Genomic DNA, 71,909 nt, shown 5'->3' on the forward strand with positions numbered 1-71,909 from the left:
AAAGTCCCCTCCAACTTGGTCCATCCATCCTCTTGTAAATACTAAATAGTAAGATTTCATCAAACCTATACGATTAGAGTAAGATGAAAGAGAAGTACTTAGTAAAGTTGATTACCCTCCTATATACCCTCTTCACATTAGAAAGTCGCTTCCTACTTGGTCCCTTCATCCTCTCACTGTATCCTTTTTCCTCCTCTTCTAACTCATTCCTCCTCTGTCCTTTATTTTCACTCATAAGCTAAGTAAATGGTAAGATTTCAACCTCCTCTGTCCTTTATTTTCACTCATAAGCTAAGTAAATGGAAAGATTTCAACAACACCATAATTAGACTAAGATGAGAGAGAAAATATTTAATAAGACTAACTCTCCTCCTATATCCGCTTTTCACCTCAAAAAGTATCTTCTTACGAGGTCAACATCCTCTCGATCCCTCCTCCCCTTTGTCCTTTATTCACTCGTAATCAAAAGTATATAGTAAGATTTTAGCCAACCTATATAATTAGATTATAATGACATAGAGTATCTATATAGTAAGATTTCAACACATCTAGGATTCAGCATGTCCCTTAAGACTCGTATCATATATCCTTCATGTCGTCGAGGGGGGAAAAACAAAAGTATCACTCCAATCACAAGTCATTCACGTGTAGCAAGAATTTAGATAAGTGAAAAATAGATTAGTAACATTCAATATGTAATTTGAAAATGACTACCTTTCAGATTTTGTTATAATAAGTTTTATAAACAGAGGGTTAGATCTTCTATTTAACAACGTATCATTTGAATTTGAATTTTTAAGTGCAAATTATATGGACTTGCCATACAAGTGCAAGTAACAAAAGACCAAATGAATTGTGTATTCACCCAAACTAATAGCAAGGTCAAGAACAGTGTTGTACCACTACAAAACACATAATTTCTATCATAGCTCTACCTAACAAATGATTTACAAAGAAAAGCAACTAAATTTTATGAACCATGATGATAGGTGCTTGACCTGCTTCTGCTTTGTTCTGCTGCCATCTTCTTCAAATGCGTTCAATTTGTTCTTTATAGCGGAATGCAACCAATCTAAAAAAGTTCTTTGTCCATCCTTTTTATAAGTAGCTCCAGAGACAATAAACCATTATTTCTAACACCAAGCAAAATCTCTTTGCATACATTATATTTAACAATAAACCTATATAGATTTATACTCAAACGAAAGACTTATCTCCTAATAGTCAAGGACCACAAGCAATACAACATATCCACTGCATTTTCCAAACACATAGAAGGCACGATATTTTTATTTCGTAAAAAGCTAGAACATGTGATTCTAAGAGAGCACAATCATGCATACTGGAACAGAGCAAAAATAAGCAGTAAGAAAAAGTCAAAACAGGTGACTCTAAGAGAGCACCGGAACAGAACAAAAATAAGCAGTAAAAAAACTAGAATCTAAGAGAGCACAATCATGCATACTGGAACACAACTAAAATAAGCAGTAAAAAAGGAGCATATAAACCACAAGAACAACAACAAAGAGCAAACACATTTCCAAACAAAACATGATTGAGCAAGCATGGCTTAAACAAACATCTAAGTAAGCTACACAAGGAGAGCCAAGGAAAAGCTTACCAGGTGTTGCCTTGTAGCCTTGTAAACTAATGAAATCTGATTGATGAGAGTCAAGGAAATTCCTAAAGGAAAGCCAAGAGATAGTTAGTTTTGCAAAGCCATAGAATTTACAACTATGTAATAGATGTACATAGTTAACAACCAAGGGGGCAAAAGTGCAACCAAATATTCCATTCAATTCAGCAAAAAAGCGAACAAACAAAATTATCGAGGCTCCTAAGCATGAATTACAATAGTCACAAGGCATGCCAAAAAAAATTAAGTTATGTTTAGATCTAGCACAACATAAATAACATGTTGTTAGAGAATGTCATTTTCATTTAGACTTTAATCCATCATTAGTATTAGCCTCCTTAAACAAAGTCTCACAGGCTTTAAGAATCGATTTACAGGTCCGAAGGCTTGTTTTTAAGAACCAGGTTTCAAACCACACTGTGCGCACCATAACCACCATAACCAAAGGTACTGTTAGTAAATGCTACTCTGCATGGAATTACTAATCAGTAATTGATAGGTGTGCCAGGAAACCACCACTGAACTGGAAGCTCCAAAACGCAGGATTTAGTGTGACAGGAAACCACCACTGAACTGAAAACTCCTACACGCTGGATTTAGTGTCGCACGAAACTACCAATGAACTGAAATCAATCATGTAGAGTACCAAGTATGTCATCTTCCCTGTAGATATGAAACCTGCAAGAAAGTGAATGTAACAAAGTCACAAACACGAAATTAGAATAATTCATCTCTATATGTAAAAGCAGACGCATGCTTTATAGCAATTGGATCAGGAGTATGTATTTTAGTTATTAAAGCAACCAAGATCATGCAGTGCAGAGCCTGAACTTTAGACCAATGCATCTATTATACTCTCTATGTTCACGAAAAAGGTCTTGTATACTGTTTTGGTCATCCACATACACTCTATGTTTACTGCACATATGGAAAAATTACATAAAGAAATGTACACAAATATAATTTTTTGAGGATCGGCATCTTTGTCTAAAACTTCTTACATGACTTTTGGAGTTTCTAGAAATAGTACTCCTGGGAGTACCAAAATGGACCATACACCATCAATCTATCATGTATAGTCAACACGCTTCTTTCTTTATGTTAAAAAAAGTAAGAATGTTCAGATCTTTTTCAAGACTTAGACTTGAATCATAACACAAATATCTATTAGCGGGATGGTATGCCACAGATAGCTGACTTGTTTCATAGCTTTCAGCTGAGCGGCAGACCTGACGCGACTAACAAATAAGCCAATGTTAATAGCATATTCTATTCTGAAAGTGTTACATCTTATTTTTGAGGAAGGCTTTTTTTATTATGTCAGTTCCTTATTTCTTGGCCTCTTGGTAGACAGGATAGGCCCAAGCAAAGAGCTGGTTCACGAATTAATTTTTTTTTTTGAGGGGGAGGAGCAAAGGCTAAGAGCGAGGCCCATCATACTTTGAAATAAGTGAACCTTCACTCATCCCAGGCTTGGAAAGAAGGATTACAAGGTTTCTTCAGCTCGTTAAGTGGATTAACCTGACACGATCTTTTTATTGGATGGGCCTGGTTGGGACGGATAGAGTTAAGTTTTTAAAAACGAACCCAACATGATCGCCTGTTTACTTGCTATATTATTGTCTTACTTTTATCTATTAGTGAGGTTTGCTTAAGTGAAAATGACATGAATATGCATGCAGATGCCATAATGAAGTAAAAAATGAAAAGAGCATATGCAACAAAGTTAAGAGAGATTCACACATAAGAACCTTCTGCCTTCTATAATAAGCAATGATGTTAACACAATTAAAAAGCCAGGACTCTTACACTACTGCAAAAGCAGAAGAGATTGATCATATTAGATGCAAGATGTCCCATGCTTAAGTGGCTGAATGCACAAGTTAGCATCGTGTGTATACGTCCACACTAAAGGTTGTCCATTGAAATCTGCATGCACGTAAACCAGGAAGTAGATGAGCAGGTAGGAAAATACCAACATAAATATGTGCAAAAATGTCTAGATATATAGAATTGTAACTACAAGCAGATATAGGAAATTGCTAATTATGGTAATAGCATGGAAATTCAATGTAGTATACAAAACATTTATTAAAGACTCACCGTAAAGTTTTTAAGCATAAAGTCTTGAGGTAGACTTGCCACATTGTAAAAACAGCCGCATTTGCAAATAATAAACCAAATAAAGACTACATTATCAGCTGAAAAAAATGCTCCAAACCTCGAGCTCCTGCACACAAATAAAGGCGAGAGAAGCAAGGAAGAGCCAAGCTCGATCAGGATCCATGCACGAAAGAAATATCCACTTCCGATTCGTATTTTTCATAGAGAACTTGTTAGGGAATTAAGGTAGTCTATATACTGGTAATGAAAAAGAAGAAAGCAGGTTGAAAATTGTGGTGAAAGATTAGTAGTGTTAGCTTGGGGAGTGTCATTTCTCTCGAAGGAGTGGCTAGGTTGTAATCGGTGATATGATCATCAATTTGTTGGAATATATAGATGGTTACAAAGTTTGTTACTTGGTTTCCTTAATACAAGGAAAATTAGTTTTAGTTGATGAAATTAGTTTAAGTATAAATAGTTTCTTGTATTTCATTATTATAAAACAACATAATAATACAATGTAGTCTCTTTACTAAACCATAACAAAAGAAAATCAAGTTCCAGTGATAGATAGGTTGTAGAATCCGTAAAAACAAATGAATTTGATGTCGAATTGAGCATTAAAAAGGTAAAATGAGACTAAATTCGGCGACCTAGATCTAAACACAAACGATAAAGTAAAATAAGAAAAGAGGAAGAGAGAGAAGAAGAAGAATTACCTTAACAGGAGAGAGAAAAGAGGGAAAGAGTATTTCTACGCTAGCCATATTGATCCTAGTACACAGATCCATAGCATTTACACGATATTGCACTTTGAGTATAAAGTATAACTCCCTATATTTGATAAATCTACATCGACCAGCTCTGATTCATCTCAATGCACTGAAATAGGATCTGCCCAAGGTAGGATCAAAAGAGGAAAAGCCTCAAGTGTGTACAACAAACTTTAGACTATCATAATACGATTATCATTCCTAACATCAGATATATAATATATTACTCTCCATAAACAGCCGAAATATAAACAAATATACCGATTAAATCTGTAGTAAGCAATCAGGTCTCAAAATCGACACAAACATCAACTTTCATTTCAACATCACGAAAAGTGCAAAAAGTAAAACTTGTAGCAAAAATCAGGTCAATCTAATCCAAAGCAACCATATCTACTAACTCTAGAATTTATTTTGTAGTTATCCATTTAGAAAGAACACCCTGAATTCAATTTTTGACTTAGTTGATTGTACAGTTAGATTTCTTTATTGATGTCCGTATCTAGGTTCACAAAGCAATAGTGACAATAGAAATTGAAGTGAAAATTTGGGAGGAGACATGAATTGGTGAGAGGATGTTAAGCATGCTCACTCTCCTATTAGGCTGCTTATACAATCAGATGATGACAGCAACACTGGTGCCACATCAGCATAACAAACTCTAACAATCATAACAAACTCTAACAGACACTCTCAGTTTCTGTTATTCAGTTAGAGTTTTCTTTCTCTCTGTGTATATATAAAGGGATGATTAGTCTGTAATAATTTAATTCATTCAATAATATTTTCTCTGAATCTCTCAATTCTCTCTCTCTTCTTTCTTACAATCAGTTCTAATTCATTACAGAACTAACTGAGTTCTATAGCTGAGATGTGTTAGTTTTATGAAAACTTTCATGGTATCAGAGCAGGCTTTGCTCAATTGATTCTGCAATTCATTTGATCGTGAAGTAATTCTGGTTTGTTGCTGAAATTTCTCTGAAATCGTTCTGAATTTTTCATTCTGAAATCTGATCATCTTTCTTTTCTCTGAAATATCTGTTGTTCTGAGGTTAGATCTTCTATACAATTCTCTGAATTCTACAATTCTGATATGCGAATTCTTGTCTGAATCTTTCTGAATTTGATCTTTCATATACTTGATGAAATTCTTCTAAATTTGATTCTATTAATTGTAATCATTTGTTCTTGATTACTTACATCTGAAAATCTCTCAAATCTGCATAAAATTCATCTCAAAATGTCATCATCTACTGAAAATTCATCACCTACTCTTGAACTCACTCAAAATCCATGTTCTGTTTATTTTCTTCATCCTGCCGATAACACTTCTCAACATTTAGTTACTGCATCTTTTGATGGAGAAGGATACACGGATTGGAAAAGAATGATGATCATTGGATTATCTTCTAAAAATAAAATGAGTTTTGTTGATGGAACTCTACCTAAGCCTAGTGATGAAAAAGAAGCTAAGGCTTGGGATCGTGCAAACAATATGGTTTGTGGCTGGATCTTGAGGTCTTTAGGACCTAATATGGTGAGAAGTGCTTTACACCTACCTACAGCAAGAGCCATATGGCAAGACATTGAAGAGAGGTTTGGTCATTCTTCTGTGGCTCAATTATACTCTCTTCAACAAGAACTTTCTAATCTGAACCAAGAAAATGATGATGTTTCATCATTTTTTACTAAAATGAAAGTCCTCTGAGATCAGCTTGATGAAGCTGTACCTATTCCTTACTGTGAGTGTGGAAAATGCACCTGCAATCTTGCTAAACAATTTCTGAAAATACAACAAGATCAAAGGCTGGTTCATTTTCTTATGAAGTTAAAAGATGCATTTCAGCAAGTTAGAACCAACATATTGATGATGGATAATCTGCCACCTATCACACAAGCTTACAGATTGCTCTTGCAAGAGCAGAAACACAAAGATTTGACTATTCTGAACAATCAAAACAACACTTAACTTATGGCTCTAGCTGCAAACAAGAGGTTTCATAATTCTCATAAGTTTCAGCCTGGAGGTTCTGGAAATGGCTCAGGGACTAAAAGAGGTTCTCACTACTATTGCACACATTGCAAAGTACCAGGCCATAGTCTTGAAAGATGCTTCAAGATTCATGGTTATCCTGCTCATTGGAAGCCTCACAAGAAGTTTGCAGCTGCTGAACAAACTGATTCAGTTCCTGCTACTGAAGAAATTCCTTCTACTGTTCCAATGGCACAGTATCAACACCTGTTGAGTCTTCTTGGTGATCATAAAGCCACTGATACACCTACTCCTACAGCTCCTACAGCCTTATTTGCTGGTAAGCTTTGCTTACTTTCTTCAATGAATTCTGGTTGGATTGTTGACAGTGGAGCTTCGGATCATATATGTTATGATCTTTCCTTATTTTCTGAGTACAAGATGGTGACTGGCTCTCCTAATACACACATTACAATCCCTGATGGTAGCAAGGTTCTTATTACTCACATTGGAACAGTAAAGCTGAATGAACATATTACACTGAAGCATGTCTTATATGTTCCTGGATTCCACTTTAATTTAATCTCTAGGCCCAAGATTTGTGCTGACATGTCTTGTGAAATGAAGTTTACTTATGATTTTTGTCTCCTACAGGGCCCTTCCCTAACAGCACCGATTCTTCTTGGTAAACTTCATAATGGCCTCTACTATGCTGGTGTGAAGTCATCTGTTTGACACTCTTCTTCCTCTAAAGATACTGCTGCTGTGCATATAAATAATGTCTCTGTTAATGCTGTTGTTGACAATAATGCCAAATTGTGGCACTTGAGAATGGGATACCTCCCTTTTAGTCAGCTTAAACATGTTTTTTCTGATATGAACATTAAGCATGACATGGATTGTATCTGTCAAATTTGTCCTAAAGCCAAGCAATGCAGGCCCAGTTTTCCTCTTAGTACTTCCAAAAGTGACAAACCATTTCAATTGTTACATATTGATATTTGGGGTGCATATAAACATGCTACTATTACTGGATGCAAATTCTTTCTCACAATAGTAGATGACTTCACCAGGTTCACCTGGGTTCATTTCATCAAATATAAATCTGATGTTATTCCAATTCTGACTCATTTTGTGGCTTATGTAGAAAACCAATTTTCATGCATTGTTAATACTATTCGAAGTGACAATGCTAAGGAATTATGTGAAGGAGATCTTATGGCATTCTATAAGTCTAAAGGCATCCTACATCAGAAGAATTGTCCACACACACCTCAGCAGAATGGCCTAGTTGAGAGAAAACATAGACATCTTCTGGAATGTGCAAGGGCTCTTTATTTTCAGTCTCAATTGCCAGTTTCCCTATGGGGAGAATGTGTCCTTACAGCTACTCATATCATCAACAGGATGCCACTGTCAGTTCTAAATCATGTTTCACCTTACCAGAAGTTATATCATGTTGCTCCTGATGTTTCTCATTTTAGGGTATTTGGCAGCTTATGCTTTGTGTCTACTTATAAAGCTGGGAGATCAAAGTTGGATTCAAGGGTAGATTCATGTGTGTTCATAGGTTATCCATCAAATCAAAAAGCCTATAAGGTGTATAACCCTTCTACTCACAAAATATATGTTTCTAGGGATGTTGTTTTTCATGAACAACATTTTCCATACCATATGAAGTCATCTTCTTCCAATACATCTCCATTTCAATTCTTTCTTCCCTCAAATAATAGTGATCATATTTTTTATGATCCTTTTGAACTTGATGCACTACCTCCTCCCACTTCTTCTCCTCCTCCTTCTCCACCTTCTTCTCCTCTTTCTTCTTTACCATCATCTCCTGCTCTTTCTTCTTCTCCCGCTACTCAAGATCCTACTTCTTTGCTTCCTAATACACCACCTCCACCCAGGCACACTTCCAGATCCATTAAACCACCTCACTGGCTGCAAGATTATGGCTGCAAGATTATGTCTGCAATTCTGCAAATTCTCACTGGTGCAATATTGTCTCATTCTCTTCTTTTTCTTCCACTTCTCAAGCTCTCATTGCACACTCTACTGATCTGGTTTAACCTACTTCCTATACTGAGGCAGCCTCTGATCCACTATGGGTGGAAGCCATGAACAAGGAACTTACAGCCTTGGATGCCAATCATACATGGGATATTGTTGACCTACCACATGGCAAGAAACCTATTGGTAATAAATGGGTTTTTAAGATCAAATTAAAAGCTAATGGCCAGGCAGAAAGATACAAAGCTAGGTTGGTAGCCAAGGGCTACAACCAAAAGTATGGAGTTGATTACATGGAAACTTTTTCTCCTGTCATCAAGATGCCCACAGAAAGGTGCATTCTAGCCTTAACAGCTTATAAAAGTTGGAAAATCTTCCAACTTGATGTCAATAATGCGTTTCTTCATGGAGACCTCCATGAAGAAGTGTACATGAAGTTACCAGAAGGATCTCCTAATCCTAAGAATCAAGTTTGCAAGCTTAAAAAGTCCCTCTATGGACTAAAGCAGGCATCCAGACAATGGTTTGCAAAGTTGGTTGAAGCTTTGTTAGTTGATGGTTTTACTCAATCCAAGAATGATTATAGTCTCTTTATCAAACATAGAGACTCTCTAATCACTATTGCTGCTGTGTATGTTGATGATATGATCATCACAGGCAATGATCTCTCTAGTATTCATGCTCTTAAACAACATCTTGATGAAGCTTTCAGCATCAAAACCTTGGAGAGCTTAGTTTCTTTCTTGGATTGGAGGTTAGTTATCTTCCTGAAGGGATAACTATGACCCAAAAGAAGTTCACCAAAGAACTTCTTTCTTCATCTGGTATTACAAAGTTCAAATCTGCAGTTACACCTCTTCCTTTGAATCATAAACTCTCTGCCTCATCAGGAGATCTTCTCCAAGATCCTAGCTTCTACAGATGTCTAGTGGGGAAACTGAACTTTCTTACTCACACTCGTCCTGATCTCTCTTATTTAGTTCAGGTTTTGAGTCAGTTTATGCAAAGTCCTCGACAACCTCACATGGAAGCTCTTCATCATGTTCTCTCTTATGTTTCTCATACTCTTGGACAAGGCATTTTATTAAAGGGTTCTCCTACACTCAAGCTTCAGGCTTTTTCAGATTCTGATTGGGCTTCATGCCCTGATTCAAGAAGGTCTTTATCAGGCTATCTTTTGATGTTAGGGGATTCTCCTATTAGTTGGAAGAGTAAAAAGCAAGCCACTATATCAAGGTCTTCTTCTGAAGCAGAGTATAGGGCCATGGCCAGTGCTGCTGCAGAAATAACCTGGATGGTCAGATTGCTCACTGAGTTACAAGTGCATGATCTCACTCCTGTCACCCTTCATTGTGACAACCAATCAGCACTGCACATAGCTAGGAATCTAGTATTCCATGAACGCACAAAACATATTGACATTGATTGTCATTTTACCAGAGAAAAAGTCATGGAGGGGTTTACTTGAGCTCACATACTTACCTACTGGCAAGCAGTTAGCTGATGTTTTTACAAAAGTTCTCCCTTCTGCTCAGTTTCAGCTTCTCTTATCCAAACTTGGCATGTTTCCAACCTTGCCAAGTTTGAGGGGGGATGTTAAGCATGCTCACTCTCCTATTAGGATGCTTATACAATCAGATGATGACAGCAACACTGGTGCCACATCAGCATAACAAACTCTAACAATCATAACAAACTCTAACAGACACTCTCAGTTTCTGTTATTCAGTTAGAGTTTTCTTTCTCTCTGTGTATATATAAAGAGATGATTAGTCTGTAATAATTTAATTCATTCAATAATATTTTCTCTGAATCTCTCAATTCTCTCTCTCTTCTTTCTTACAATCAGTTCTAATTCATTACAGAACTGAGTTCTATAGCTGAAATGTGTTAGTTTTATGAAAACTTTCAGAGGAATATGTTATTAGCCAAAAAAATGCTTCACCATCAACCTTCCCTGGCTACTATTACTATACACTTTGGCAGGAAGAATAAGAGGTCCAAACAATATTAACAATATTTTCTTACGTCTTTTTACCTTTTTACTTTGCAATGAAAAGCTTACAAGTGTCATCCATGTCTGAGAGTGTATGTAGGCCAACATTGCCCAACTCACTAAGCCTTCCACTAACTAAGATTTAAAAAAGGTGGATTGGCACATGAAAGTGGTGTACTTGTTGACTATTCGACAAGATCATGTAGCAATTACATTCTCATATCCATTCTAATACCACAACTTATATAACACCGATCCACGCCTTCAACTACCCATTTAATGCTAACAGAAGATATAGTTGTATTTGATTAAGCAATTATGCTAGGAAGCAGATAAACGTAAACAGAAAAGATAGACTGATTAGATTATTGATCTTATTATTGTCTAGGGTCCAATTTATATCTAATACAAGTATAACAAAATTCCAACATAATGTATCCCTAAACGTCGCTCTACTTACTTGCGGACACCAAAGTATGCCATTTTAAACACTAAAGGCTATTGTTAGCTCAATCTCAATTGTAGATAGATTTCCACTTCTTTCCTGATCCCCAACTTACCGTGTTGTAAATAAGTAATCAAGAGAATTCACAGAAGCATCAAGCATGCTATGGACTGAAAAAGAAAAATTGCACTCATTAGAAATCTAACATTAAACCTACCTCCAAAAGCTAGAGAACTTTGTAGTTTGTACACCCACCCAAAAATGATCCAGCACCTCTTTAAGCAAAGAAGAAGGCAGCTTTTAAGTGTTCAAGTGCCTTTTTTAATCCACCTATTCAGAGAGTAAATTAGCTAATAGGACAAATAGACCAACTATGATTTGCAAACTAAATGAAAAGTAACAACGAAATAATAGAAGTTAAAAAATTAAGATAAAAAAGAAAAGAACATTATCCCATATAAAAAGGGGAGATTGAAAAAAAAAGAGAAAGAGGAAAGAGAAATTGTTGTTGTGTGGAGGGAAATCAGATACAAAATCAGTTTAACTAATACAAGTCACTCATGATTGATGATACCACTAGTAGAATAAATGCTACTTGCTGCGGTTAAAAAGTGCCCTATTGCTGCGGTTTTGGGCGGGCAGCAATTAAGGGCGCAGCAATAGGTAATTAATATATTGCTGCGGTTTTTAACCGCAGCAATATGTATTTTTTAATATTAAAAAGAAACACCTAATGCTGCGGTTTTGCACAAAACCCGCAGCAATATGTGCATTTTTTCAAAAAAAAAAATTTTTTTTTGAAATTAAAATCATCAATTTTAAGAATACTTATAATGCAATAAAAACTAAAGTAACTAAAACATCATATCAAGTTATCAACCAGCGAAAATACAACAGAAGCATAACAACAATATTCAAATTCATAAAATATTAATGGAAGACAATCCTAAACATCATATCTAAATCAAAAATAAAAACAATAAAGAAAATAAAAATTACAGAAATTTACATCTAAATCCAAAATTAGAATAAAAAATAATGACAACAAAAATAAATACAGAAGTTTCGATCTTAATTAAAATAAAAATAAAGAAAAAAAATACATAAGTTTAGATATAAAGGAAGAAAACAGAAAAAAAACTAAACACCAAGGAACCGCCGACGGAGGCCGATGATACTAACGGCCGACGAGGCGACGAAGGCAGATGAAGGAGTTCGGTGTTGATGAAACTCGACCGAAGGCAGATTCGACTGTGTTCACGGATGTGGCAGCAGGCGGTCTGATGAGAATCGCCGGAAATCAAAGAAAAAACAGTGAAGGCTCGCCGGAAAATCGTAGCAAGAACAAAAAATGAAAAATAAATGTGACGAACTTACCGGAATGTCAAAAGCTTCACCGACAAACGCACCAAGAAAGCCCCAAAAGTCCAAAAACTTCTAGCCCTAAACGGTATAAAAAATGAACAAAACCCTCAATGAAAATCTCGAACTCCTCTCTCTCTCTCCTTCGATGCGGCGAATTGAATGGTCGGATTCTTCACTGAATGGCCGACGAAGAATAGAAAGGCCGACGGGCTGAGAAGGGTGAAGGCAAGAAGGACGAGATGAAGAAGAACGACGGCTGAAATTTCGAGGAGAGAGAACGAGATGAAGAAGAACGACGGCTGAGAAGGAAGGAGATTTCAAGGAGGAGAGAGAAATGAGGAAAAGACTGAAATGCGAGTGTCCCCAAACCCTAGCGCCTATTATATGAAATAAATGGGATATTGCTGCGGTTTTTTATTATAAACCGCAGCAATATATTAAAATGTTATTTTCTTAAAATTATTTTTTAATATATTGCTGCGGTTTCCACGTGGAAACCGCAGCAATATTTGCTGCTATGGGCCCACATGTTTTTCAAAATTTGTCCGTTGAATAATATTGCTGCGGTTTTTGGCGGGAAACAGCAGCAATATTGTCATTTTCAATTTTTTTTTTCTTTTTGCGTGTTATATTGCTGCGTATAGGTAAAACCGCAGCAATATCAGCGCAGCAAATAGCATTTATTCTACTAGTGTACTCATTTAGCTAACCATCTTTTAGGGTTTAAAAATAAGAACATAAAGACCAGAAGGGCCAGAATCATCCTCAACAACAATTACTAAACATACCATGCGCTCAAAGACAAGCCCTGGAGCAAACCAAAACTTGCAAAATATGTCAATATGAATACTGCCTTCTCTATTCATCAAATCATTGCTATACAAGAAATTTTGCAATGAGCAAAGAGCTCTACACATAGAATAAAAATTATTCAACAGCTCTCTTTTATGTCAAACTAAAAAAGAGAATATCTATGAACTCACAGGTACTACCTACAAACTTGAAGGAGCAAATCTTTATCTTCTGACTAAAAACCCTAAAACAAAATCACCACATTAAAGTCACCTAAACTATCCATTCCAAATCAGCACCAAATCACTACAAACCATTTCACTAATAAACAACCAAGAAATTTGATAAATGAGCCAGAAAATATCCAAAAATAAGCAAAAGTTCTCAAAACAAAGACTAAGAAAGCATTTACTCAATTAACAAATTGTAACCCAAAAACACTAATTAAACAAGGCATTCATAATATAAATACATAAAATTTTAAAAATACCTGAATGTAGCATCCTTGGAACAGAAGAATTGGAGTTGCTACAAATCTGCAAAATCCTTAAAAATTAAACTGAAAGTAAGCATTAAAACAGTAAAAAAATCATTCAATAAAACAAATTAGGTTAGTTTCACAGGAGATAAAATTTGATGATCAAGTTAGAGGTGAAGAGAAGGAGAGAGTTCATCATCTATAATGGAATTTTCTTTGAGTTCGTCATCTATAATATCTGTCTCTAATGTTCTCATGTCTCTATAAGACCTTCACCACCCTCCAATTAACACCCGTCAGAAAACGGAAAAAAGAAGGCCAAGTAAGAGGGAAAAATAATTAAACCCTTGACAGACATCTAGCAAGCCAAAAGGCTGTTGGCACTGTTCAAACAAAACAATCTGCACTTCACTATTCATGGTTGAGATGGAAGGTAATGTTCTTCACTTGATAGCTGCCAATTTTAGTACTTGATGTACACTTATCGAGTATTTTATATTGAGAAGGAAAAAGAATTTATTCAGCTTCTTTCCCATGTATTTGAGTTGTTGATTTTCTAAAAGTGAGATTCTACCTGAACATTTTACGCAAACCATGTAATAAATAACTGGCTAGTTAGACATGTCTGCTCTCATGCAAACTACTGCGAACAAAAAAAAACTCAAAATTTACATGTTACACAAGAAACCTGCCCGTTAGATAAGGATATTACCTTTGTTAGTTTGATCAGACATTTGACAACAAGATCAGAGAAATTCTGATTTCTGACAGCAAAGGCTTCATTTGATGCTGGCGCTGGCCATTTGATCGGCATTATCCTGCATACAATGTCATTACTTCAGATAGAATAGAACAACGGTGATGAAACAGAGCAGCCACAGGCCAGTGCAGATGGACCAAGATCTTGAGCATCAAAACATTCAAAGCTTTCAGAAGTTGGTAACCATCATCCATGCGGGGAACCCGTTCATCCAAAAGTCAAAGCAGAAGTTCAGTAATTAGATTGTCAAGAGGGCTCTCCTTGACAATGAGCTAGAGTCTTATTTTGAAACGTCTGTAGTACACTAAACATCATCAAAAGAGCAACAAAGGAATATCATAAATTCTAGCAAAAGATGCTGCAAGAAGAATATCTACAGGTAGAGTACCACCTGCATCAGCGTGTTTAAGACATATTTACAAGATCTCGAAGAAGCGCCAGTTAGACTGAAGTCAAATGTCTTTGCAACCTGTTTTATGTTGCTCTGAGAATTATGTTGCACGATAAAGATGGACTCAAAATAGTGAGCAATGCAAGCAAGATATATACCTTATTGTCTAAGATTGAGACAAGCCGGTCTGCGTCCCTTACAATATCATCCATTGCACTTCCATCAGGTTCATTCGTGGCCTGTGCCATCTCGTGGCAAACAACCTTCATTCCTTCTACAGACTGCAAAGAAAGATACAGTTAACAGATGAAGTGTTGGATGCACAATCAAGCAAATATCAATTTTCCAAAAAAAAAACACTCAAAATATGGCATACATCAGTAGGAAAGAATTATCAGACAAACAGAAGACCTCCCTGCTCCATTGCACTGTATGCAATAAAGCGTCGTGTATTGTGCATAATGCAAAATAAACCCGGGGGAGAAATCTGAACTTTTTTGATAAAAGATAATAAATACCTGCTCCGGTGCACCATATGCAATGATATCAAGTCCGTTGGACTAGTAACACCAGCATGTACACGAGGCAATGGGTTTCTCTCCACGTGCAGTTCAGGATGAGCATAGTGTTCCCTGAAAAAGCAATTCAAACAGATGAGTAGATGAGTAGATGAGCAACTTAAAACTGGACTAATGCAAGAAAGACATCAGAAGATACGAAGGAGCCAACAGAGCAAAAGAATACATTGAAACAATAAGCAGGCGACAAAACCTGGGCCAGCAATTGATCTTGAAACTTCTCCACTCTGTTCAGCTATATCAGACCTATAGACATATCCAAATAAATAATGTGACAATTACTTTAGGAGAAATTAGAATATTATATAAACAATAATTCAGTGGATAAATAGTTAAGAGCAGTGCCATGAAGAAAATTAATAGAACTAAGACATAGTAGAATAAAGAGACCATGTAAGCTATGTTATACTTGTGCATGAAAGCTGAAGACATGCCAGTACAAAGACAGAAAAGGGAAGCAAAGGTAAAAAGAAGCAAGAAATAGAACCACAGAAGCACATCAAAAGATAAATCACAATAAATACGAAGCTCCCGTCTAATGCTGCTCATTATGATAAAGGTGGCACACAAAAGATAGGTTGGAAAGGCCAAAAAGATATAAAATTTTATGAAGTAAAAAATGATATCATTAGTCCCTACAGTAGCTGGATTGCTTTACAAGGTCCCAACTTTTGATTATCTCATAACCGTCCAAACTTTCAGTCCCTCCATAAAGGGATCCATAACTCAATTTTATTTTTGTTAAATCGGTTAACCATGACACATGATACTCTTCTGTAAGACCTTAATTTCATTTTACTTAAACCAATGAAAGAGTGTCATGTATCATAAGAACCGATGATAGCAATTTTGAACAAGCTTTAAAACCCTATTCTTGCAAGTGTACAAGATCTAGTAGATAGTGATAAATAATAGGGTATCGTACCCACAGGGAACGTGGGTTAATGTTTAATTCAACGTCTACTAATTTAATCCTAAGAAAATAAAATGATTGATGTGGTTATGACAATTAAACTAATTCGACTTAAATTGTAATACTAAAATAATAAATTACTAAAATTCACGGACAACAAATAGTACGGAGGAACTTCTAGGACATTCGAATCCACCACTATCAATATGATTAACAACTTAGTTTGAGTGAGATTTAATTGGTTTATCAAGCTACCTAAACTACAAGTTGGGATTACTTCCAACCAGATAGTGTTGTGATTAATTAGGTGACATAACTTATCTAACTAAAGCATAAATTATTCAACTTTTCAACAACAATTCATGAAATACCATTGCATAACATCACTCTTTGAACTACAAGAACAAAGTGTGTGAATTTGATAACAATATAAACTAATAAATCATTCTACAAGAATAATAATCAATCTATATTGCAAACAATAAATAAACTTAACAATAATCTCTATAGTTATGCAATCATAAACCATAATCAATTCCCAAACAAAACTAAATTATCAAATCATACTAATATGGGTTTCATCTAGGCCCTAGAATAGAAAAAATAGCTACTCATAGTTGAAGAGAATATCACCCAATTATAAGAAACCATGGCTGAAAAATCTGACGGAAGGCTCGAATTGACGTTGTTGTACTGCTGCCTTCGTCTTCCTTCGTCGAACTCTGCCGCCTTCCGCTTCCCTCCTTCTCTTCTGGTTGTCTTCTCCGTCCCCCCTAGAGTTCCCCTCCTGCCAAACCCTTTCTTTCCTTGTGATGCGTCCCTTTCGGCCCACCAAAACCAAAATCCATCCAGCTCCCTTTTCTTCTTTTGTTGTATTGTGGATTAAATGAAAGCCCAAATTCTTATTCGATCTTCTCCTTGATGCTGCGTGGGATTTTGGTCGAAAAAAAGAGTAGGTTTTTTTTGTCTCTTTCTTCTTTTTGCTTATTTACATTAATGGGTTTAGTCCATTGATTCATCAAAGGCCACTTTCCTTTTATTTGACTCCCGATACGATTATGTACCTGCCAACATTCAATAACTTATTACCAGTATAGAAATATAATATAGGTAAAAGTAAAATATAATTATATAAGCACAATTACTATATAATTTATAAAAACAACTAAAACCCACAACTTATTGTTTATAATACTAATAAAGAGCTAGTAAAAGTAAATAAGAAGGTTATAATATATAATAATTCACCCTTATCAACCGACATGTCCCTAATGTTGCTGTTGTTGAAATGTTGTTGTTGTTGATGCTGTTGCGAAGCTGTAGCGGAGGATGACGACAACGCCGGCGGTGCAGCAGCAGACTCCAGATTCCGGCCATTCCGACCGGCATCAGTGTGCTTTAATGAAGTGAAAATCAAACAAGCAAAACAAAGAATTAATTCAGACTACTTAAAAAGAAGAACCTGAAGTAATTTGCACTTCAATCAATTTCATTAATATGAGGAACCCAAAATCAAATCAAATCAAGAAGTAAACACAAATTAATTACAAAACCCACATCAAACTGTGACCCAAACAAATTAAAGGTGTAAAAAAAGAAACTTTAAAGAGAGAAAAATAGGCAAACCTAAAACAAACCGAAACATGAAGAAGGTAGATAAGAGACCCATCCTTTGCTCCGTTAAGAACGAAAATCCGAAAGAAAAAAAAATCAAGAACTCATACCTCCCAACCGTGATTTGAAGCTTGGTAACGTAGATGATGTTTGATTGTGAAATTGGGTTCATATGGGGAAGAAGATTTGATCGCAATCGCAAAAGAGGAGAGAGAAAATATGAAAGAGACGTGAAGAACAGGGGAGAAAATATGAGAACTTGTGGCTACAGCTGGTAAGGCCCCTGGTAGCACGTGAAGGGTGCGTGGAGGATTGAGTTAGGCAGATCACGCGAGGAGCACGTGAAGTTGAAATGAATAGTGAATTACGTCCTTTTGTGACTCAGAACACTATTGAAATAAAAGCTAATAAAGCTTTACCTTAAGCAACAAAGTCGTTAAACTAATAAAATTGATATTTAATCATTTCAAGATTCAAGAAGGATATAAAATAACATACTTTACACAATTAAAATAACAAAATGATAATCTCATCATATACAGATTCATAGTATCAAAAACTATACATACCCACGCCGAAAAGCATGAGTCAGTAATTCATTCATAGATGATCAATCTCCAGCTTAGAATCAATACTTCGTTAATCAAATGGATTGTTAACGAAATGTCCAAATAAATCCTTAAGTGTGCATCCTCTCATAGTGAAATCAACCAACAATATCTATCATTGCAGAATAAGCAGACCTATACTACACATATTAAATGCTAATTCAACCATAAGCAATGCAAGTAACTTCAAAACAGTATCAACCATAAAAAGAAGCAAAATTCGATTCCAAACTCGCCAATTTCACAGCGAAAAAAAATTGAACAGTAATTATTCGATCAATGATATTCATAATCTTGTAATTATTCAGAGATCACGAAGAAGAATTAGAACAGCATAACAAAAACAACAACAAAATTCGAAAAAAAGAAAAACCCTAACCGAAAGAATCGACGACTCCGACGATGGAAAGAGGATGACGACAATTTTGACAAAAAGAAAAACCCTAAAATTTGAGATTTTCTCTCTCTAATCAAGAGAATTAACTCTTGAAAGCCTTCGCCTACTTCGCTTCTTTCTCTATGTAAAAACCTTCTTTTCTGAAAGAGAATCGTATGGCTTAGGAGGGAGAAGAAAAGAATTGAGAGATAGAGAGACACAAAGAGAGGAGAGAGAAGCAGTGAAGACTGAAGAGGAGGGAGAAGAAAATTGTGCGGTTGTGATGAAGTTAGAAATGGAGGGCTGAGATTGTCCAAGTGAAATGAATAGTGAATTTCATGCTTTTACCACTCATATCACTATTTAATTCAATAGTGTTTTGTTAGAAACTTTTAAAAGCTCTAAGATTGTAAAAAGGAAAAGAATTATTTACGGGTGCATCTATGTATTAACTCGTCTATATAGTGTAGTTTAGTATTAAGGAATTTATAGATAGCAGTGTGTCGAGTTATGCAGTATGTTAGAGTATAATTGTCCAACAAATTTCATAAATCGTAAGTGGTATGTTTTCTAAGCACTTGTGTATGTATGTGAAACAAACTTTTAAATATAATATAGCCTTTGAATAGATCATTTTGAAATCGCAAGATAATGCTTAGTGCAATATATTTCACATCAAATAGATTTTGCGACGCTTAAGAATGTTAGTAATTTGAGTTTAACTGAATTTGAACTCAAATAATGATCTGTCAATTTTTCTTTGCTATTTGCTTAAAAATGAGTATAATGATTTCATTGAAGTTGTGTTGGGTTGTGAATCTGAATGTATAGTTACCTATAGTTTAGAAAGTTATGGTATTCTAAATAGGAGTTTACAAATAATAGCATATATAGTAAATTAAGGAGATGTTCAAGTATTTAAATGTGTATATAAAATACTTAATTTTTAACTAAATGCAATACATATTTGTTTTCATAGGGTTTTGTAGGAGCACAATAATTAGTCGTTGTCACTTTATCTAACAGCGTCTATTTAGAGGAAGAATTAATTGATACATGGTAGTGCCAAAAAGTAGAATATTTGGAAGCGAGCTATCAAGCGTAGTAACAATGAGAGTGAGTTTAGTGTTGAATGAAACAAAGCCATTGCTTCTTCTACAAACTTTAAAGTTTATGCATGAAAATATTAGATTAAGTTTTTTAAAACAAATTTTAGTTTATATTTGTACCTAAACACATTTGCTCTAAAATAGTTATTGAGTATAGACGGTTTACACAAGCTATTATCTTTGCTTTTTTCAAAATTTGTTTTGAATATGCATTCTATCTCATATAGTTTCTAAATATAATGATTGGAGAAAGGGAGAAGTTAGTTAAATTTAACAAATTTGACTACATATTCTAGTGCATTTCTAACTCATGTGGGAATTATGTTGACACCTTGTTTTTGTTTTTACTTACAATGTTCTATACAGTAGTTAATGTCTAGACATACTTGAATTTCAAATGTATTTTCCACATGCCGACATATATATTTATAGTCTCTGTATGTCGATAGTCTGTGTTATTATGGTACACTTTTCCTACAACTATTTAGGATCTGGTGATATTTGAGTTGATGCGTTTCTTTTATTTGAATGTGTTCATCATAAAAGCTATTGACGCAAACATATTAAAAGCATTCCAAACGACATATATGCAACACGTGTCTTTTTGCATACGGTTTTAACAGAATTCTAGTAACGTAGAGCGCTTAGTGTACAATCATAATGAGTATAACTCGACATAATACGTTTTTTTAAACACATAAGTATTTGTTATCGTATGTAAATAGAAAGTTAAAGGAATTTATACAATAGATTAGATGAGTCTTAAAAAGAAGTATGAGATGATTGATTTAAATATTGCTAAATTGGTAGATAGTGAAAATGTGAGAATTTGCTTAGTCAAATTGAAAGCGTAGGAAGAATATGCCTATGAACAAATGGCAAAGAGTATTTAAGCATAATATAAACATTGGCGCATAATTATAAATAAATGAGATTTTAGTAAAATTAAGTATGCAAACTTGATAAGTTAGCATGCAAAGTTAACATTACAAATCTGGTGGGCTAATGCTAGACCTCATGCAAAGTGTTTGCACAACCAAAAGGAAAGTTTAGAGTACAGATCCCTCTACTTTATGGTAGAGTTTATGCAAAGTGTTTTTGCACCAAAAAGGATCAAATACAGAAGCTTAATGCCTAATTAATGTAACACATACCACTTGCTATTGCAAAGCTAAACTGAACATTTATTGGCAAGCAGTAGGGGTGTCCTATAGGAACAAAGAACATGATTTAAAGTTAGCTAGACAAAAGGTCCTTGTTCCTATTAGAAGCCCACATTATGCAAAAAAGATAGAGTGATTATCTGAGTTGTATTAATTCCAACGAACACCCTTCGGAACCCAAGTCAAGATTTTGTTCCGAGCAAGCGCGGTTCCTGGTCCGATTTGTAGGAGGAATGGTTTGGTGCTGAGCCGATGTGCAATTGGTTCAAAATCGAATATCCCCTGCATCAGGACACGCAACACTGTTTAGATGCGTTGTGTTTAATTAACAGAGAAAGCTGATTTAACATCAAAAGTATAGTGGAAAACATGATTTGGATATAACAATCATGGTGCTATGGCAGTCCATGGAGTTATGTGCTAATTACTGCAGCTCAGCATAGTTGCATGAAGGTTTGTAAATAACAGGATGCTACTGAGCTCAACCCTGTTGATTTGGTTGTTAAAAGGTACAATATAACGCCTACAGAACCATTTCAGCGTGGAGTTTCTGCAACAATTGTTTGAAAAAGGGTAACAAAAAGGAAGAAGATATCTAACTTTATGTGATTAGGCCATTTACTTCTTAGTTAGGCTGAGGAGAGCATAGTTAGGTAGCTCCTAAAGCAATTGTGCTTGTATTTAGACATGAAGTGTTTCAAGTTTTTCAGGCCAAGGGGGTGCTAAGAGGTGTTAGGAAGCCCAGAAATTAGTTTAATAGCTCAGCTTGCTGCCTTAACCAAAGTGTTACTCATAATTCTGTTAAAGTGTGCAAATGTGTAGTTAAGTGTAAGGGCAGCAGAATTAACGACCATGATGTAAAGCGCAATTAAACCAAACAACTAACTATTATGAAAGACATATGCACTTTCAGCAGTAATCTCAGCGTATATCTCAGACGCGATAATCTTGAAAAGAGCTTCACACTCTTGTGTGAAAGCTGTGAAAGTCATCTCTCCAATGCCATCGGTAGCTTTAAATTTGAAAGTGATTCTGTATAAAGTAAATGGAACAAATAGATCAAAAAGTGTAAGTAAATGGTACGTGTGAAATGGTGCATTGATGCAAGAAGTACCTAGGTGCTGCTATGCATCCTTCTTTATTGCAGAACTTGCATGTGAAGCAGGCATCGCAATCCACTTCAGTTCTCTTACCACAGTTGTTATATCCAACATATGGGACAATTTACATCGTTCGGGCCCTGGAATGGTAACCTTAATCCAATGTTTTTCCTCTTGCAGAGTATTTCCGACCTGTGTTTGGGAGGACAATTCTAGTTCGTAATTAGATGGCTTACTCTACTAAGGGGTACACGACAGTGCGGTTTCTCAACAAAGAGAACATTGCAGAACAAAAAGTTGTATAGGTTACCTGTTTTAGCTTGATCGATTCAATGGAGAGGATTTCATTTTGTTCGGAGGGATTCCGAACCTCATGGATGCGTGCCATCCTTGCAAGTACCAGTGCACGATTCTCTTCAGACCTACAGGCATGTTCAGCAGTACATAAGATATAGGGTAGCTGAAGTAGTAAATGAGAGCTAGTATGCATTGAAGGGGAAAACCATTTGCACAACGCATTTGCTCTATCTCCAACTGGATTTCGGTAAAACACAGTTGCCATAGTAGTTAATAGAGAAAATCCTGAAAGAAGGATATGTGAGTCAAAGTTTGAGTACAAATGTGTATATCAGACAACACTTTGCAAGCTGGTATTTATTAGGCTTATCAGAATTAACATAGAGTTTGTGACTGTATGAGAGAGAGGTTATTTAGCAGCATCAATCTTTTCATGAGCGGAACACATCACATGTAACAAAGGCGTAAAGTCAAAATAATGCATGTATTAAAAGTATGAGGTAGATTTATAGCTTGTTTTTCATTTAGCTACATAGTGTGGAAGGCATGACCTTTGTGGGTAGATGGTTTTAGAGACGTAAAGCCAACGACACTGGCCCAACCCATGATTTAAGGAGGTTGGCTTCTGTCCCTGTAAGATCATCCCACACTGAAATGGTCAAGGGTTGTTCAGTGCTGCAAGAGAAAAGAAGATGTTCATTAGTGTTTGTGTCCTAATTGTGAAGGATATGAATGTGTGAGGAAGTAATTCAGACCTATGGTCAGTAATGACTATCTCTCGCACTTCATGTGCAACACCAGCTGAAGTCGTGATTGCTCGGGTATCCACAACAAATAGCACAATGCCCAGCACATCTAAAAAGTGGAAGAGAGATAGTTAAAATAAGCGCACATGTTAAAGTAAGGAAAAAGAACAAGGGTGCGCACCATATCGATCACTGGCATCAGTTGTGCAGGGAATAACGGGTATTGGTTGGTATTTAGGTTCTGCAGCCTTAGCTTCAGGATCTAAGTCTTTGATCATGGCTTGACCGCCAAAGCTCATCTGGCAATCATCTTCCCGGGTAACGTAGCGACCCAGCACTGGTTTTAGGGGTGCATTTGCGATCTCATACTCATGGTTATTCTTGAAGACAGATTCATATTCCTCAATCTGATTTTCAAACAGTGCTGCGCGCATTGTATTACCTTACCATTTAAATGAGTGGTCTGTCAAGTAACTATTTATAAAGTAGTGATAGATTAATATTAATGAGCATAGCTCAAATAATACCTTAAATTGCTGGCGAGAGTAAATAAAGGGAAACTATCGATTGGGAGTTGGAAAATCTAAATGTAGCAAAATGCAGTATATACTAAGGCAATTACCTTTTCATCCTCAAACAGGAGTTGTTGGTAGCGAGTCTTTTTTTGAGGGGAAACCAATGTACGTGATTTTTCTTTAAGCTTCACTTTTACCTTGTATGCTTTGGTTGTGGGAGTTAACTTATCGAGGTAAGTTTTCTCAGGTTTCATGCTGCAAGCAAAGATGGATACACACGTGTTAGGCAGAACTAATATGTGCTATAGTTAGGCAGGCTAAGTTCAGACATTTCTACAGAGGGCCATTATTTTAAAAGTTCTAGCTAAATAAAGTAGTTTTTTGGATAGATTGCAAGGAATGTGATCTAGTTTAGGAATACACTTTATGGTATTGCACATGATAAAGGTACAGAACAGCTTAGTTAAGTCAAAGAGTAATCTGATATGCTAGCAAAATATAAGAGAGAATTATGAAGCAAGCATTTTATTATGATAATAAGAGTACGTAAATCAGCGGGATGGTTCTCGTATGTGACACTAATAAATTATTTGGAAGCTTCGAATAACTGTAATTCTATTTAGCTAACAAAGAGGCATATATTGAAAGTAATATGCGGTTACGGCCATTTGAAAATCGTGACTTCTTTAAGTGCTAAGCTGTATCAAGAACACAGGTAGCAGGTGCACACTTGCAATTTAAGATGTTTTCAAAAGCTTTAAAGTTAGAAAGTGTGAAGACGCAATGATATTTAACAATTTCAAAATACACTGCTACTTATTTTAGTAGTAAGTCATGATAGGTGTAACTTAAGTCCTTCGAAGCTAGTTGTAGTAGAGGTGCAGCTGGATAGCACATTTAATAAAAGCGGTAAATAGATTTTAAATGGCAGTATTCAACAGAGCGATCAGGAAAGTATCTGCATGAGTGTGAGTAGGGATTAGGTTGTTTAGAGTGGTGTCATAGAAACCTTTGTAAGACAGAAAATGAATATTGGTTAAAGTGGTTACCTGAGGTCTTGTTTTTTTACTTTGCTACCAAGAAGTAAGTGGAATAGCAATGCAGTAGGAATCACAGGGGAATCTGGAAAATCTCGTGTAGCATAATAAGTGTAGCATAAAGTAAATGCTTCAAGAACATGAGTAAAAAGAGGAGTGTACTAAGCAAGCTCACCAAAGCAGCTTAAGGATGCAAATTAGACGGTTCTTAGTTGATTTCTGGATTCGCATATGTATGAAGCCTGGACACATGAAACACTGTAAAAGTGAGTATGACTAAGAAGAAACAGAGCTATTAGGAAACATACAAAGCTGATATAATTTAAATGTACCATGGTGGAACTTACCATTAGTTAGATGTTATTATATAATGTCTGCCTTTTCTAACACTTTAAATGAAACAACATTCTTAACAGTGGGAGTTTGATTATGTGAAGATGGGCTAGACAGTACTTTAACTTTATTTGATTTACGTGCACGAGATAAGCCTACATAGAGCTGGCCATGAGAAAAATAAGGTCGATGTAGGTACAATCCAACCTGATTCAAGGTATGTCCCTGTGACTTGTTAATAGTCATTGCAAAACTAAGTTTGATAGGGAATTGTTTTCTTTGAAATTGGAAAGGATAGTTGACTGAGATGGATGGCCTGAGATTTATGCGGGGCAAAAACACATACTCGCCTCTGTGATGGCCAATAATTATGATACATTCAATTATGTTTGGCAAGAAGCGCTTACAAACCAGTCGTGTACCATTACACAGGCCAGCAGCTGGAGCAAGGTTTCGCAGCAGAATGACTGGGCTGTTTTCTTTCAAAACTAATTCATGCGGGCTCATACCACCTGGGCAGAGGGTGTTTAGGAATTCTGTTGGACACATGTTGCAAGCATCATCAATAAGCATATCAAAACTCTTGTAGACCACTGGATCTCCAGGGAACTTGGTTATGAGATCGTTGTTTAGTCCATCAACATCTTCCTTCATAGGAGTTAAAATTGCCCGATCTGTGAAGAAGTCGTCAGAAAATGGACCTACACTTATCTCTGGGAAAACGCTTCTTACAAGCTCATCCACACCATTGGAATTTGTATCAAATGGCATCACAATTTCCGGCGGTACTTGAACAGATGCAATTTCAGCTGTTTGGAGCGAGCCATTCCCAAGGTCAAGTAAGAATTCAGAAAATGGCTGGTCTTCTCGCGCACGCATATTTTCAGTTAGGCTGAAATGGGTCAATGTGGGCCATAGGGTAGATGACACAAGGCTAGCTTCAACAACTTCATTTTGAGTTTTTTGTGGTACAACTGGCAAAACTTGACGGAAATCACCACCAAAGACTACAACTTTACCTCCAAATGAGACATTGGGGTCACATAAGTCTCGCAAAAGTAAGTCAAGCGATTCTATGTTTTCCTTCCGAGCCATTGAAGACTCGTCCCAGATGATCAAGGAAGTTTCTTTCAAAAGGGCTGCGAGGCCGCTTTGCTTTGAAACAGTATGATCTAGAGGTATTTTAAACCGGGAATGAGCCGTTCGACCAGTTACAATGTTTGCTGCAGCAATGCCTGACGTTGCTACAGGTAAAACAATTTTATTCATCAACGAACTTCTGCATATAGTGCTTGATAATGGTACGTCTTCACCGTTCCTCCCGAGCCATCTACAAAGAAGGTGTCAGGTTTCTCTGTTCAAATGTGCTCCATAATAGAATTGAACGCCTCTTGTTGCTTGTAGTTTAAATGTACCCGTGCTTCTTTGTACTCATCCGGTATTGATGCATCAAGTGCATCAATAATATCTTTAGTTCTTCTAATTTCATCGCTCTCAGACCCCTTCAAACCATGCAGTTCAAATTCTTGCAAAGTTTTACCCATATCCTCAAGGAGTTGTTCAACAGCTTTTATAGTAAGAAGCGCAATCTTTGACGTTTCCTGAGGAAACTTCCGCGCAAAGTCTTCGGAAAGGTGACTGTAGAACTGTTGCCATAGGGCTAGAGGGTTGCTAGGCTTACAGAAAATTAAGATTGTCGTGAACAAACGGCGCAATGCACTTGGCATTTGAACACCAGAGGCCTCTTCCATGCACTTGACAATAGAATAATCTTCCTCAAGTAGCCCTAATTTCAATGCTGCTTCTTGGAACGTCGCACAAAGGTAGCCATGCACAGTGCGCAGGTCATCGAATGATGTGGGTCCACGCACATGAGCTAGAAGCAGGCGTAGAAAGTACCGTTCCCCTTCTGCTGGCGTAACAAATATCAAGCGGCCAACAACAAACTTTTGCCGCACTCTTTTAGTCCATGTCTTTGCAGAAGTAGTCCACACATAATGTTCTGGAAATTCCGAGTATAAGAACTGTGCTGCACCGTTTTCAGTTGCATTCATTTTGAAGAACTCAGTAAGCAACGTTTGAGATCTTACATGACAATCCCACAATGCGATCAAGTTGTTCTTTAGGATTGAATTGTACCGTTTGTGCATTGGGCAAATGAACTTGAAGAGGGAGCACAGGAGGATACATTTCAAAGAGATCAATTGAAAAGATCCTCCATGAAGCCTCGCATAGCGAAACCCAACACCCAGTTTGAAACTGTGTAATTTCATCAACTGGTTTGACGTCTTTCCGATTTGACACAGCGAATGATATTTTGTCATGGCCTTTGTAAACATACTTGTATATGTATTTCACTGCTTGGATGGTCGAGCAAACTTCAACATTTAAATGACAATCAAAGAGAGCGGAGAGATAGGGATTATATGGAATAACCCATCTATTGTCCATGGCGAACTTGCTAATGATTGGATGTTGGCCATCATTTCTCCGCCTGTAAAGCGGGAAACCATTTTCATGTGTACTTGTCTCTTCTCTAAACGTCTTTGGATAGCCATACTTACATGTGCCTGGGCTACTCTTGTGTTTCATACAAGGGCACTCAGTGTTAGCTTTGCCACAAGGGCCATGCATCATGTGGCTTAAAACAATTCTCTGCAAGTGAGGGTTGCTTTCTGGAGGAATTTCAGCACTTATGAACTTGTCAAATGCATCAGGTTCTTTGATTTTGTAAGATGGTTTCATAATTAACAATAAATGTGCATGTGGCAACCCGCGTTTTTGGAACTCAACAACATATTTGTATGCTGCAACCTCACCCAAAACATTGTCCTCGACAAGTATTTTCTTCAACTTTAGCAGCTTCGCACGGAAATACGTGCAACTATATCTGGCCGATGCTGAGCAAGTTCACCTGGAGCAAAATGATCTTTGATTTCAGGCCAGTTCGGATTACACGTCATCGTAATAAATAGATCAGGCTTGCCATAGCGCTGCACCAAGGCGAGTGCATTTAAGTAACGGCGCTTCATGTCACGAGGACCCCCCAGGAAGTTAGGCGGGAGGATAACTCTATTCCCCACATTTGCTCCACTATTCTCACCGCCTTTAAAGCAATCCAAGATGCCTTGATACAGTTCTACCCGGATTGTTGCCTCATTGTGTTTAAAAAAATCCAGCTGTGTGTTTTCCAGCTTCACATACATATCAACAATGAATTGTTGAAATAAGCGGCACACTCGCAAAATGTAGTTCCGAGGCCGCATTTGCAAAAGATATGCATAGTATGCTCCGCAAGAAATTTGAGTCCTAGTTGTTCTGACCTGTGTCGCAGCTACAAAAAGAGAATGTACAATGCTTGTTGACGTAAGCATATGGATGAAGGCGAAAAAGGTAAAAAAGGGAGTCAAGAAAACAGGCTAACCAGCAGCTTCAGCAGTTAAGAAGTCATCGACATCGCCAGCTAATGCAGCAGCGATATTTTGCTGAGCAAGGGCACGGTGCCTACAGCCACCATTGTCTGTTTTCTTAAGACCGTGGTGCCAACCACAATCGCCGTAGGGGCGAAGCAAGGGATACTGCAGGGGATCATAACAGCCATAGTAGTGCATGATCCTATGCTCGCGTTCAGCCTTACCGTGAACAATAATATGGGGTCCACCAGTCGCACTGGTTGCAGAATCTTCAGCCCATATTACAACGACCTCTTCAGCAGTAGGAGCATTATACACGCTCTGGTCAAGCACAGGGTCTTTTTTTAAGCATATTTTTGTATTCTCCACAACATCAAGATCACGAGGGGATCTGAAAAATTTTGCGTAGGGGTTGTGCTACATGATTTCCATCAGAATAGCGATCACATCAAGCCTCAATTCAGGGAACAAATTCAAGCGGTTTTTTGATTCATGTTGAGCATCGTAAAAGTATAGTTGTAAGAATTTTGGGTTATGGTCAGTAGGCAATATATTAGGTATGAAGTGGTAGATTTGGCCATGTAACTTGAATACATAGATGCCTTTCTGAGTACATGAATCAAAATCACCACCTAGAGAACTAAAAGCAAAGAGATTATTATAGAGGCGTGCATATGTTCTAAATTGCACAGCATCATCATTTTGGGAAGTAAAGAGTCTAATGAGTTCTGATGGGAATGAATTTGATGCAATCTCAACTTCGCCATCTGAACAGCAAAATCCAAGCGATTCAAAAACAAATCTAACTGCAGAGCACTTAGAACAGCTCTCTAATAGAGGTAAAGTCAGCGCTGCTGTTGGCAATCTTCTGACCAACGTTAATAGAAGCCCCAACTGAGTTACGGAAGAATACCTATTAGCTGACTATACATAGTATATATCAAGTAGAAACTCAACCATAAAAGGTGTGAAGAATTGGTCTTTACTTTCTGTTTTTTTCTTTTGCCGCTTTACTCTAGCCTGTTTGGGCGGTGTCACAGATTCAGGTGCGTTACCTAACATGCGGGCTGAGTTATATTGTCTAGGATTGACAGTCGAACTTAGGAAACTTTGAGGACTGTCCTCAGATGCGTTTTCTTGTAAAGCCCGCATGCGTTTAGTGACATTGGTCCTGGGAAGCTTTGTATTACCTGTTGAAGCGATTCTGTTAAGTCTCTAAACACACATGGAAGGAGTAATAGTTAGCCTGTGGAACATAGGAAAAGTGTCTAGCATAAAGTGTAGCTGTGACAGAAGAGGCACACATAGTAGAGTACGGAGAACGGTTCAGTTCATGATGAGCATTTCACTGCAATGTATAAGATTTGCTTGCAACTTGAATAAATAGATTAAATGGATCATAGAACAAGGCATTCTAGCTCCCATTAGACAAAGAACTATATTATGCATTCACATGTACAATAGATAGACGATAATTCTCAGCATGATTTTTAAGTAGGAGATGTTGAGAAATACCCATACTAATGGTTCCTAGAGCCGATTAGCCCAAACGTCACACTGTGTTGGAAAGGTGAGCACTCTTTGAAGCTAGAATAGCATGCCTGCATATGTGAAATACCACAGAGAAACAAAATAATCATTAAATATAAAGCCTAACTATGGGAAGGCAGAGCGTTAATAGCTAGTAAGATTTCCACAAAAGTGAGCACACCAATTGAAACAGTCTAACCCTAAATAACATTTTTTGGGAGAGGTGTGAGAGAGGGAGAGTGCGAGGAGGCAAAAAGTTATGTGTCGGTTTTTTACAGGTGACAATTTCCATAGGACAATTGGATATATTACACCTTCTGAACCTTGTTTTGTTTGTGGCACAATTATATAAAAAGAATTCGTTGTCAAACGTTTTAACGCCTGTAAAGTGTGAGTAAGGGTACTGAATAGGCACTGTAGTACCAGCCAAGAGCGTAATGTTTACAGTTAGCAATACAGTAGCACAGAGTCATGCTTGAACATTTAGTGGAAACATCGAAACACGTCGTTATTTCAAAGCTCAAATAGTTATCAAACTCATTTGTGATTAATAGAAGAACAAGGCGAGAAGTACGCAGGCAGCGTAAATGAAAACAACAAGAGCAATGCAGTAAACAGCAAGAGAATAGATAAACTTCCATTAACCGCATGAAAATGCGCAAAATATGTTACAACCCATGTAAGGGCCAAGAACAAGCGTACATATTACAAGAGAATACATAATCTTCTAGAACAGCTATAACTAACATAGATAGCACAACACTAAGGACCTAAGCAAACTATCAAAGAGTGGAGCGTAAAACATGAGGTACTTTCCCTAATACAAAAGACCAAGAACAGGGACCCATCGCAACTAATCCTAACAACATAGACAGCTTAGATGCCTAGCATCCATCTTTCTTAGCACGCTTCAGAACAGTTTCAAGCTCAGAGGGAATAGAGAGTAGAGGAACTGCAGAGTTTTGGGTAGAACTTGACACATTGCCAAATGATGATCTGGCTTTACGCTTCTTAGGTGGAAAAGGAGGCGATACCATCGTAGGTATCTGGAACTGTTTGCCGCGTGGAGTCAAGCAATCTTGTTCCACAATCAGAGGGCTGTATAGGTTCTTGAATGTTTAACACACGCTCTTTGGTAGTTAAGTAGCTCTCTCTTTCAAGAGCACAAAGAACAACTCCGTAGTTGGCAGCTTTGTAATTCGCATCAATAATAGTGAAGTTATATTGATGCATCATGAAAGTGATTGCCTTCTTTGCAACACTTTGTTTGGAATCAGCCAACGTAGCACAGGCATCTCCAAAGATACATGTTATCCCATGTGCATTGTGGGGACATGTAACTGTTAGCCATGCAGTGTGCCTAGAATCGTCAAAGAATATACTTTCTAGCGGAGTTAACAAAGCTTGAGTGTGCTTGACCACCATAGGTAAGACACTCATGTAGTCAAGTGTAATGTGCCTAATAGAACGGGAAGCATCTAGGTAATCAACTGCAGATGGCATCTTGCTGGGAGCCCTCTCTCAACAGCTTCTAGTTCAACTCTCTTCAGCCTATAAAGGTGGCCACACCTATCAAGCACGCGCTTCTTTCCAGCTATGAAGTCCTCAACATGAACACCATATTTATTAATGAGGTCATGAACAACTTTTTTCAGCAACTTTGTCACATGATTCATCTAGGCTGGCAGCCTCCCCACCAACATACACATAAGCAACTGGACCACACTCTGTCCTCACAGCTACGCAGGCGTTGTTCTTAGATAAGTCGAGAACACCATAGAAAGGAACTTGTAAACTTAGGCATTCAGTGATCTGCCTTAGTAGAGGTTGGAATGGGATGCACATTGAATTTAGCGACATACTAATAACCTGTCAGGACAGAACAATAGGATTTACAGCAAATTACGTTCACACATAGCAATTACACAAAGCAAAGCACGTCGCTACACATCAGGCTCTTCCTATATTCCACCACAAGCACAGATGTAACGAAGCATAAAGTGAAACCAATAGGCAGAACAACAATAAAGGAAACCACCAACACAACAACACATACACTTAGCAAAAGCATGCTGTGCAAAAGATAGTTAACAGACAACGACAGCTTGTTAAGAAGAGAACAATATTGTGCACAAAGAAAAAGAATTACCAGGAGCTGCTTTCAAACTTGGCTAGCAGCAGTATGTGGAATAAATAACGAATCCTACAGTAAAGAACAAACACAATGAGCTTAGAAAGCAGCGGAAAACTGTAATCAACTGACTAAGTTATAACATTCCTCGTAAACCAGAGAAGACAACCGCATTTCATTTTCTGTTTCAAACAGAAATTATAAATAAGAAGAGCACATACACAAATAAATAGCATGACAATAACGACCGGAAGATTGAAAGAATAATTAGGAAATCACTCCAAACACATGCTATTTATTTGTAATCACTCTAATCTAATCAAAATATAGGAAAGATTAGCCACTCAATTACTAATCAAAACAACAAGGTAGAAAACAACTATGACAACAAACTGAACAAAAGCATGGCTAATTGTACACGTATCAAACAAAACAACAAGAAAGAAAACAACTACAACAACAAACAGAACCACTAAACAAAAGCAGGATTAACAAAAGATACTCTACAAATAACCACACCATGTTTTAAAAGAAACAAGTTGTGCATATGAAGTAGAACAATTACCATAGGCTGTTTTGTAATTTGCCTAGGGCTGGTAAATGGAAATCAAATACAAGCCTACAGACAAAAAAAAACCCCAATAAGGCTATGATCTGACTTAAAGCGTAAATTACCGACAGGAACATACAGTTAGAACTTATAAGTAGTAGATGGAAAATTTGAAAATAGCATTCTAAGACTGGACACACAACAACAGGACACCATGCATTTCTCTAACCTCTAACCTATATTATTGTACATATTGGCTAATTCATGATGCACTGACCAATAGAACACACATACTGGCTCGATGATTGCAAATAACATTTTTTAAGGGTGTTGTTCCTCAGCTGCTTTGGTGTTGAGCAATCATCTACCCAATATGTAAGTGTTCTTAACAGAACGCATGCTAACCCTTTAGGAGTGCACATCTAGCCAGCATATATGTTCTATTGGTCAATATGTGTGTAATATTTTCCTTTTTTGGAGTACAAACAATAAACACAGTAGCTGCAAGACAAATATTGGGAAGATTAGTCCAACCACCAGGCGTGTCCCTATTTCTTGTGTCTTGCAAGCTTTTAAAGGAAGTAATAAAGTTTCCCAGTTTTAAAACACATTAGATGGCTTTTTGGTCCAAGAGTTTGTTGAGTTCCCTGTTTTGAGTTTTGAGTGATGACAAACCACATTGAACTATTATATTGCATGCATGTTTCTGTTTGCATGTGTAGGTGCCAAAGTACAAGTTCAATGGATAGAAAGACGAAGCTAGTGAAGCCAAGTCTTGAAGAATTGCATGAAGACCAAGATCAAGTTGTAGCATTTAGGTCTTAGATGCAATGTAAGTGGTATAAAGGTTTTAATGCACTATAAAGGTTTGAAACTAGAGGATGAGTTAGTTGTGGATGACAAGAAACCTCAGTTACTTGTCATACACATCTACAAGTAAACTTGGTTGATTGGAACAGTCTGGGAATAATCTGAACCAGTCCTCTAGGGTTTATTTCATGCATTCGTATTTTAAGAAAGTTTTCTTTCCGCGTAAAATTGATTTTCAAAATACACTGATGCATGATTTGTTGTGTGAGCAAGATTTCTTAAGTATGGTAAGTGTGTTATATGATATTATACTGATTTTATTTGATATCAAATAAAATCAGTGAGTATAATTTCCTTGGAATAATTTCCATATTTCCGAGGAAAATATACTCTGATAATATCATGTAACATTTACTTACCAAAGGCTTATTTAAGGAGTTCTTCTAGCACACAAATGTTGGGGCTTTTGCACGCATATTTTCAGAATACTCTAAGCAAAAGCATTCTCTCTCTCAAGCTCTCAAAACTAGCATAAACCCTAATACCACATAGATCTTAAACTACTCTCATTCTAAGCGTATTTAGGCTGTTTGTTTCTGAGAGAAAAACTGGTTGTATTTCAGCATTCTCTGAGTTCAGTTTGCTGGGGAAGTTGATCGGGAATCAACTTCATTTGGACCATCATAGTTGGTGGTTGAGTCGAACGTCCATAGGTGGAAGTTGGGGAATCATCTTGTGCATAGGTGCATAAGTGATTGAGTGTAATTCTTTTGTTATTCTGAGTTGATTAATATAAGAGTGAGTGAGTGGAGGACGTAGACTTATTAGAAGTCGAACCTCGTTAAATCCTTGTGTTGTTTATTCATTGCTTTTATTTCCGCTGCTAGAGAACTGTTCCATAACTGTTCTTACAATTGATCGAAAAATCTACAACATTCGGACAAACACTCAATTCACCCCCCCCTCTTGAGTGTCACTTGCACTTACAATTTGTATCAGAGCCTAACTTCTTGAAAGGATAACACCTAGAGAAGGAGGACATAATGACTACTCAGGAAATGACCAGTGGAACCAGAGGATGAAGGTTGCCAAAGTTCAATGGATCCAACTATCCTTGGTGGAAAAATTGCATGAGAAATCTGATCATTGGCACAGACTATGAGTGCTGGATGATCATCAAGAATGGACCAAGGAAGGTGGCTAACAATTCAGATGGAACAGAGAAAAAGGAGAGTGAGTACACTACTATAGATCTGAAGACTTTCGAGAAGAATGCAAAGGCCATGTCACTACTTCAACAAGGTATTGCTGATAATAAGGTAAGCCGTATTTTAGCATGCTCTACTGCTAAGGAAATATGGGAAACCCTAGAATTAGCCTATGAAGGCACTAGTGAAGTCAGGAGATCTAAAGTTGATATGCTAATGTCTAAATATGAAACTTTTGATATGAACCGAGATGAAAATATAAGAGATATGTTTACTCGTTTCATGTCAATTATCAATAAACTTAAATCTCTTGTAAAGAACTTCACTAATGAAGATTTGGTGAGAAAAATCTTAAGAAGTTTGACAGGTAAATGGCTGCCCAAGGTGACTGCTATTCAGGAGGCTAAGGATCTAACGACCTTGTCCATAGAACAACTTATTGGGTCATTAATGACTCATGAGATGTTGGTGGATTCAAAGGAGGAAAGCACAACCAAAATTCGCAGGTTAGCTTTGAAGGGTGAGGAGAAGGATGAAGATCTCGATGAGATTGGACTCATGGCTAAGAGGTTTGAGAGGAGTCTAAGAACGCAGTTCAAGGGGAAGTCTTGGAAGAACAAGGGCAACTCGAAGAAGACCAGCTCCAGCACTGGTTGCTTCAAATGTGGAGAAACTGGACACATGATCAAGGATTGTCCAGCATGGAAGAATGATAAAGGAGGACAGAGAGAGAAGAAAATGACTAATAAGAGGCTATGCTAGCCGCCTGGGTTGATTCTGATTCAGGTGGTGAAAGTGAGGACGATGAAGCCCTAATGTGTGTGACTGCAATGATTGGAGACATAGACCAGAAGAAGACCAGTTTAGGAAAGAAAGCTCACATGTGTCTCATGGCAGGAAGCAGCTCTTTCGACGAAGAACAGGTAACTATTTCTAATATGCAAGAACAAATGAGATATTGTGATAGAGATGAGTTACTAGGTTTTATTGATTCTGCTATTGAACAAAATGTTAAAGGTAATGCTGCTTATAAAGCTAACAAAAAGAAGTTGAGAGAGGTAACTCGAAACTTAGACCTAAGTGAAAGCCGTTATGCTGAACTTGAACTTATTTGTACTGCTGAACTTGAACTTATTTGTACAGAACTGAAAGAAAAAATTTCAGAGCTTGAAATAAGTTTGGATCAGAAGAATATTGAGCTTGAGATGCTAAGACCTCAATCAAACTTTTTAAAAACTGATTTTTATCAAAACAATGATAGAGGATTTTGTAAACTCAAGGAGGCTGAAGTTGAAGGTATAAATTTCGAGTCACTCAAACAGAAAAGCTTTACTCTAGAACATTCTGATTTAATTTTGGCTCATAATTATTTGATTGATGATGTAGAAGAATTGTTCAATGAGTATGTGAATTTGAAAGCTTTTTTTGCTAGCACAAGTGGTCCTAGTGTTAATGTTGAAGACTTATGTTTGGAATATGAGGGTAAGATCTGTGATCTTCAATCCGAAATATACGAACTAAGAAAAGGCAAGAACATTGCGACCACTTCTGAACCAGATCTGGTTTCAAAACTTAAGGATGAGCTTCATAGGGCAAAGTTGGATCTTGCCATTGCTGCATAATTTAATGAAGCTCAACTTAAGAAACTTGAAACCAAGGAACAGGAGTTGAGTGACTACTTGAGACAGATGAACAGGTTGCTCGATGCTCAGAGTACTTTAAACATTCTGACCTCACAACCTGGTAATCCTCAGAGGTTTGGATTAGGGTATTCTGGAACCAGTTCCCAACAGCCACCAAAGTTGGGAAGAGATAAGACTTGGATTTCTGAATTCAAGAGAGGTAAGTTCGTGTTTGCAAAGGACATACACGTATGTACCTACTGTGGTAAGAATGGTCATGTTATTAATACTTGTTGGACTAAGCAAAAACATGATAAAAGAAACCAGTCTCATGTTCACAATGCCCATTATCAGAAGGCTCACACACACAATTGGCCTAACAATGGAAAACATGATAAAACAAAGAAGACCAATGTAAAAAAATCTGGGTTAGAAAGGATAGAGTCAAACCAGTTTCCAAGGACAAGGAACCCAAGAAAATCTGGGTTCCTAAAACGACTAAACCTTGATTTGTTCGTGCAGGTTAGAGTGAGAGCAAAACCATACTGGTATTTGGACAGTGGTTGCTCAAGACATATGTCAGGAGATAAAAGTCAATTTCTCTCACTCGTAGCCTATGAAGGAGGAAGTGTCACCTTTGGAGACAATAACAAAGGTTTGATTAAAGGTATAGGTAAAGTTGGTAAGACACTTTCTCAAGCTATTATGATGTCTACTTTGTAGAAGGTTTGAAACATAACCTCTTGAACATTTCTCAACTATGTGACAAAGGAAACCATGTTGAATTTGAAACCAATCTTTGTCATATAGTTAACACCGAAACAAGGGAACTGGTCTGCAAGGGATTTCGACATAACAATGTTTACATAACATTTTATTAAGTCAGATTCCAAAGACCAGTGCCACTTGTCTTAGTGTTATAGAGGATGATCATTGGCTGTGGCATAAGAGACTTGGACATGTAAGTTTTTCTTTGCTCAATAAACTAAGATCTCCAGACTTGGTGACAGTTTTACCTAACATCAAGTTTGCTATAGATCATATTTGTCATGAATGTGCTAAATGTAAACATGTCAAGTCCTCTTTTCAGGCAAAGAAGTTTGTAAGCACAACTAGACCTTTCGAACTTGTGCACATGGACTTGTGTGGGCCCATGCGTGTGCAAAGTCGAAATGGTCATAGTTATGTGTTTGTGTTAGTTGATGATTATTCTCGTTTCACTTGGACAATCTTTTTGAAATTTAAAAATGAAACCTTTGAAGAATTTGAAATTCTGGTAAAACAGGTCCAAAACAAGATTAGTCATCAACTGGTCTCTATCCGGTCTGATCATGGTTCTGAATTTGACAATATCAGCTTCGTAACCTACTGTAATGATCATGGTGTATCTCACAATTTTTTAGCTCCTAGAACTCCACAACAAAATGGAGTGGTTGAAAGGAAAAATCGCACTATAGAAGAAATGGCAGGAACAATGCTTCTAGAGAGTGATCTTCCTCGAAACTTCTGGGCTGAGGCTGTGAGTACTGCGTGTTATATTTTGAATAGGGTACTGTTGAGACTGTTACTGAAGAAAACACCTTATGAGCTCCTTAGGGGAAGAAAACCAAACATTGTACATTTACGTATTTTTGGGTGCAAATGTTTAATGGTAAATCAAGTTTGGACAAGTTTGATCCTAGGAGTGATGAGGCTGTTTTCGTTAGATACTCTTCACACAGCAAGGCATACAAAGTTTTCAATAAAAGAACCTTGTGTGTTGAAGAAAGTATCCATGTCTTGTTTGATGAGACTAACATGTTCAGCAAGCATGTGCAGGTTGAAGATGCTTATGAGTTCGAAATTGGTATGATGTACTTTACAGGAGCTAAGGATGAAGAAGGTGCTGAACCAGGATCACCACACAACTCTCATAGAGAGGAAGAGTCTGGTCCAGCACAGAATCAGGTAGCTCAAGAGGTAAGGGAAGGAGATAGTGACTCAGATGCTCATCCACATGAAGATGATGCAGATGAGACCACTATGGAAACTGGTTCACCTGCTCAAAACAACAATGAGACAGGGGAAACAGTCATGGAACAGGTTCAACATTAGAAGGCACAAATGAAACTTGATATGAACAAATCTTTTAAGTACAAGTCCTCTCACCCCACTGATCTAATCATTAGTGATTAACAAGGGGTGCAGACAAGGAACTCTACTTTGCAAAACTTTTGTGCATTCTATTCCTTCTTATCAAATGTTAACCTACTGACTATAAGGTTGCTTTAATGGATTCAGATTGGGTTCTAGCCATGCAAGATGAACTCAATCAGTTTGAGAGAAATCAAGTATGGCATCTTGAACCCAGGACGGAGAACATGTCTGTTATTGGAACTAAATGGGTGTTCAGGAACAAATTGGACGATTCAGGAATTATAGTCAAAAAACAAAGCTAGGCTAGTGGTTCAAGGGTTTAATCAACAGGAAGGAATTGATTATGATAAACCTTTGCTCCAGTAGCCAGGCTTGAAGCTATCAGGATATTAACTGCATTTGCTGCTCAAATGAACTTTAAACTCTTTCAAATGGATGTTAAGACAGCCTTTCTTAATGAATATTTGAAAGAAGATGTTTATGTAAAGCAACCCCCTGGTTTTAAGGATAGTGACTTGCCAAATCATGTTTTTAAACTCGACAAAGCTCTCTATGGTCTCAAACAAGCTCCTAGAGCTTGGTATGAGAGACTTTCCAGTTTTCTTTTAGAAAATGGTTATAAGAGAGGATCAGTTGACAAGACACTATTCTTGAAAGAAAGGGGAACTGATCTGTTAGTGGTCCAAATATATGTTGATGATATTTTGTTTGGAGCAACTAATCCTGATTTGTTTAATGAGTTTGCAGATTTGATGAAGAGCGAATTTGAGATGAGTAGATGGGAGAATTGGATTCTTCCTTGGCCTTCAAATCAAGCAAACCAAAGATGGAATCATGATTCATCAAGAAATACCTCAAGGAGCTGCTGAAGAGGTATGGTCTGCAAGATAGCAAGTCCTATGAAACCTATTCCAACCTCTACAAATTGAGCCTTGATGAGAGGAAAGGATGTTGAGGGCACGCTATACAGTGGTATGATTGGCTCATTGCTTTATCTAACAGCCAGTAGGCCAGATATAGTGTTTTCAGTAGGGTTGTGTGCAAGATTTCAAAGCAACCCTAAAGAATCTCACCTAAAGGCTGTTAAAAGGATTCTTAGATATCTCAATGGTACTGATGATTTGTATTTGTGGTATCCAAAGGGCAGCAGCATGAGCCTCATTGGATACACAAATGCTGACTTTGCTGGTTTTATTGTGGACAGGAAGAGTACTTCTGGAATGGCCCACTTCTTAGGTTCTTGTCTCATTTCATGGGGATCTAAGAAATAAAATTCTGTAGCATTATCCAGAGCTGAGTCTGAGTACATTGTTGCTGCTTTGTGTTGTGCTCAACTCTTGTGGATAAAGTCACAACTAATTTGGGGTCTGTTTCGGAAGTATTCTGATTTTATGTGATAACACAAGTGCAATCAATATTTCGAAAAATCCTGTCCATCATTCTAAAACCAAGCATATTGAGATTAGGCATCATTTTCTAAGGGACAATGTTGAAAAAGGTAATGTTGAGTTGGAGTTTTGCAGGTCAGAAGATCAACTAACTGACATATTTACAAAACCTTTGCGAGCAGAGAAGTGTTCATCAAACTTCGTACTTTGTTGGGTATGATTAAGATTAGACAATGAGCTCTTAGGTCTTGACTTGTCCCTTTGGCTAGTCAAATGATGTCAAATTGTGTATATATCTTTTTTTTCTTTTGTACATTTTTTATTTTGCTTTTTAGGGCTTACAAAGTTCTTATGCGATGCTGAACTGATCATCTTAGTACTTGGGTACTTAAGCATAAGTCTTAATAAAGGTAAGTTGGCACAGACCAGTTGCAGACCACTTGGGAACCAGATTCTTGAGGCGGTTATTCTCTGAATATCTTATTTATTTTTCAAATTTCAAATTAGAAAAATAAATGAAGTGACGGTTGTAATTAAGGTAACTGCAGATCCGTTTGATTTTTTTTCTTGCCATCTTATATATATTCGTGCATGTGATCATACTTTCCTTATTTCCTTCTTATTCTCTTTGATCACATATCTTCCTGATATTTTTTCTTTCGTTGCTTATATTCTCTCCATCAAAACCTAATTTCTTTTTCTACTTCTTTCTCGAATTCTTGAAACACAAATTATTCAAGTTTTCTTTTCTTGTTCTTAAGTGCTCAAAACAGAGTGAATTCAGTCTTATCATGTCAAAAATAAGGAGTACTAAGTTGGTAGAAAAGGAGGTTGAAGAATCTCCCGAAACTACAACTAAGAAAACAAAGGAAGTGGCTGAACCGGTGGAGGAACCGATTGTGGAGAAAGAAGTTGAGAAGGATGATATTGTAGTTGAACCACAGAGGAAAGAGGTGAAGGCAAAGAAAGTTGTTGTTCATAAACCGCCATCAAAAGCGGTTAAGTCTGTTGAGAAGGAGGTTCCCAAACCCATCACCACAAAACAGCCCGTCAAAACCACCAAGCCCAAAATCTCCACCCTTAAAATCACACCCAAACCAGTGGAGAAATTAAAGAAGAAGGAAGGTGTTGATGTTGAGGGGAAAGCTACTGAGAAGGAGGGTGTTAAGGCTGTTGCTAGCAAGGGCACAAGGGTAAAGACGGTTGCTAGGAAGGGTGCTGAATCTTCCAAAGGGAAGGAGATTGAGCAAGAACCAAAACCAAACCAGTTCCCAGCTGACAAAAAGAGGAAGCTGACTGGTATTGGACTTTATATCTGGTTACCCCCCTTCCCAAATTACAAAAACATATGATCTTTTGTAATTTGGTCTACTACTGGTCTGTAATAACTATTATTTAGGACTTGTAGCTTTTGGTACTTTGCAGGAACACTGGTAGCATCAGCATCCCTAGAATGCTGTTTGAGCTGCCTATTTAGCATGAACTTCTTATAATTGGTAGTTTATCTACTGGTTATGTTTTGTTATTTGTTAATTTGTTTGCTTCCTTGATCTATTTTGATGATGCCAAAAGGGGGAAGCAGGTGTGAAGTTCTGTGATCTTTTCCACCTACTCTTAGGGGGATGCAGGTCTAGTGTTACAGCGTGTGTGTGTTGCAGCAACTAGAACAAGGCTGAGTGCCTTGTTAGAGGTGACAGACCAGAAGTGGTTTGGATGTGAGTGTATTCAAAGCACTTTACTTCTTTTCACCCTAATGACTTAGAAATAAGTCTGAACAAATACTGATGTTCTTCTTGCGAATACATGTTTAAGTCTAAGAGCTCTGAGTCTAGTTGGTATTTGTCCATGGTACTTAGAAACTCTTTTTTAAACTGATGTCAGTTAGTTGTGAACTGGTGTAATTGTAAATGATGCTTAATCTGCAGGAACAGTACGAGACCAGTGCCTTGAGTTCTTATCTTAGGAATTCAATTTGTTTGAAAAAAGTTCTCAAAACTAATGATATCATTTGCAGGGGGAACTTCAGGGTTTGTCATCATCAAAAAGGGGGGATTTGTTGAGTTCCCTATTTTGAGTTTTGTGTGATGACAAACCACATTGAACTATTATATTGCATGCATGTTTCTGTTTGCATTTGTAGGTGCTAAAGTACAAGTTCAATGGATAGAAAGACGAAGCTAGTGAAGCCAAGTCTTGAAGAATTGCATGAACACCAAGATCAAGTTGTAGCATTTAGGTCTTAGATGCAATGTAAGTGGTATAAAGGTTTTCATGCACTATAAAGGTTTGAAACTAGAGAGATGAGTTAGTTGTGGATGACAAGAAACCTCGGTTACTTGTCATACACAACTACAAGTAAACTTGGTTGATTGGAACAGTCTGGGAACATATCTGAACCAGTCCTCTAGGGTTTAATTCATGCATTCGTATTTTAGGAAAGTTTTCTTTCCGCGTAAAATTGATTTTCAAAATATACGGATGCATGGTTTGTTGTGTGAGCAAGATTTCTTAAGTATGGTAAGTGTGTTATATGATATTATACTAATTTTATTTGATATCAAATAAAATCAGTTAGTATATTTTCCTTGGAATAATTTCCATATTTTCGAGGAAAATATACTCTCATAATATCATGTAACATTTACTTACCAAAGGCTTATTTAAGGAGTTCTGCTAGCATAAAAACGTTGGGGCTTTTGCACGCATATTTTCAGAATACTCTAAGCAAAAGCATTCTCTCTCTCTCAAGCTCTCAAACCTAGCATAAACCCTAATACCACATAGATCTTAAACTACTCTCATTCTAAGCGTATTTAGGCTGTTTGTTTCTGAGAGAAAACTGGTTGTATTTGAGCATTTTGTGAGTTCAGTTTGCTGGGGAAGTTGATCGGGAATCAACTTCATTTGGACCATCATAGTTGGTGGTTGAGTCGAACTTCCATAGGTGGAAGTTGGGCAATCGTCTTGTGCATAGGTGCATAAGTGATTGAGTGTAATTCTTTTGTTATTCTGGGTTGATTAATAAAAGAGTGAGTGAGTGGAGGACGTAGACTTATTAGAAGTCGAACCTCGTTAAATCCTTGTGTTGTTTATTCATTGCTTTTATTTTCGCTGCTAGAGAACTGTTCCATAACTGTTCTTACAATTGATCGAAAAATCTACAACATTCGGACAAACACTTAATTCACCCCCCCCCCTCTTGAGTGTCACTTGCACTTACATGTCCAACATCCAATATCCAAGAATTTAACTATGTCAAGTTCTATTTGTTTGTATGTCTGATAATTAGTAGCTTGATGATTAGATTTCCAAGAATTTAATTGTGACAAGTTCTATTTGTTTGAGTGCTTCATAATTTTGTTTGTATGTTTGATAATTAGTAGCTTGATGATTAGATTTCCAAGAATTTAGTTGTGCCAAGTTCTATCTGTTTGAGTGCTTCATAATTCGTAATGAGATGATCAGAAGCAAACGCATTGCTAAGACACAAAATGTTGACAACAGAAAGAAGAGACAGAGCAATGACCTACCACTCTCAAATGGCTTTTCAAGCTGTGAAGAACAAGACAGGGACAAAGAGGCAGCTTGCCCTAAAGATAAGTATTTATAGTAAGCAAGAGCAAACCCTAACATGGACAGTACTACATTAGAGCAATGCAAAATTAAATGATTAAAATATATAACATTGTACTATAACTCTTTCTTCTAGTGTGCTTCACCCTTAAAACCAGGAACTAACTTGTTTGTTCCCAGTTCGAACTTGGTTAGAACAGAAGGAGAGTAATTATTCAGTTGAGAAATGATTCTGCACAATATTAGGTAGACTAAGGCCTCCTACGCCACGTCCCCATCCTAATTTTAAAATGCTGATTAGCATTATTATAATTTAGAATGTAATTTGCATCATTCTATCATGGCTATTCGTTTAATTGTGAGTATTTTTTGCCCTATATTAAATGTTATTTATCTCAAAATAACATCACAACATACTAATCTCAAAATAAGATGCCATCAGAAAATGAGTAATTAATATTTGCCCATATATTAAATATTATTAATCTAAAAATAACATACCAACAGAAAATGAGTAATTAATATTTGTCCATATATTAAATATTAATACCACTAAAACGACCATTATGATGTTTGATGATGAATGATGAATGATGATAATATGACTATAACAACAAGATTTCACATCCAGTACTTAAACGGTTATAATTAGATTAGTAATTAGATTAGGAAACTTACCCTTTGAACACAACCCAAGCTCCATTTCCCCTGCCTGCGTTACGAGCACACAATCTAACAGAATTGAGTCAAATTGGATGCATATATGAATATGGACTTGCGGAATTGAGTAATGCATGGACTCGAATTTGCATTGTGGAACCTTTGGATATGGAATTAACCAAGATGAAGCAATTTCATGGATTTCGATTGAATCCGAATCTGAATTTGGAGATTTGGATTTGGATTGGAGTGGATTTGAAGCTGAAATAAAGATGAAGCTGAAAACTCACTCATGAGCATGATCATAGTACGCCTCTGTTACATCCCAATTGGCAAAGTAAAAAGGTAGACCGGCATCACCACCACCGGCACACCAGAGGAGACCGGTTTTTTTAAAAATATATATATATATATACAGAGGCGTACATGGCAGGCGTCTCACCACTTGTGGAGGCGTCCATGGCAGGCGCCTCACCACTTGTGGAGGCGTCCATGGCAGGCGCCTAGCGCTCTGGCAGGCGCCTCACCGTATGGTGGAGCGCCATGGACGCCTTTTTTTTTGAATTTTTTTTTAAAAAAAGAAGGGAAGCGTCCACCATGGACTCCCCACCACCGGTGGGGCGGTCATGGCAGGCTCTTCACCTTGTGGTGGAGCGTCTGCCATGGACGCCTCCCTTCATTTTTTAAAAAAAATTCACTGTAAATTAAGAAAACAGTGAGAAAAGGATGTGGGTGATTATGTGGTGGGGTCCGACAGTGGTCGTGGGGCGTCAGTACCGGTGCCTAGTAGATATGTGGAAGAAAATGGGACTTGAGAGAGAAAGTGAATGAAAAAGGATAGAAAATCTGAAATTAGAAAATACAGTATATAATACGTATTTAGGGCGTTACTAGGATATTCTAGGACATAGTCTAACAAACCAGTTACAATACTCATGTTGGTATTTATAGAGAGAAAAAATCATTTAAAGACAATATTTTTGAAGATTTCAAATGCACGTTGGTAAATAATTCGGGACGTATTATTCGACACAAGAACTAATTAATACTAAAATCAAGCAATTTCAAAATAAGCAAAAACTTGAGCTCATCTGAGAAATTGAGTACAAAAATTTATTCATTTAGGCAAAAGTGTCTCCTTATATTCTCAAATGAATAGAAGTGTTTGGACGATGAAACACCCAGGTTTACTATAAATTTAGAAAATACGGTGAAGTGAAGACATTTGGCTGGCTTTTGAATGGAAGATTTCTTTTTCTTGATTACAAACTGGAGTTGGACTTTTGGACTGCGAAATCCACATTGACCTAATCTAATGTTCACACTTTAAGTTAGTCTCACTGAGATCAAAATTGACAAACATGGACTACTCAGTGAAATGATGTTCAGTATGTTGGACAATCAATGACAAGAAGTCCAAGATTCATCGGTTAAGATTTTGACTTCTTCATCTTTTTCTTTGAGGGTGGTGCTTCTGAACCAGCTATATAAGCTTGAGGATCCAGATTCTTGACATTTTTCTGCTTCACAATTTCTTTTGCTTTTTGCTGCAGAACAAAGAACAAAACCAAGTTCAAACGAACAGACAATATATGCCAAGCCTGTCGTTTTTAATAAAGATGAAATCGCCAACAAATTTACCTTCAATGACTGTGCCATGGCGTTGACATCAGTTTTATCATCTGTTGAACTCTTATGGCCTTGCATCACAGGCTCCTATAACAGAAAAGTGTCAAATTCTTGCGTTAAAATGCCCATCAAATAAAACGTAGAAAAAATTCAACTGCTAAGATCAGAGTCTCAGACTCAGGTGAAATAAAGGCAGCCTCTCTTTTTCGTTTGTTTTCAGCTGATTTCTCAGCCTGTTTTACTTCCTTTTCTTGCCACTTCTTCGCCGACTTCTTTTCCTCACTCAAGAAGTACTCTCCAGTCTCCAGTTGTTGGTCAATCTACATAATATGCTTGTTAATGGTGCTCACAAGAACAAAACAGAAGGCGATCTCATAATTTTAGTGTCAACCAAAAATAGTTTTCAATAAATCTTTCTACAAATGTATTATAGCCAACAGGTTTAATTACCCCAAATCACATCCAAATTTAATTATCCTAAAATGCTGGCTATTTGAATATGCACAACAAAGATAGCATTGAAGACAAAAGACAGTTTTTTTTATCACCACAAGCAGGACTCAATTTGAAAGATAGAAACTGGCACTCAAGAAAGACTAGAAATTTCACAACATAACTCTCACCTTGCTAGGCTGTTGTGGAGGGGGGAATGGCGTATACGGTTTCTTCTCCTTACCCTTACCTTTCTTCTTCTGAACATTCTTCCTGAAATTCAAGACAGAATTAAAATGACTAAATTATAAATAATGCTTCTTAAAAATGAACATTAATTATTACAAGTCATCCCAGTTGTCGTACTTTTTCAACTGCGGCAGAAACCTATCCCAATTCTCGTTTTCAAGGGTGGGATCCTTGGCGAGTTCCTTCTTCATCATGAGAATCTATCAGTGAAATTTGACATGGAGAGTGAGTATAGCATATTAATATATGACAGATGTCTAATCTCAAAGACAATAAGCAATAAGCAACTGCAACTGCCTTGTTCCACCAATTTAGATTCAACTGTTATGCAGGAAGCCAGCACCTATTTTTCGATATAAACAGAGAAGTACTGACAAGCAGCGGTATGAAGGAACCTGAACAAAACCAAGAAAACAATGCACACGAAAAAGAGGAACCTACCACACGATTATCTTTCTACTGTAATTCCACAAGACAAGAAGAGATATACAGACGAGTACCTTGATATGATATATTGGATGCATTTTGTTCTGTATGCAGTCTTCTACAATTCTTCTGACTTGTTTCAATCCTTTAAAAGATCCCATAGATGCTACTGTGTTTCCCTGGATAAACACCAGGAAGAAGAGGGAGGATGTACGAAATCAATAATTCACCCTCATCACTAATAGGAAACTTTATAGTAATATTCCCCAACTTTTTCTGGCCCTTTTGATTATCAAACTTTGCATTAACTCGCAATAATCCATACTTTTAGGGTATTGTAGAACTACCAAGTTTGCAGTGCCTATAATTCTGAGTTTGGTTTATTCTTCATTGATCCCAGACATCCTTCCTACATTGTTTGTTCCCAGCTCAAAATTAACGGGTTAAGCAGGTAAAAGTAGGCCATGTGTCACGTTATGATTGATAGATGAAGTTTATCTAGAAAAGGTTGCAGTATCTGAGTCAGAAACTTTGAATCCCACAACCAAGTCTAAGGCTGTATTCTCCTCGCCTTACTAAAATAAGTTTACTTTTACAAAAATAAATTTGGTAAAACTAAGTTCAGCAGAAATAAAATCAATAAAAATAGGTTCATCAAAAATAAATTTAGTTAAGCAAAAATAAGTTGAAGAGAGCATAACCTAAATTGAAAATTATCATCAGGATAATCCATTTCCTCATATTTGGTCCTCAATTCAATAGTTAAATCAAGGGAACAGATAATATTATCATCAGAGAATTACTCAGCAATTTGCACCAGCAACTAGGACCATCCTCTTACTCTACCCTAATACTTCCTATTCACTCCCTTCCCCTCCTAATTCTCAAAAACTCTTCTCCTTTCCTGATTTGTTGCCCCAACCAGCCCCTCCCCGAATTTTTCCAGCTATCCCTCCACCTTCCTCTGTCCTTGATTTTCCCAGAACAAGCTCTCCCATTCTCCCTTCTCCTTATCTTTTCGGACCTTCCCCTTCCGTTTGTACAGTGTGTTGCGGCTTGTGAAGTGGGGCCAACGGCTAGGAAGGTCAGGTGTTTTGGTGGCTTGGCAGGGGCAACGGGATGACGTTTGTGGCTATTCAGGGATGAGGTAAAAGCAATCAGCACCTATTAATGCAAGGCACCAGGGGAGGCTATTCAGCTGTGAAATTAAATGGATATCCAATGGCTATGATCCGAAGGGTTTCCCACCGAGAGTTCTCCGGACAGCTTACTTTAGGATTATTTTACACCCCCCACAAAAGTTTTGGATCATTTGAATTAAAGTTTCCTACAGAAAAAGGAATTTCAGCATTAACACAAGTTCCTGATGCACACCTGAACAAGGATGTAGCAGCCTGTCAAGATTTCAAGTGCCTGCATCAGTAAGAAACAGTAAGTCAAAGCACTAATGTGCATATTCCCAACAACCCACCCGATTTCCCTGCACAGATATCAAAAGCATGAACCACAGGAGCTGTTTTTTCACTTTTCTTGTGTGTGTGTGTGGGGGTTGGGGGGGTATCTCAAAAACCAAAAAAAGCAAGCACATGTTGTCCCCCTTGGCCATCAGGCCAGCGTAGCACCATAATGCCTCAGAAATCTCACACGAACTTACTTCCTTACTTTTTCTCCTGTATGAAAAAAATCAATATCACCGAACCAACCTTCAAAGTAGAATTGTTAGAACCAAGAAGATGTTGCCGCCGTTTGACAAAGCGCGCCTGCAATCAGCAATATAAACCTATCAGAGTAGTAATCAATGTGTAGACATACAGCCACAAATAATCACAGTTACTTGCACAATTTGGATAACAGACAAGAAATACAAAGTTTGACATCAATTTTATTATTACATATCGATGTGTGGATAATGGAGTCGAACATTGTATGATATATTAACCATCAATAAGAAATGAGATCCTCAATCATGCTATCATCTGACATGGTGATGCAAAATCCCACGGCAGTTTCATAATTCCAGTTTACTTTACTATTAGGGATGTTCAAAATTAAAACTGTAAATCTCAAGTCATTTTGAATTTAGCTTACAAATAAGAATTGTGAAATTTGAAGAGTTGTAAATTACGCCTTCTTATAATTCCTTCATAACTCATCCCATTCCTTACCCACACATGGACATTTCAGAGATGAATGTGTGAAGACACCCATATGCCCCACCCAAAAATAAAGAAGAAAAAGGCCTACTAGTCACATCACATTTCTTCAGCCATAGGACCCATGATGGCCGAAGAAAGATGAGTGCCAAAGGTGTTTCCTGTGCCTTGTGTCCACCAGGAAGTTGAAAATTCTATTGTGCTCCGACGAGCACGGTGCACACCATGCACCCAGTAAATTTGTTCCATTTCTGATAAATAAATGTTTTTTTTCAACAAATGTTCATTTTAAGCATATTTTTCAACAAAAAAAATATGTTCAACTTTTCATAAAAATTGTTCTATTTTTAATAAGCAAAGGTCTTATTTCAACAAATGTTCGTTTTAAGCTTATTTTTCAATAGAGAATCATGTTCTATTTTTCGCAAAAAATGTTCTATTTTTCGTGAAAATTATTCTATTTTCGATAAGTAAATGTTCAATTTTAGTAAATTAATTTTAGTAATGTTCCACTTCAAAAACTAAATGTTCATTTTTGTAATTGAATTCTAGTAATGTTCCACTTCAACAGTAAAATATTCTTTTTCGTAAATGAATTCTTGTAATGTTCCATTTCAACAGTAAAATGTTCGTTTTCGTAAGTGAATTTTTGTGATGTTCCACTTCAACCGTTAAATGTTCGTTCTCGTATTCGTAAATGTTCTATTTTGTATTGTGGGAGCATAATTCTCATTGTGCTCCTGGGAGCACAATACACGCATTACCAGGAAGTAGTGCTAGCCAAATAACCCACTCCGTCTTTACCACCTCAAATATCTGGGGGGTAGGTTTGTTAGTGATGACACTGCAGCATAATACATGCCTCTAGGCCTCAGTTAGATGAACACAACATTATAGTGAAATTAATGCCTCTAGGCCTCAGTTAGATGAACACAACATTGCAGTGAAATTAATGCTTCTAAGCCTCAATTGGATACATAAGACAAGTTAACATTATAGTGTATTGAATGGCTCGAGCGTCAATTTGATACACATGGCACATCCTCTTCTGGTCTTTAAATTTGCAACTTCGCTTGTCTTAAGCAAATTTCCAGACAGAAGCCTTCACTATACAAGCCTCTGAATTCAACATAGATCACATAGACCAAGAGTAGATTATTCTTGCTAGTGCTTGAAAAGGACTACCACCTCCTTCGCACAATATTTGTCCTTTACATTTTGATAATGATAGTTCAGAAATAAAAAGAATTTCGATCTTTAGTCTAGTTATTATAGAATCTAATCACTCAGATAATAATACTCGTAAACGCTTAATATGATAGTTCAACAAGCTCTGGACAAAACAATTATTATTTTAAAGAAAAGGGTTTCGTGCAGCTATTCAAAGCTCTCTCAGAATGGACAATGTGTAAAGATTATGCACCACTAATGAAATGAAAAATATTGCATATATAGTATATACACCATAAAACAAAACATACCTTGTTTCTCACTAAATTACCAATCTTGATTATGTCACATTGCATTTCATCATCCAATATCTTGATTGCCTATGGCAACAACACACTAGATCAGATCATATCAGAGAGTATACCAAACCACTATAATTTAAGAAGGGGGAACAGGATCACATTAATGGAAACATGCATCTTTGTTCTTTAACGGAATTAGTACTCCAAACATACCCTTAAATGGTGGGGAGATATGACTAGTTGTACAGAGTGAACTAAAATGAACCCAAAAAAGAATTAAAGACATACCTGAGGTGCAAGAACGCTTCTTGATAAAAGTTTAATGAGGTCCCTTGATTTCACTATAATGTATGGATCTCTAGTCTTCCTAGTTGTTGAAACAGTCATAGTTCCTTCAACCTGAAAAAACCAAGAAAAAAGAGTCAACCCCAAAGTTTTCTCCCCATAGCCTACAAGAAAACAAGAGACAACAAAAATGAAAATAAAAAATACGGGCAACGGGAAGTGAAGATGCTAATAAACAACTACTCCTCTCTCTTAATGATATTCCACTTTCTGGAATCTCGATACGGTTGCCCAAATTGTTACAAGTTCCTCATTTGGAGAATACTACAATACCAAAAGACATCCTTATGAGCACTTGGAATAGGTGTTTTCTTGTTTTAAGCACCTTAGGACTCTTTGTTCTTATCTTAATGTTTTAAGAGTTATCATATGAGTATGACTTAGTGACTTGTGTTAAGCATAGTAAGATTAGTAATTTTTAGAGTATATAGATTAGTTGATGTTATTATTCGATTCTATACATTAATAAAATAGTGACTTTAGTTACTTGAGAGTTTAAACACAAACCTTCAAAATTTGTTGGGGTTTGCCTTTATGCTTATTCAAGCCTTAGAGTGTTTTTTGTGGTGGCTTAGCCTTTATCATTAACCATCTAAGTTCTATCCTTGGTTACTTAGTTACTTTGTTCAAACAACATTGTTTACTTAGGCACGTGTTCAGCAAACCATTTGATCTTCATAAGATTTTATACATCATGACACTTATATTCTTTGTTTAGGGGGTCCTAGGGAGCCACCAGACTTATATTCTAAGCCTTAATAATTGTGCCAAGCACTATCGCAACTAATTGGCATCATGAATTGAGATCTCATTTTCTTTTTGACAAAGAAGTCCGAAAAACAATCCATTCAATTCTTAAAATTCAAATAACAAATATCACAACCTTTCTGCACATGCCCTCATCAAACAAGGAGAATGGAGCTAAAAGAACAATTTTAGCTCAACAATTTTTTAATACTTCAATGAGAGACCAATCCTACGCCTAGATACCACACGTCTACCATATTATCAAACACTCTTTATCTCTAGTACCATCAATTTTCTTATTCCAGATTTTAACGAAACCTTTATGCCATTTCATGAATAAGACCATGGCCTCTCCACCCTACCTACAGGCCTTGCCTTGCGCCTAGGCTTTAGAGTCTTGGCCTCTTTGTGCCTCAAACTTGGAAAAAACTACTAGAGTAATCGGAACTATGGTCCATCTTCTCGTATTAATCCCCAACTATGAATTATTCCATATTAATCCTAACTATGGGGAATGGATACTCATAATGATTCAGTGACTTAATAAAACCAATATAGTAGATCTAATTAAGATGTTCCAAAGCTCAATTTAGCTTAGCAAGGGGAGGAGAAGAGAGAAAAAGTTGAATAAATCGATAAAAATTTAACAAATTCTTATAGGGTATCATTAATGCGTTGAATCTTAGTGAGATCACATAAGCTATTAATCTATCCCTCCAAACACCATATGTGAACTTCATTGATTTCTGTAAATAAACAATATGCCCATGGAATTCCCAAATAAAGAGGACTTGTTGTCAATCACAACCAGGAAGTGGATTTTTGTTTGTGGGTTATTTTTTCTTAAGCGGGAGGGGGAAGGTAAAGTTTTCATCCATCCAACGAAGCAACAATATGAGACAATTCTACCGTCAATAGCCATGGAGTTTTATGTCAAATGCACACACTTAACAATTGTTGACCGATTGTGAAGGTAAAGAGATTTACCAAATTAAGCTCACATGCAATACCATGCTCACGCAAAGCAGCCTTCGCAGTTGGCCAAACATCTTGCAAATATTTTTCTGCAAATTATTGGAAATAAGAAATCAACATTGACTAACCAACAAGATATACCAACTGAAGTAATAAAAAATCATATTCACAAACAGGGAGAGAAAAAAATATCGTGACGGACTACCAGCAAAATTGAAGACATGCAATTAAATTGATACTGAAAGATGTTCTTTCATATCAATTTACTTAAGTCATTAACTTGCAACTCACTCTTCTGCCACAAAATCTCATAAATCATAATATCCACCAATCCATAAGTAGATCTGGAATACAGATTATTCAAATAGTTGTTTTATATCAAAACTAACATCATGGGGCTTCGGGGTAAATTTAGTTCCACAATTTCTTTTCAACATTTTGCAATATTCACATAGTCCTCGGCTTTTAGCATAGATTGGATGTAACCATCCACTAGAATCTTTCATAGGATCTCTCCATGAATCATTAGTGCGTAAATATTGAACAAGATTCAATATGAAAAGAATATGTCAAATGTCTCATTCGGAATAAAATTATTGTCCTTTTTCAAATATGTTTCACTTCTTAAGAGCATTAGTAATAGTCCATTTTCAACAAGTTCATGACCCAATGGAACGTTTCATAAGGAAACTTCATTTTTGTTAGGGGTTTTCAAAAAGGAAGCGCTTCTCTCAGACAAAGGGGTTTGCATAATTAACAGAAGCAAAAGGTAAGAAAGACCAATAGAATATGTGGAAAAAAAAAACTTGGATGCTTGTTGCTATGAACTGATATTTTAGAGGGAGGGTAATTTAGGTTTTATCTTAATGAGTAGCTTGGGAAATAAGCTAGGTAGCTATGCTAAGGAAATTACTCTCTATATAGGGTTAATTAGAGAGAATAAGGTACGTTGAAAATTGTTAGGAAAAATTGGGTGAGCTTTTAAAGTTCAATGGGAGAGAACAAGTCTCTCGAAAGCTTGTGACTATCATTTTATATTGCTGTAATTTCTGTTTTTCAATCAAACACTCATTTTCTTCCTTAATTTCTGCCATTAAAGTGTCCAAGCTATGTCAGTTCATAGCAAATGGTATCAGTACGATTCTGGGGGATTAGGGTGCTGATTTTCAAAAAAAAAAAAGAAAAAAAATACAGCATATTTGAAATCTGGTTACAGAGAGATATTCAAAAATTATGTGGAGCTTGAACCCTTGTTATCCTGAGGAAGTTGCAAGCCATCCAAAATGAGCTTCAACTTCCTTTATTTGATGGACAAAATTCAGAGAAATGGGTTGGTGAAATGGAAAGTTATCTTCATCTTTTCTGGTTCAGCGAAAATGAGAAATTAGAGGTTGCAATTGTCGGACTTGAAGGCGAGGCGTTGTCGCGATTTCAATGTGAGCACCATCGTCGACCGTTCTACCGGTGGGAAGAATTGAAGGCGCTGGTTGCATGACGTTTTCGTACAACATCGACAAAATCTTGGCAAGGATGGTCACATCCGAATAAGGCAGCAGACATGGTAGAGAACAACAGAAAATGGAACCTCTCAGGTGCTATAGAGAAGATTCCACAAATAGGGGCATCTTCAACAAGCTTTCTCGAAGAAATTAAAACCACCATACGTAGGGGTGGAGAAGAAATCCACCACAATCCGATGAAGAGGAGTTCGGGGGTGAGCCAAAACCAAGTGGCGAAAAATAAATTTGAAAATGCTTCATTTTCCTTTTTTGGTGAATATACCGGCGATAAACAAGTGGGGGTTGCCTCCGAATTTGAAGTTTGTGAGGGTTCTAGTAGCTTTGCAAGTGAAGCAACCATTGGAACATTATTTGAGCGAGGTGGTGTAAGAGGTGGTCCAGAATTTTTTGCCGAAAATTGTAAGTTTGGTGGTAGAATTGCAACATGTGGTGGGCTGAATAGGGATGAAAGGGCGGATCTGAAGCTAGTAGCTCCGGTGGAGGTCCGGGCTTCGCCGGCAGAGTTGCGGGTGGACATGCTGGTTGTTCAACCGACGAAGAAGAGGAGTTGGGTCACACAAATTCAGGCGCAACTGGCGGTGGCCCGAGCAGTGGCGACGTGATAGGTGGTGCTGTGCACCGGTAGCTTTCAAGAAATTTTTCAGAAGAAAGTTCTAGAAACAGAGCATGGAAGAAAAGTGTGTGGGGGAAGTTTTGATGAGTCATTCATTGGCTTGAAGAAGAAGCCACATGAAGAGGGTGTCATTAAGGGTAACTTGGTCAATGACCAAAAATTTAATATCAGTGATGGAAGTAGGCTGTTGGGGCCACATGATGCACCTTTGGAGTTAGTAAAGGAATTGGAGGGGCCACATACTAACAACTCCTTTCACCCAACCTTCAATGAATTGGGGCCCATGTCTATATTTTTAGAATTTCGGCCCAATTCATCAACCCAAACCTTAGGGAATCCCTCCACTCAATTTCTAAACTACATATCCCTTTACTCCTATCCTCCTAAATCAGCCCAACTTCCTGCCCAAATTTTGCCACCCAAATTCCACACCTCACAACTAAATCATCCACTCTCCCCATGTTTCATTAAACCCACCCAACTTTCTTTCCAGCCTCATCTCCTTTATGATTCCCCTAACCCAATTTTCATACCCCACGTGCTCAACTCTCCACATACCTTCCACCAGCCTTCCCACTCACAAAACCAACTTTCTTCTAAACTGAATTTTCCACCCACTTTTCCCACCCACAAAACACTACCTCCAAGACCACATGGACAAAGACTCACCAATGAAGAGCTTGAACGACAGTGGAAGCCGGGCATCAATTTTCGACAAGACATTGTCAAGTATTGTCAACGCTAATTACTAACCACCTTGACGACAAGGTGGAAGTTTGGGCGGCCGGTAATGCTATGAACTAATATTGTAGAGGGAGGGTAATTTAGGTTTTATCTTAATGAGTAGCTTGGGAAATAAGCTAGGTAGCTATGCTAAGCAAATTACTCTAAATACAGGGTTAATTAGAGAGAGAAAGGTATGTGAAAATTGTTAGGAAAAATTGGGTGAGCTTTTAAAGTTCAGTGGGAGAGAACAAGCCTCTCGAAAGCTTGTGACTATCATTTTATATTGCTGTAATTTCTGTTTTTCAATCAAACACTCATTTTCTTCCTTAATTTCTGCCATTAAAGTGTCCAAGCTATGTCAGTTCATAGCACTTGTCCAAACAAAGAAAGCTTAAAGTCTCAGAGCTTAAGTTTCCAAGCTGCCAAAAGCTTGGTGAGACAAATTTAGCAATTGAATTTCAATGACTTATGAAAAAACTGTGCACTAGAGTTTAACAATTCTAGGATGTGATAGGTGTTTCACATGAAGGGGAAAGGTTGTGTAAAGAGTGCTTCTCGACCCTCATATTCGAATAGTTAATGAGGTTTATGTAAGGCAAACACTAAATTGTCAAGATTGATTAAATATATAATTTTGTAACACTACTTAACAAATAAATATTTAGGAACTTTCAAAATTCCAGTGTCATATGCAACATGGAGCAAAGATTTAACCAATTTCAAGAAGAAATTCATCCTAGGGAAGCCCACAGCTATGGCTAAACACTTTTCACTTACTTTTATTCTTGAATGTCTTAATTTCAAGGTACTAGAGGATAGACCCTCACAAAGCCTAGACACAATATAATTTTCCTCTCCTTCCTCGGCTCCTCTCTCGACACCCCATTTAAGATTCAAATTGTGTTGTGAAACGGCATAAACCATTGGATGGAACTTGACTAGCATCAATAGTCAATGGGCATTTGGTTCAAATAATTGGAATGAAATGGTATGAGAGAAGAATCCATTACTTCTTTTGTAGTTGTTTGGTTCACTCAAGGTATGTATTTAAAATCCATTACTGAAGGGGAGTAATGGGATTTAATTGCATGGGTGGTGAGTATGAATTTCACGAGGTTTAGCAAGGATAGACTATAGAACCTCTAGATATGAGGTTTCATTTTCATGTTACCTCGACCAAACAACTTTTTCATCACTAATTGTTTCACACATTCCATTCCAAAACCTTTAACCGAATTAACACCTTCACAAAAGAACATTGCATAGGTTTAACGACTATTCAATCTCCCCCAAAATCAAGGAACGGAATCCAACTGTTCTGACTAGACAAAAATAACAAATATAACCACCCAATTTAAAAGCAATCCTAAAAAATGCCAACTTATCTTCCCACCTAGCAAAACTTACACCATACATCCAAGACTATTTTTGCTCGGACCTCATTTTTTTGGCTCATTCAAAGCTCTACAAATGATAGATGAACAAAAAAATACCCTTCGGTTTACGGTACACCCGGTTGTATAATATCAATTGCACCCACCTAATGATAAACAAAGAAATTGCAATGCAACAAACGAGATAAACAAAACCCTAACATGACACAAATCGGACAAGAAAAACTTACGCTAAAAGCAGTTTCATGGATGAAAATAAACAAGACCCATTTCAGATAATGAGAAAAGGAAGCCATAATTAAGCGGAAATAGAAAGCTAAAAGAAAAAAAAAAACCTCGATATTGGGGGAAAATGGTAGAGAAGGAGCTGACTTCGAGCATGCCAGTTTCATTCCAAGAAGGGTCGAATTTTTCAACTTTCCAATGGTCGATACTGGGGTCATCCCATGGCTTATCTTTGTCGTGTTTACCCTTGTGTTTAGTCCTCTGTTTCGGCGCTTCATCGACATTGCTTTGCGCCTCCATGGCTCCTATGCTGTGGAGAAACAAGTGTGCTAGAGGTTCGTTTGCGGCGCCGGGGTGTGTTTGCAAATTGCGGCAGATTTTCCTGGAGGAATCATATATTGATAGGTTGATAGGCAATAGAAAAAATAATAAAAAAAATGAGTTTTTATCTATAGTATTATTTAAAGTAAAAATTTTACATCTCGCAAGCTCATGTTCGTCGACTAATTTTAAAGCTTCACAAACTAAAAACTCTCAAATGCTAAAAAATCGTAATTTATGTTGATTGCTTATTTAAGTTAGGCAATAAATATCATGATCTCATATGAGATTTCCGGAAATCAAGCATATTCCATTTATATATTAATGTGATTGACGTTAATTATGATTACAATTACGAAATTAAAATCTCAAATTCATATACTTTTGTCTGAAATTTATAATTGTCATATTGATTATGTTCGAAAATATGTATTTCAAGACTTAAACCCATGACCACTAACCAACTACATTACAATAGGATTTTACTATTTGACGCCCTAGTATTTCCTACTAACGCCCTAAATACAATATTTTTATACTATATATTTATACCTCCCTTTTTGTCTCTCTTATTTTCTTCCCCTCCCCCTCTCCATCTCCCTTCACCACCAACACTGTTGCCACCACCAACACTCCCGCCACCAACACCACACCAACACCGCCACCACCACTCCATATTTACCAAAAATCACTCACTTCCCATTCCCGTCTAACCGTCTTCCACACCACCCCTGGCACCGCCACACCACCACCGGAACACCGAAACTTTGTCTCCACTATCATACCACCACCACCATCACGCATCACCACCACCAACACACCAAAGGAGACCGATTTTTTTAAAATATATATATATATATATATATATATATATATATATATATATATATATATATATATATATACAGAGGGGTCAAGTGTGGTCGTAGGATGAACCACCGACTTAAGCTACAGACAATCAGATTTGGCATCTGCCAGCAAGCTACTTCACGGTGGCGAGAAGATTTGGGACACCTTGTTTGGGCTTTTCATTGCTATGACCAAAGGTGAATTCATCGACAAGATGAATGGCGGTTAGAGGAAGAAACAGAGGCCTAAGTAACTTTAGGATCCACGAAATCCACATATAAGGACTAATTCCTGTAAAGGTAAGATGAAGGGAAGTCACTTAAGGGAGTGGGAATGGGAGGGGGATGTGGGGATGCGTGGGAAGGGGGAGGGGAAGGGGAAGGGGAAGGGGAGGGGGTTGCGGGGATGCGTGGGAGGGGCATGGGGAGGGGGCTACGAGGATGCGGGGGAGCGGGAGGCGGTTGCGGGGTTATGCAACAACGGGGGAAGGGGACGGGGGTTACGTGATTCAGCTGGGGAATGGGAGGGGATGGGAGCTACGAGGTAGGGGAGGGGTGAGGGGGTTGCGAGGCTTCCAAGGGAGGGGCTGCGGGGTGGAGGAAGAGGGGTTGCAGGTAGTGATGGCCACTGGTGCGGGCTGGCGAGCCGGACCGTGGGTCGTAGTAGGCTAGGCTGAGATTTCACGGCCCAAGACTGGACCGTGAAATCCATGGGTTGGGTGGGTTGGCCCGCGGGCTGAAAAATCTTGGCCCACACCGGTCTGTTACCGTATTTTACGGTTCGTGGGTTTGGTGGGCTGACGGGCCGGCATGAGAATTTTTTTTCAAACTTATTTAATCATTGAAATTATTAATTATTGTTACATAAAATCTGTAATATGAATTAAATATAAATACAAATATTAATATTAATGAATAATTTGATTATTTTTAAATTTGATTGAATTATAATATATGCAATTTGATTAAAATATATACAATTTGATTAAAATATATACAATTTGATTAAAATATACACAATTTGGTTCTGTATTTACTTGGATTGGGCTGGTCTGATCTGGTTCATGGGTCGGGTTGGACCGGTTTCATTTCCGGGCTGGGCGATTTTAGTAGTGGGTTTTAGTGGGCTGGGCTCAAGAAATTTGGCCCACGGTCCACCCACCAATTTCAGGGTTTGAGCTGGGTTGGGCCGGGCTTTTTGCTGGCCCGGCCCACATGGCCCATGGAGTGGGTTAGGCTGGATTGGCCCGTACTGTTGGCCATCTCTAGTTGCAGGGTGGGGGAAGGGGGTTGCGAGGGTTGTGAGGGAGGGGGTAGGGATGCAGCCTGCAGGGGTGGAGGTGGGGGGAGGGTGGAGGTGTTAGGTGTTAGGGTTAGGGTATTAGGGTTAGGAGTAGATTTAGGTTATTTAATTAGGGTTAGAAGGAGATTAGGGTTAATGAGTTTAACGTCGTTAGTCATTAAGGGTAAATGGATGTATTTTTACAAAAGTGAGGGGTATATGGTGAATTCAAAAGTCGAAAGGGTATACAGTGCAAAAAGAAATTTATAAAGGGTATATGATGAAAAAATTGATCTTATTATAACTTGAAACACACAATGCGTGGATTTGAATCTAGTATAAAATAAGAAAACATAGTAGATGTATATTTTCTAATAGTAATGCTAATGTCCGGTTAGTATGGTGTTAGTTGTTGTATGGAGGTTATGCCAACAATTTAAATTAAATCCTTACAATTGTTTTTTTGACATCGGGAAAATTTCCATTAATTAAAAATGGAGTTAAAACCTAATGCAATTACAATTAAACATAATCATAAAGCATACAAACATCAAGATGAGCTTCACTTGCTCTTACATACCCTACTAAGCAAACCCTTCTTGTTGCTGATCCACTTGAAATGAACCTTATCTTGGGCGACTTTTGGATGGGTTTGGGTACATAATGTTATCGGGATCCTAATTTAGGTAGTAAGGGTTGGAAGAATCGAAATGACATGATCGAATTGTAGGATCGTAAGATTCTAAAATATAGGGTAATTAGTGATAATTATGCTATAATGTGGTCAAAAGACTCGTGTTAAAACTTTACACATATTAATAATGACATTTTTCATTCTCCAATGGTGATAGTTTTTTATTACTCTAAGATTAAAGTAGCATGTGACTAAAATCTAATAGGAGAAAGATAATATTTGGAATTATTTTAGAAAGTTTATGATAAAATCGGATCGTACAATTATTTTGAAAAGAAAAAGTTCTGGTGTCGGTGGTCGGTGGTCGGTGGTCAGTGATCGGTGGTGGTGTCGGTGGTCGGTGATGGTGTCAGTGGTCAATGGGATATAAATTAATTGGGTATTAGTGTATGTGTTTTATTTAATTAAGTTGTCTAATATCTTTTTTAATTGTGGTTCCCAACTTTCTCTCTTTAGGTTCCTTGATTTGCGTGCCACTTCTCTATGTTGCACTTTTTTAAAAACGGAGGAAGTATATTACTAGTAGGTTTTAAGGACTCTTATCAACTCCTTATTAATATTATTATTCCCGTTATAATTCTCATTATATAATGTACACACCCGTTTATTAGCTTTCTGCTACTACAAAAATGTATTACTCCCTCCGTCCCAAAATATAGTTCTCATTTCCCTTTTTTCACGGTAATTTATGCAAGTAAAATTTAAGAGGGAAAGAGCATTAATTGTAACATTTTAGTTGAGTAAACAAAGAAAAAAAAAAATCAAGAAGCAAATAAATGATGGAACACGGTTTTTCTAGACAAATTACGAAAAAATGTGGAACTAAATATGAAAATAGAAACTATATTTTGGGACACCCAAATTAGAAATGGGAACTATATTTTGGGACGAAGAGAGTATTTGCCTTTTCAAATACCAAGTCTTGAGCCTGTCATAAAAAAATATATATACCAAGTGTTGAGAATTGAGATTATCAATCCAAGATAATAGATAATCCTAAAATAGCATTTAGAAAAGAAATGGGGCAATCGTGGATCGAACACGAGACCTTCAGATCTTCAGTCTGACGCTCAGCTATTGCCCCTTCCTACCTATAATACATTCTGCACTCAGATAACGTTTCGCAGTTTTCCCCATTGTTTCCAATAGACCAATACTAACATGACCAGAAAAGCATAACTAATAAAAACCGAGATAGTGACAAAGCAAGATTAATCAAAAGTAGTTTAAACTCCATTGAACTATACATATGCTGCCTGCTAACATCCATACTGAGTGCAATAGTGTCTATCTGGTTGGAGGCAGGAGAGTAAAGCAGATGCAAAGTCTCTTCTCATACGATTGCGTAGCCGAGCCTTCTAATGAGCAGCTCTTCAAACAGCAAATAGATTGCATAGATAGAAAGAACATCAAACCCAAAGCAGCATTCAGGATAGGTTGCCAAGACATGTGAATTCAGAACTCCATCTGTTGTGCTGAAGGTGGGCTTGTCATGCTTTTCACGGGACCTGCATTCATTGTTCAATCAAATGATGGATTGATTGACGATTGAATTAAGATAGAACGAAAGTAATTGCTGATTAGACAAAGTAAGAAAAGGCACCTTTCACTCCGCGAATCTCCATTTCTCGATATTCTTGGACAAGAGAACAGCAGCAGCATAATAAATGAGAGAGGAAGTCGTCACATAAACCTCCCTGAAACAGATAATCGGTGCTAAGCTAAAAGATATAAAGTAACAAGCAGAAAGTATGACATTAATGAAACCACGTTGATCAGATTATGGATACAGAGAGAGACCTTGATATTAAAAATCTTGCGGAACTTTTTCCGAATACAGCAAGTGTAGCAACAACATGACATAAACAATGAGTATGCTGCCAACTCATTGCAAGCCTCTCCTGAAGCTGTGGCAATCAGAGACAGGAATACTTTAGAAATTTCCAGGTCCATTATCATTGATTATAGAACTAGTTGTCCCTCAATTTCAACAATTAGAGTACTTTTCTTACTTGACTTTTGAAGCATTAAGAAAAGAGGAAAAGAGCAGTTTCAAAAAATGGAAGACGATGAACAATTATGAAATGACTAATGATATCAAGAATTGTATGATAATTAACTAAAAGCATAGAAAAATAGATGCTATGAAATGGAGATAGAATAGCGGATAGCATTCTGACGAAAAGATTAGTCACTAAATAGAGGAGATATTTTCCAAACATGTAAATCTGAAGGGACCATATGGCCTGGCTGAGGCAGCTAGCATAAATGATGAGGAATAAAGAGAAAAGTCTGGCATTTAGTACAAAAGATTGGTTGCTTAGAAACTCTGTGTTTTCCCTATGCTAATCTGAGAGTCCTTTTCATATCTGTATATCGCTCTTCTCTGGATACACCAGCTTTCACACAGATTTTTTTTTCTGAGATATGAATCTCCCACTCATTCGAAAAAATGGAAGACATGGACAAGACAGATTGTGATATCAAACAACGTTTTCACTATGGATTATCATGAGAACCAAGATTCTTCCTAGACCTATTTTTGAGGCTTTTACCATTACAATAACATCTTACCTTCACAACCTTAGCTACTGAGTATCTAGATTGTATCAGGAAAAGAACAAGGATACGTGATTGAAACTCTAGTAATCAACTCCAATTTTACGTTTTCAATGAGTAAGAGAGACTATGCTTAGGATAGGACATCATGGAGTTTAAACTAAAGCAATTTGAATGATATCACAATATGAAGTTGCATATCAGATTAACACAAGTACCATACTATCCTAACCTAGCTTGAGAATGACAAAGGTAATAATGAGTTGCTTACACATGTGCGTGTTGTTTGCCACAGATGCGATTCTCGAAATTGTCCCACAAGGGAAGAAACATGTTTTTGCACCTGTCAAAATGAACATCAATGAGCGTGCTTTCTAAGAGACTTAGAATTGATCATTCAAATATAGCAAGGAATTTTCGCCCTTTATTGCAATTTGAAAGATCAATAACGTAATTGCATCATTGTATCTCAAACCCTATTACTACTCTGGTCTCTGAACACTAAAAATGAAATGTTCTCCACTTTTCCAAGCACCCCATATTGATAGAAATTGCAGAGCTCAAAATTCAGAAAACATACACAACTTGGGCTCTGAACAACAGTCAAGCAGGTCAGTATGCCAATCCTCAACAGGATCTGATCCCTTGGGATACTTCAAATCATGTTCCCTGGATGGTAAGGATGTCATCCTGCACAAAATCATTCACATATGGGCAAGAATTATTAGCTAACATATCACAGCCAAGCTCCACATCTCAACAGAGAAGCCTAATAGACATAACTATGCTAACCTGAATCAGTAGGCAAAAGAAAGGCCAGTAAATACAATAAGAGCTCAAAACTAAGCACAAACCAAAAAACAATTGCCACAAAGCTTGGTCACCTGACGGTAGATAGAGCATCATTACTCTTACGGCAATTCTCATCACCAGACAAGGCTTTTCGATCACGAGAATTCGAATAACTTGCCTCCAAGTTTCTGGAGTGCCTCGAGGCAGCTTCTGTCACCCCTATTAAGTGTTGAATCACTTGACATTGTTTGACATCCTGTGACTGCTGCAGTTCCACCTGAAGCTTCTCGAATTCTTCTGTAAGGGCCTGTTCAAATCGCAGACTAGGATAGGAACAGGATAGGCTCTTCTCGAGTAGCACCGTATCAGCTTTTGACGGTTCCTGATTCAATATAGCAACTTGCATTTTTCTGTCAGCCTCCTCTAACGTGTACTCATATTGATCCCTTTGGATACGTTCTAATCTTTCCTGGCCAGCATAAGAAGGCACACAAAGATACATCAGGCATACCTCAAGCCCCTAACAGAACCTTAGTCCATATAACCCCAAACATTACCGAAGAAAACTTATCATTACATTTCTTTTTGTCCCCAATCATATCAATTTTTGTGTAAAATTGCATTACTTTATGGCTTATGCAATGGCATCAACAAATGCCACCTGAAATTGGGAGCAAAAACTTGGGATAAAAGCCAAAACAAGCAACTTTGATTTTTTGCAAGTTTGCATCATATTTGCATATGATTCATAAGAAATGGAACAAAATTATCATCAAACAAGTAAGATTCGAACTTAGAAGTTGCAATAAGAAGTAGCTTAAACCATCATTGAAAAACCTTTGCAGTACACTACATATCCAATTTCTGAAAAAATCATTGCAATAAAATGGACTTATCAAACATTACAAATTAGAACCATTCCACGAAATGACAACAATGCAAATAACCATTAAATCATAAGACAAAGAACCTCACCTTAAAGCGGGCATTGCTAACAAGGGTTAGTAATGGCATAATCCGCAAGTAACGATCGATTTCGTCTTGAGCTCGCTTAAACTGGTTGACAATGCTCCACCCCATTGCCACCAGATAGAGATAGCTTTTATCTTCACAACTATGAACCAACACATAAGCTCTTTTCAATGCATCCTCTAACTGCTCTAAAGGTTCTCTTGTTTCTGGGTATTTTTTCAGCTCTGAAATCTTAAGTTGCTCCAACAAATTCCCTATTAACTTCAAGTGATGAGCAAATTTCCTGCAATTCTTCTTGTGCAGTCTAGCTCTATTTGCGGTATCAACTATCAACCCAATTAACCCAACTGCATTAACTCCCGTCAACTGGGCAAGATTCCCAACCTCATTCAAAGTGTCCCAGTTAGACATTTTTTGCTCTTCTGAGGTCTTCTCAAACACATTCACAGGAAAATTCTTTTAGCAATTCAGTGAAACATGTTATCTGAACGTAATTTTAAGAAGATTATACTTCTTTTGAGCATAAAGTGTACATTGTAGGGCACAAGAATCAACAAATACCCAGTAAATTTTAAGGAGAAAAAGACCTGAAAACAGTTTAAAGTAACAATAAGGATCAAAGTTGATTTCTTGGGCTGGAGATTAGACTGTTCATGCCGACATAAAGGCTAAAGCTGGGGAGAACAAGAATTAACAAAAAAAAAAAAAAACTCACATGAACTAAGTGGAATGCAGTCTGCCTGTGCTCAAACCTGCAGCCCCATGAGAGAGAGAGAGAGAGAGAGAGAGAGAGAGTAGCTACGCTCTAAGAATACTAATGAAGTTGAGAAGTGAAAAGGGGAAGAAAAGCAGAGAAATGATCAAGAATAAGAACACAAATCTCAATATTTACATAGTGTTTCAAAAAAGTTGTACTATTTGTTAGGTAAATTTCCGAAAATAACATCATCTTTTTTTTAAAATAAAAATCTGAGTAAAAAAATTGAATGCCCATGCATTTAATACTTGGCAAGATTTTTGCAAAACCTATAGTACACATTGACTTGTAATAGTGATTTTTCTAGTAAAAATTATAAATATGCATTTGCCATAAGTTGTGATGGACACAATGCCAAAAAAAAAAAAAAAAACATAAATTCTTTACTATCCTTCAATTTATAATTTTTTGTTCCTTTTATTTTCACAACAAATCTCAAGTTATTACTTATAACTAGTTAGAGCAATTTACAAATTACAATGAATAGTCTTTACTTGGTCTTTGGAAGAGAAGACTAGATAAGATTTAGTCTTATTGTAGAAGACTAATTTAACTATGGGGGAGTAAGAGTTGGTCTTGGATTCTAGACTAACAAGTAACAACTGCATGGAATAAAGAGTCATCATCAATAGAGTGGTGATATGTGTATGAAAAGAGAGGGGATAAACAAAGTATATGATACAGTATAAACCGTATAGTAAAAGTAAGAAAAAGACCAACCTTCCCATTGTAATAAAAAAAGAGCATTACTATTTACCACTTATATTTACTAATATCGTCCCTATTTTTTTTTCTCATACATCCCTAAATTACCCCTCCCCCCTCATATACCCTCCCACCTCTCATCCTCACTCCTACTCCTTTAACTAAGCCACTAACTAGAGTTGTTCAAGGACAGGACAATCCACTAAACCCGCTCAAACCGACCCTTGGCTTGGACAACAAATTTTGACAATTTTTTAAAGGGGCGGGCCAAGCCCGACCCGGTAAATTTAATATTAATGGGCAGATATATACAACCTCAAACATATCACGGGCTAGCCCACCCGACTTGTTTTTCATAATATCTATTTTCTATGAAATTTAATTTTTTAATCTTATAAATTTAGTGTTGATTTATCTTTTGGAATATATAGTTTATTTGCACTAATATAGCTTTGGTAACACATAATTATCTTCATTCTTAGCTTTACAACCTAATTTGTCGTCCTTTAACATTTTTGTTACGAATTTTTTTGACTTTATCTTTATCTTACATTGTGATTATCAATTTTTTTTTCTATTTTAACCAAAATTATGTTTTGATCTATATATATTAAAGGAAATTAGCTAGACTTATTTGAAAAAAAAGGTATTACTCATTAGGCCCACGGGCATACCCGCCCGTTTATTAGGACGGATCATGGACAAGTAGTTAAGCCCGCATGAAAGGGCGTGGACTAGGCATATTAGGCCTGTTGGATAAAAATTTAAGGTTAGGTCCAGCCCGCAACCAGCCCAAACCCGCAAATAATCACCTCTACCACTAACCTTCAACACAACCACCACAACCACCATACAAAAATCACCACCACCACCAGATGCCACCTCCCACGACCACCAACACCAAAATCATGTTCAACACCTCCACCACCACCTTTGAAACACGACGAGTTGACCGAATTTGAATAGCATGGGTCCCAATGAAGAAGGTGAAAGTAAACGGATAATCATCAACTCAGATAATTTGTTTAAATTTTTTCTGGTAAAAAATCACCCCGTGGAATCGCTCTTTTTTGGTTTCCTCCTTCGAGAAAATGAACGTTTTTTTCATTTCCTCGGTGGAGGAAACAAAATTTCTGTTTGGTTTATAGCAATTAACAAACTAATTTTCTTTTCCTTAGACGAAACAAACAAGATATTCCTTTCCTCTACTAAGGAAACGCGAAAACCGTTCGTTCGTTTCCTAGCGGAGGAAACGAAGATCCGCTTTGGTGCCATGGTTGCCAAAATTTTTTCTGTATTTATTTAACTTTATTTTCAGTAAATTACAAAAGTTACCTGAATTTGATTTATAATAACATTTAATATCGAATAATTACGAATAATATTAGCATGTTAATATTGATAATTGTTTTAATTTTAGTGAATAAATTACGAAAATTATTAGCAGGTTAATAGTTCTAAATTATTTTAATTTGTTTGAGCATGTTAATAGCATATTAATATTAGCGTTTAATGATATTAGGATATTAGATTTTTTCTCATGAACCCGGTAAATTTTTTTATTCACCACAAATCCTCGATAAAATTCACATATACCTCTAGCGGTGTAAGTTCGATTTTCAGTTTGGTTTTGGGGGCAAACCCAAACCAAACCGAAAAACAGGATTATTTGATGACGTGTTGGACTATATATATATATATATATATATATATATATATATATATAGGGGTAAGATCACATGAGAATGCTCCTTACATGAGAAATGAGAATGAATCTCAACCACACGATTGGATTAGAGTTACAACACTTGTTCATTAGAGTTATATATCCCTCTAAAAAATTTTGAATTCAAAAAAAATTTTGTTTTTTTTGAATTTTGAAAATTCAAATATTTTGTTTTTGGAGTTACATCACTTTTTCATTAGAGTTACATCACTTATTCATAAGAGTTATAGCGTGCAAAATTCATTCTCATTTCTCATATAAGTATGCATTCTCATATGAACTCACTTCTATATATATATATATATATATATATATATATATATATATATATATATATATATATATATATATATATATATATATATATGTTTATGTTTATGTTTTATATCTTTGGCCCAGTTATAATGTTGCTTGAGGCTCATTGTATAGTTAGCCTTGTAATTAATTAGGTTGTAAATGTTACGTGGGAACACAAGAAAATACAAAACACATAAGTTATCTCTCATCCCTCCATACTCGAAGGTCTGCCGGTTGCAGCCTTGTCATGGTATCAGAGCCCTGCCTAAATCTTAGCCTCACCCGTGTGAAGTGTTAAGGATACAACTCATCAATGGGGGACGAGAAAATTGTGATCCCTGTAGCGAAAGGGGAGTGGTAGGTGACCGCCACCTCCCATTTTACCTGGGCTCCGGCGACCAGCCGGGCTACATGATCTGTCATGTAATTTTCTCTGGCGAAAATTACGTGGCCTAGGCGCGAGCGATGACGCACTCCCTCCGTGCGCGACGTAAGTTCATATTTATTTATGGTTCGGTTTCTAAACCGAACGAACCGAATTCCTTGCTTGATTGGAGAAATGTACACTTAATGATTGTCTCATGCCTGCTGAGGAGCATGGAACCGAGAATTAACCATACCGCTGCACAATAACGCCAAAGAATACAACATAAACACACAATATATATATATATATATATATATATATATATATATATATATATATATAGTCAAACATGCGAGTATTGTTTGTGTTTATATTATATATCTTTGGCCCAATTATGATATTGCTTGAGGCTCATTGTATAGTTAGTCTTGTAATTAATTAGGTTGTAAATGTTACGTGGGAACACAAGAAAATACAACACACAAAAATTATCTCTTATCCCTCCATACTCGAAGGTCTGCCGGCTGCAGCCTTGTCATGACGCAATTTTTTTTTTCAAATCTTACAAATACTACGGTAAATCAAACTTTGAATCATCAGACATAGAAAAATTACTTTAAATCACAATCGAAGTTTGGAAATAAAGTACTAGAATTAAAGATAGTTGAAAAAAACAGTGAAATAATGGAAAAATAAAGAAAATACATAAATATTTTTCAATTCTTCGACTCTCCGAATTGATTACAAAACGCCCAAAATTCAAATGGTGGGTTCTTTTATACCCTTTCTTTATCTATTTTGAGCACTCAATTCGAAGTCCACCACAACAATATTTCGAGTTCTAAAGATTGTGTGAGGAGAGAGAGATTAAGCAACTGGGCAGAAAAGAGAATGAGGACTGTCGGGGAAGAAAAAGAGTAAAGTAGGATTCTGTTAATAGTTATGTCATAAGGCCATGGGCTTAATAAAGTGTAAGGGCTGATAAAATGGGCTGACTAGAGAAAGAAGCGCCCATTATCTTTTTTTAAAACAATCAGAAGTTCAGAACCCATGTAGGATAAGTAAGCGGTTTGGTTTGGTTTTTTCCAATTTTTCAAAATAAAAATCGAACCAAACCGAAAACCAAAAAATGAAAATTCTTTAGTCCAAACCAAATTAAAAAAAACCAAATTATTAATTCAATTTGGTTTCATTCGCTTTTCAATTTTTAACCAAATAACTTACACCCATTTATACTTCTCAATTTCTTGATAATTTTGCATATGCCCTTAATGATTAACGACCATCAATTTTTTTGATCATTAATCCCTAATTTCGTTATCAAACTCTAATTAACCCTATTTGAATCGTTGACCTTAATTGACCACCATTAAAATAAGACAAATGGCCCATTTTATCACTCTTCTTCTATAATTCTCTTTCTTTGTCTTTGGCATGAGGTGTTATTTCAATGCTGATTTGTTAGGGTAAATGAGTGAAATAGGGATCAATTAAGGTTTAGTAATGGAGTCGAGAGTTAATAATCAAAAAAGTTGATACCAAAAAATTGAAGGTGTATGGTGAATTTTGAAAACATTGAGGGTATATGTTGAATAAAATTTTTTTGGAGAGTATATGGTGAAAAATCCGTTAGGATATTCATAATTTAAGTATATTAGATTTAATATTAGTGAATAATTTGTATTAATTTGTAATTAGTGATTATTGCATGATAATAGTGATAAATAATTTTTATAATAAACGATTAATTGTTATAGGGCAATTTATTGATTAATGTTGATTAATTAGAATTGCTAGTAATTAAAAGATTGTAACAATGAACATGCCTGGATATTGAATTGAATAATTTAAATTCATTAAAGAGAAATAATTAATAATTAACATTTGATGGAAATGGTCATAGATGTGCTTACATTATTAGTCTATGTGCATGCAACGGTAGATTTATAACACCAAAAACTGAGGTGAAGTATTCAAAATAAATATTTAGTGGGAAAATAATTAGTATACAATAATACATTACTAAGCTCAAATATTCTAAGTTTCTAACGGATCTCTGGGTGGACCTTGTGCAACGTTAGCCCAAAAGATTTATTCTTACCTATTAAAAACATATTTCATTATTGAATATCTATATTATGTTACAAATATTAATGCATCATCATATAATGAACCTAGAATGGAACAATTACTCCTTTAGTTTTTTTAATACTACGTTGTTCTTATGCACAACAATTTATGCAATGTTACTTTTAAGTTTTTTTTAGTGTAATTTTTTATTCATCTAATATAAAATAATGAGAAAAGGTGAATTATGTAATATTTTTGGGTGGAAAAAGAGAAGAACAAAGTTAAAAATATTACTTTATGATGTACCAAGTAACTCAAATAAGAAAAATGTAGCAATTAAAAAGAAAACAACCATTTAAAAAAATTGTAGCAATAAAAAAAAAAGGGAGTACCTACCAGTCTACAACACTAGCATTCCTTGTTGCCTTGTTAGCAAAGATTCTGCATTTATATTCACCCTACTTTTTAGCTAAGACAAAGGACAAATGCCTATTAGCGAGTTGGTGTAATCAAGAAAAGGTACTAATTCGTTCATCATTTTTTTTGGGTAGTTTTTACCATTCAGACTATGGACAATGTACGTGGTGGGTGGGACTGTACCAGTGCTTTTTTCGCCCCTTCTTGTATAACAAACCAATTGTTGGTGTAGCTCTGAAAAGAAGGGAATAGGCATGGAAATAGAGAACTTTGATGTTTGGTTCATATAATTTTGGTATGAGGTATGAGTTTATAATGAGCAAAATTCATATCTAGTGTTTGTTTAATAATTTACTAGATTTAAAACCCATACCTCAAACCCATAAGATATGGGGTTTAGAAACCCAAGCGGGAGCTGGGTGTGGCTCATACCAATACCTCTAGGTATTAAATCGAAGAAAATTTTTCATTCCCAAATAAAACCAAATACATGGTATTAGGTTTCAAGTTCTAAACCTATACCACCTTAATTTCATTCCTGATTCCAAACCCACACCACTATATGAACCAAACGCAGAAGGGATGAGGTTGAAAAACAGGAGGGATAGAAAGGCGTAAATTTTAGTAGAGGAGTGGAAGAAGTTAGCTGAAGAAGCATCAACAAGCAGAAGTGTTAGTGGATCATCATACATCTATACATATATATTCAAAGGCGTGCGTAACAACGTCGATGTGCCTACGCTGAAGTCTGGGCTCGAACCCATGACCTTATGTAAGGGTTTTCAAAGAATCGCCATCTCATCTAACATCTCTTAGTGATCCATGTTTCCACAAAATTAAAAATATGTGTTGTAATTAGTTAATGCTATTAAACATATCCATTGCATCCTTAAAAATAAATAAATTTGCATGTTCATTAAAATTAATTATGTATGCATGATACCATTTGAAGAGCAGTGGTGACCACTACAGTACTACCCCAGGGAGTTTTAATTCATGTAATCTATGTACAATTAAAAAATTTAGAAATTGCATAGTATAGGGTTTGATCCCGAGACCCCA

At 36.7% G+C, this 71,909-nt stretch overlaps 4 protein-coding genes and 1 long non-coding RNA gene across 10 annotated transcripts; all 5 read right to left on the minus strand.

Annotated features, from left to right (window-relative positions):
- Nucleotides 1-841: 841 nt before the first annotated feature.
- On the minus strand, nucleotides 842-17,312 carry LOC125498448 (uncharacterized). 3 transcript variants are annotated; one of them, XR_008967448.1, is made up of 10 exons: nucleotides 15,469-17,312; nucleotides 15,243-15,356; nucleotides 14,883-15,005; nucleotides 14,286-14,802; nucleotides 13,586-13,641; nucleotides 11,194-11,268; nucleotides 11,054-11,108; nucleotides 3,740-4,633; nucleotides 3,446-3,565; nucleotides 842-2,314 (listed from the first exon to the last, which is right to left on the minus strand). It is a non-coding gene; the product is annotated as an uncharacterized LOC125498448 (long non-coding RNA). The 3 variants fall into 3 exon arrangements; XR_008967430.1 differs by lacking the exon at nucleotides 11,054-11,108 and having other exon boundaries at nucleotides 11,156-11,268; XR_008967440.1 differs by lacking the exon at nucleotides 11,054-11,108 and having other exon boundaries at nucleotides 3,740-3,866; nucleotides 11,156-11,268; nucleotides 15,469-17,304.
- Nucleotides 17,313-23,811: 6,499 nt separating this feature from the next.
- On the minus strand, nucleotides 23,812-26,382 carry LOC125494202 (uncharacterized). Its single transcript, XM_048637824.1, has 3 exons — nucleotides 25,525-26,382; nucleotides 24,793-24,941; nucleotides 23,812-23,998 (listed from the first exon to the last, which is right to left on the minus strand). Exons 1-3 carry the CDS (start codon nucleotides 26,380-26,382, stop codon nucleotides 23,812-23,814), a joined length of 1,194 nt encoding a protein of 397 aa, XP_048493781.1.
- A 795-nt stretch (nucleotides 26,383-27,177) lies between these two features.
- Nucleotides 27,178-27,858, minus strand: LOC125494201 (uncharacterized). The gene has a single exon (XM_048637820.2). It carries the CDS (start codon nucleotides 27,856-27,858, stop codon nucleotides 27,178-27,180), a length of 681 nt encoding a protein of 226 aa, XP_048493777.2.
- Nucleotides 27,859-45,196: 17,338 nt separating this feature from the next.
- On the minus strand, nucleotides 45,197-58,037 carry LOC104905635 (KRR1 small subunit processome component homolog). Its single transcript, XM_057390971.1, has 13 exons — nucleotides 57,914-58,037; nucleotides 57,151-57,573; nucleotides 52,575-52,651; nucleotides 50,784-50,894; nucleotides 50,505-50,573; nucleotides 48,574-48,630; nucleotides 48,245-48,283; nucleotides 46,945-47,049; nucleotides 46,562-46,644; nucleotides 46,387-46,468; nucleotides 45,919-46,083; nucleotides 45,776-45,847; nucleotides 45,197-45,681 (listed from the first exon to the last, which is right to left on the minus strand). The coding sequence occupies exons 1-13, from the start codon at nucleotides 58,035-58,037 to the stop codon at nucleotides 45,565-45,567; spliced, it is 1,524 nt and encodes a 507-aa protein (XP_057246954.1). The 3' UTR covers nucleotides 45,197-45,564.
- A 3,232-nt stretch (nucleotides 58,038-61,269) lies between these two features.
- Nucleotides 61,270-65,384, minus strand: LOC104905618 (protein MID1-COMPLEMENTING ACTIVITY 1). 4 transcript variants are annotated; one of them, XM_010694206.3, is made up of 8 exons: nucleotides 65,224-65,384; nucleotides 64,512-64,937; nucleotides 63,629-64,005; nucleotides 63,325-63,434; nucleotides 63,016-63,087; nucleotides 61,986-62,092; nucleotides 61,789-61,882; nucleotides 61,270-61,693 (listed from the first exon to the last, which is right to left on the minus strand). In XM_010694206.3, exons 2-8 carry the CDS (start codon nucleotides 64,917-64,919, stop codon nucleotides 61,641-61,643), a joined length of 1,221 nt encoding a protein of 406 aa, XP_010692508.1. In that variant the 5' UTR covers nucleotides 64,920-64,937; nucleotides 65,224-65,384; the 3' UTR covers nucleotides 61,270-61,640. The 4 variants fall into 4 exon arrangements, 3 of the variants coding, with proteins under 3 accessions (XP_010692508.1, XP_010692507.1, XP_048502589.1); XM_010694205.4 differs by having other exon boundaries at nucleotides 64,512-65,095; XM_048646632.1 differs by lacking the exon at nucleotides 65,224-65,384 and having other exon boundaries at nucleotides 64,512-65,217.
- Between the last annotated feature and the right edge of the window lie 6,525 nt (nucleotides 65,385-71,909).

Source organism: Beta vulgaris, chromosome 1 (genome assembly GCF_026745355.1).
Source record: "Beta vulgaris subsp. vulgaris cultivar EL10 chromosome 1, EL10.2, whole genome shotgun sequence".
Lineage (NCBI taxonomy): Eukaryota > Viridiplantae > Streptophyta > Magnoliopsida > Caryophyllales > Amaranthaceae > Beta > Beta vulgaris.

What these genes read in the sequence shown, in the direction of transcription:
- LOC125494202 (XM_048637824.1), bottom strand. Translation starts at nt 26,382, where the DNA reads ATGAATAAAATTGTTTTACCTGTAGCAACGTCAGGCATTGCTGCAGCA. An exon ending in TGTGTAATGGTACACGACTG is followed by an intron (nt 24,942 to 25,524) that starts GTTTGTAAGCGC and finishes GAGCTTGCTTAG; the next exon opens with TACACTCCTCTTTTTACTCA. An exon ending in GTAAAAAAACAAGACCTCAG is followed by an intron (nt 23,999 to 24,792) that starts GTAACCACTTTA and finishes CTTTGCTTGCAG; the next exon opens with CATGAAACCTGAGAAAACTT.
- LOC104905618 (XM_010694206.3), bottom strand. Translation starts at nt 64,919, where the DNA reads ATGTCTAACTGGGACACTTTGAATGAGGTTGGGAATCTTGCCCAGTTG. An exon ending in TTGTTCAGAGCCCAAGTTGT is followed by an intron (nt 63,088 to 63,324) that starts GTATGTTTTCTG and finishes TCATTTTGACAG; the next exon opens with GTGCAAAAACATGTTTCTTC. An exon ending in GCAAGATTTTTAATATCAAG is followed by an intron (nt 61,883 to 61,985) that starts GTCTCTCTCTGT and finishes TATCTGTTTCAG; the next exon opens with GGAGGTTTATGTGACGACTT.
- LOC104905635 (XM_057390971.1), bottom strand. Translation starts at nt 58,037, where the DNA reads ATGGAGTGGTGGTGGCGGTGTTGGTGTGGTGTTGGTGGCGGGAGTGTT. An exon ending in GCTGCTACATCCTTGTTCAG is followed by an intron (nt 47,050 to 48,244) that starts GTGTGCATCAGG and finishes GTGTTTATCCAG; the next exon opens with GGAAACACAGTAGCATCTAT. An exon ending in CCATGGCACAGTCATTGAAG is followed by an intron (nt 45,682 to 45,775) that starts GTAAATTTGTTG and finishes TTTGTTCTGCAG; the next exon opens with CAAAAAGCAAAAGAAATTGT.
- LOC125494201 (XM_048637820.2), bottom strand. Translation starts at nt 27,858, where the DNA reads ATGAAACCATCTTACAAAATCAAAGAACCTGATGCATTTGACAAGTTC.